This window comes from Notothenia rossii (assembly GCF_949606895.1).
Source record: "Notothenia rossii genome assembly, chromosome: 11".
In the NCBI taxonomy this organism is placed as follows: domain Eukaryota; kingdom Metazoa; phylum Chordata; class Actinopteri; order Perciformes; family Nototheniidae; genus Notothenia; species Notothenia rossii.
In genome coordinates this window covers 33,116,158-33,188,246 of record NC_136910.1, presented here as the reverse complement: position 1 = coordinate 33,188,246, position 72,089 = coordinate 33,116,158, and the positions used below count along the sequence as shown (strand labels likewise).

General features: G+C 42.9%; 2 protein-coding genes and 1 long non-coding RNA gene across 13 annotated transcripts in view; 1 reads left to right on the top strand and 2 right to left on the bottom strand.

Annotated features, from left to right (window-relative positions):
- Positions 1 to 6,806: 6,806 nt before the first annotated feature.
- LOC307025702 lies at positions 6,807 to 8,859 on the bottom strand. The gene is made up of 2 exons (XR_013804242.1): positions 8,727 to 8,859; positions 6,807 to 7,965 (listed from the first exon to the last, which is right to left on the bottom strand). It is a non-coding gene; the product is annotated as an uncharacterized lncRNA (long non-coding RNA).
- Positions 8,860 to 24,493: 15,634 nt separating this feature from the next.
- sec16a (SEC16 homolog A, endoplasmic reticulum export factor) lies at positions 24,494 to 55,794 on the top strand. 4 transcript variants are annotated; one of them, XM_079660108.1, is made up of 31 exons: positions 24,494 to 24,628; positions 26,463 to 29,884; positions 30,001 to 30,152; positions 30,666 to 30,754; positions 30,839 to 30,965; positions 31,216 to 31,414; positions 31,864 to 32,047; positions 34,270 to 34,412; positions 34,712 to 34,773; positions 35,195 to 35,333; positions 35,426 to 35,668; positions 36,217 to 36,314; positions 36,417 to 36,498; positions 36,640 to 36,757; positions 37,186 to 37,297; positions 40,307 to 40,412; positions 40,572 to 40,712; positions 40,800 to 40,913; positions 41,036 to 41,237; positions 41,631 to 42,049; positions 42,154 to 42,201; positions 42,855 to 43,019; positions 43,813 to 43,905; positions 45,432 to 45,488; positions 45,585 to 45,693; positions 47,022 to 47,159; positions 47,297 to 47,373; positions 48,814 to 48,885; positions 49,257 to 49,295; positions 50,811 to 50,879; positions 54,560 to 55,794. In XM_079660108.1, exons 2-31 carry the CDS (start codon positions 26,537 to 26,539, stop codon positions 54,632 to 54,634), a joined length of 7,020 nt encoding a protein of 2,339 aa, XP_079516234.1. In that variant the 5' UTR covers positions 24,494 to 24,628; positions 26,463 to 26,536; the 3' UTR covers positions 54,635 to 55,794. The 4 variants fall into 4 exon arrangements, with proteins under 4 accessions (XP_079516234.1, XP_079516233.1, XP_079516235.1 ...); XM_079660107.1 differs by having other exon boundaries at positions 49,257 to 49,316; XM_079660109.1 differs by lacking the exon at positions 49,257 to 49,295.
- Positions 55,795 to 69,246: 13,452 nt separating this feature from the next.
- Positions 69,247 to 72,089, bottom strand: part of LOC307023997 (uncharacterized protein) — a 17,654-nt gene continuing 14,811 nt past the window's right edge. For all 8 annotated transcript variants that reach the window (XM_079657745.1, XM_079657748.1, XM_079657742.1 and 5 more), the window contains one exon: positions 69,247 to 69,960. In XM_079657745.1, coding sequence (XP_079513871.1) covers positions 69,836 to 69,960 — 125 coding nt within the window. In that variant the 3' untranslated portion in view covers positions 69,247 to 69,835. The remainder of the gene's footprint in view (positions 69,961 to 72,089) is intronic.

The window sequence follows — 72,089 nt, the reverse complement described above, 5'->3', positions numbered from 1 at the left end:
CAGCCCTAATTCAGTAAAAGTTTTTCCTTCAGAGCATGTTGAGGAGAGGACCCGAGCTCGTCTGTTGAATAAAGGCATATTCAACTTACTTTGTGTGTCTTAGCATCATCTTTAAGTCCCGGTTGGCTCAGATCTGTTTGTTTAGAAAACAGCTAACGTTAGCAGATAAAAGTAGCTATGTTCTACTAACATTTTACACTACACACATAATCTGCTCCCACACACAAAATAACGTCATTTAAAATCATAAATACGGCAGCGACAGATATTATCTACATCCTGTGTAACTTTAACATTATAAACTTACCCATGCGATGTTTCCTGGAGATCCCCCAGACTTCTTCTTCTCTCGCATAAAAAACCGCATGTGCATCAGCAATAATAGTCTCCGGTAATTCACTTCCGTTGTGGCTTTTTTATTTGCATCGCGGCGTTTTTATTTGCGTGTTTGTGTCTGCAGCTGGGGGTGTGTCTGCAGCTGGGTGTGTGTCTGCAGCTGGGGATGTGTCTGCAGCTGGGTGTGTGTCTGCAGCTGGGTGTGTGTCTGTAGCTGGATGTGTGTCTGCAGCTGGGGGTGTGTCTGCAGCTGGGTATGTGTCTGTAGCTGGATGTGTGTCTGCAGCTGGGGTGTGTCTGCAGCTGGGGGTGCAGAGGGTGTGTGTGTCTGCAGCTTGGTGTACTTCTGCAGCTGGGTGTGGGTCTGTAGCTGGATGTGTGTCTGCAGCTGGGGGTGTGTCTGCAGCTGGGTATGTGTCTGTAGCTGGATGTGTGTCTGCAGCTGGGGGTGTGTCTGCAGCTGGGTATGTGGCTGCAGCTGGGTGTGTGTCTGCAGCTGGGGGTGTTTCTGCAGCTGGGGGTGCAGAGGGTGTGTGTGTCTGCAGCTGGGTGTGTGTCTGCAGCTGGGTGTGTGTCTGTAGCTGGATGTGTGTCTGCAGCTGGGGTTGTGTCTGCAGCTGGGTATGTGGCTGCAGCTGGGTGTGCGTCTGCAGCTGGGGGTGTTTCTGCAGCTGGGGGTGCAGAGGGTGTGTGCATCTGCAGCTGGGTGTGTGTCTGTAGCTGGGGGTGTGTCTGCAGCTGGATGTGTGTATGCAGCTGGGTGTGTGTCTGTAGCTGGATGTGTGTCTGCAGCTGGGGCTGCAGAGTGTGTGTGTGTGTGTGTGTGTGTGTGTGTGTGTGTGTGTGTGTGTGTGTGTGTGTGTGTGTGTGTGTGTGTGTGTGTGTGTGTGTGTGTGTGTGTGTGTGTGTGTGTGTGTGTGTGTGTGTGTGTGTGTGATTAAGTTATTCCAGGGGAATGGGTACGGTGACAGGTGCTTCATTATTGAATGAAACATTTCAAAATAAAAAATGAATAAAAACAAGAAAAATTAGTTTAAGAATATAAGAGGTTAAAGCAAGAAGGTTTTAATGTGCATTAAAAGAGATCATGAAATATATTTATATAAACACAAGACTTAAAAGTAATGTCTAATAAAAGATAGAAGAAAATAGATCAGATTAGCATTTAGCATACTGTATTTTATTTGCTATTTAAACATTTAAAAGATGCTTAAAACATACTCAAATGTAGGGTATTTAAGTGTTCAATAATGTGCAGTACTTGCTTAAAGTTATGACTTTTGTATGATTACATACTTCATATGAATACAGCTGTGTGTTGTTGTGTATGTGTCGTCTGTACAACAGCCTACAGTAAGGAGTATAGCCATTTAATATACATAAATAAACGATTTAAATAAAAATATATTGTGTATAACTCTGACCCTATTATAATTATGTAACATCTATTTTATGTCACAATAAATCGATTCAAGCATTCAAAAATAAAACACAAGTTAAACACAGTGTTTCCCCTATATGTTTTCAACAGCGGCGCTGCGCCGCTGCTGAAATATGCGCGCCGCTGCTAGGGGGCGCAAGCCCCCAAGCAGATAAAAAAAAAAAAAAAAAAATTTTTTTTTAAATTAAAATAATTATAAGTGCTGCCCCCTAGCGCTCGCGGCAACTTCGAGCCACCGATACGCGGGAAAGCTGTCATTTTCAGAGCTGAAGGAAAACTGCCTGACAAGACAGACAACAGCAAGTTGAAGCAGACATAACTTTATTTGGACACAATCACCTCAAGAAGAAGGTCATAACGCCATAAATGTAAGTTATTATAATTTAAAATGTTGTTACATTTAGATTAAGTAAATTAATACTTTGATAAAAGCCTACAGTTAAGAATGAATTACATCTAGCTAACTTAGTTAGTTTGTAAGGGATAACGTGCAGCGACGCGGTCATTATGGGGAAAAGAACACCCGACAGGCTGATCAGGATCCCGACGCGAAGCGGAGGGATCTAGATCTGCATGAAGGGTGGCAGAACCCAAGATATTCAAGTCACTGGGGCAGTGGAACGAAGTGGAGACATTTGGCACATTCATTACTAGGTGCCATGCTCTTTTGACACCTGATATTAAACTAAAAAATTGCCTGATGAAAGTGATGTAAATGAACAACAAAAATAAAATAAGTTACATATGTGTTATTGGCTATGGTAGTTTATTGGTATGTTCAATTATTTGATTATTAAAATGTAAAACGATCTTTTTCATATGGGTGTTTAGAGTTAGATCTAGTCTCTAGTCATTGTGTGCTCAAAGTGCACCAGATTGAAGTATTTTATATTAAAATGTAAAAACAAATCTTCCCGGGGGGGCATACCCCCGGACCCCCCTAGAGGATGTGATGTCCAACCACCAATTATGTTCATACAATACTGAATACATTTGAAGCCTTTAATGATGTATGTGTCTTTCTTGTGCTGGCAGACAAATAGAAACATAATGGCGGGAAGCACTTCGCACGCGCACACACTTAAAATGTCCACGCGCGCCGCGCTCACATTTTGCTGGGCCCGCGTGCCTTAGCACCGCTGCTATGACTCCATCCTAGGGGAAACACTGAAACATATTGTTTTAAATCCTGTAATTTCACTATAAAGTATTTTAGAAAAACTACAGCTTGTTCAGAATTTTTCTCAGCCATTGAAATCCATATACAGTAGTCAGATATAGCAGGTGCAAACTATGGAGTCAGATTTGGGTCAATATTCTAGCGCGCAAAACAAGCTACTCAAGAGCGGAAAATGTGCTTTTACAAGCGCATGAAATGACCCTCGCGCGCAGATTAAACCCCCGCGAGCAGAGACAGCACTCTTGCTCACTCGCGGGAGTGTCAGCCTCACTCGCTCGCGAAGTCTGTCTGCGCGCGCGTGAAAAGTTTCTGACACTTTGGGGCGGAACCACTGGACTTTGATTGATAGCTGCCGGGAAACCTGGAGTTGCCAGGTTTGATAAATGCCTGAACTACCAAGAGCCGATAGCAGCAATATCAGTTGGACGAGATTGAATGGTAAAGATTTCCATAAAAAAACATATTCGTAAAGTGTACAGCTAATATATATATATATATATATATATATATATATATATATATATATTAATTAATTTTATATAAAACAATATATTTTTGAGTGGGCTGTATCTGTTGAAAACTACTGTCTGCTGTATGCACCTCTTACGAAATGAACTATAAATGAACTATAGTATTACTATAGTATACTGTAAGAGTTGTATAGTGTCCTATAGTCAGTTTGTAGTGTTCCGTAGTATTTTTCCCCTGCGATCGTATTACTATAGTTTTTTCTGTAGTTCCATTTTATTAGCTATAGTAGCCCTATAATATTTCAATAATAATTCTATGTATCTAGATCTTTGTAGTATTCCTATATTAATTTAAATAGTATAACTATAATATATAGTGTTTCATAGTTGTTTTTTTAAACACACTATAGAACACTCCTAGTAATAGCATGATATTGTCATAGTGTCATAGGGAGGTGTGTGGCGCAGTGGAGTTGTGCGTTGGTGTTCAGGTTCAAACCCCACTGCAGTCTGCATGTCGTTGTGTCCCTGGGCAAGACACTTCACCCCAAATTGCTCCTGTGGGGATTGCCCAAAGTATTCAGTATGTAAGTCGCTTTGGATAAAAGCGTCTAACAAGTGACATGTAATGTAATAGTGAATGCATATTATTACTATAGTGTTTGTAAAAGTATTACTATAGTTTTTTTGTTGGTGTTTCCGTATTAAGACTATATTATTTTAAATAGTACTACTAGAGTATAATATATAATGTTTCTGTAGTTGTTTTTTGAACACACTATAGAACACTCCTATAGTAATAGTATGATATTGTCATAATGAATGCATATTATTACTATAGTGTTTGTAAAAGTATTACACTCCTAGAATTAATTTGTCATTTTTTAAATATCAAATTAATTGATATATATATATATTTTTTTTCAAAGTGTCAGAAACTTTTCACGCGCGCGCAGACAGAATCCGCGAGCGAGTGAGGCTGACACTCCCGCGAGCGAGCAAGAGGGCTGTCTCTCTCTCGCGCATAGCCGCTCGCGGGGGTTTAATCTGCGCGCGAGGGTCATTTCATGTGCGTGTAAAAGCACATTTTCCGCTTGTGAGTAGCTTGTTTTGCGCGCTAGAATATTGACCCAAATCTGACTCCATACTAGTCTATAGCTGTACTGTGTGAGATGTAAGTGGATATGTTGATGGGCAGCAGCAGGGGCGGCGCCAGGGGGGAGCTAAGGGGTGCTGAAGCACCCCCCAAGATTGCCAAAGCACCCCCTAAGTACCCCCAAGAAATATATGGTTTTTTTCGAATTTTTTTTTTTTTTTAAATTAAATTAAATAAGAAAAATTATTGATTACATCAATGCAAATGTGAATCAAACAAATGTTTGACCAAAAACATAAAGCCAACACAGGTGATTAGGCCAATGTCCAGCACCCATTCGATTTTTGACCTACCCATAGGCTAAATTACTTTGTGACACTTTAGTGACTTCCTGTTAGCTGGAGCGCCAAATTATTTGCAAACAGCAAAGTGACAAATGGATCGTTTTTAGTCCTCAAACGTCCACGTGTGGACACTCAATCAAAACCACCTGAAAGCGAGAGGGATTCTGCACATAATAGTCCTCGTTAGTACAAGAAGCTTACTTCTGGCTCTCTGTGTTTCATTCAAGCTCTGCTCTGTGTGTGTGTGGCACGAGCCATTTTGTGTGCGTGCGCGAGCACCGGTGGGTCTCTACCGGAGATCGTTGTGGTTAGCATCTGGTGCTAGCTAGCCAAGCTAACGGATATAAGGAGCTTTTTCAACAACAAAGTGGAGGGTGAACTCTCTCCTGTCAGACTGAGAGTCTCAAATAACCTCAGCTCAGGTGAAGTAAAGGACTCTCAGTGTTTAGATAGTTAACTTTAGTCTAGTTATCTCAGTGGGTCTCAAACGTTTTGTTTTAAAAGGGGAGTGATTTGTAAAATATCTATAAAGAAATAGTAAATCTGTTTACAGTTCTGTTTCATATGTATGTTGAGAGATGTATCCATAGATCTCTCCATTTTGCTCTCAAAGTGCACCAGATTGATGCTTTTAACTTCAATATTTAAAAAAAAATCTTCGGGAGCATTTCAAAATGCAAGATGGAGGGGGGGTGGGGGGTGCTAGTGGATCGCCGGAGCTGTTAGAACTACAATATAAGCATGTTAATGTTAATCTAAGTGCAATGCCTTGCGGCCTGTAGCACCATCCTTGATGGAGCATGGCAGGAAAGGAGTGAGCAGAGAGTAGAGTAGTTGTCGATTTTTGTTCTGTTTTCTGTTACTATCTGCCTCACCCTGTCAGACTTTCAGTTGCGCGCGCTACTAAAGAGACGTGTTACCATGGAAACCAAACAATGGTTCAGCTGTATTAAAGTCAGAGTGGAAACAGTTGTGTGTAAATCTGATTTTGTGAGAAATCGGGAGAAATGCGGGAGAAATATGACCCCGGGAAGAAACCGGGAGAGGGCAATGAAATCGGGAGTCTCCTGCGAAAATCGGGAGGGTTGACAAGTATGAGTTGCAGCAGAAAATTCAACTGTAGCGCTGGTGCATTAATCAGAAACCCTTAAAGTTTGAGCACCCTCTATGAAACGTCAAGCTACCCCACAGCACCCCCTAGAGAAAATCTCTGGCGCCGCCACTGGGCAGCAGTCCAAGCATAGCGGTATAGATGAGTTTGTACCAGTGCAGTGATCTGCGCATTGATAATGATGTCCAGTTGACTAAAGAGTAGGCTACAGCGACAGCGTGCAATGGTGTGTGAGGGGTTTACAGTTGGTTATGAACCTCAGAGCCCCATATGAATGAAATCTAAACGAAGGAACATGTATGACATCAAACTGCTGCTACAGACAATGCAGGGTCTGCAGATCACTCCGATTACATTACATTTCATTGGTGGTCGATGCAATATCCACATACGGTTACTTTCAGTGACTTTCCCAGTTGCATTTTAACATATATAGACATGCTGAGGAAACTTAAATATCCCGCTGAATACCCGCATTCACCACACATACGCTTCCTCCTCCCGTGAGAACCACCCCTGGCATCCCGGTGACGCGCCCACTAAAAAGCCTCTGGGTGCGCCGCGACAGGTGAATCTGCAAATGAGGCTTGCAGAACCACACCCTCAAACCTTACACAAAAGCGGACATTTAATGACTGTAGTTGCGAGGATAATACACATGCATCATAGATTTTTCATTTCATTCTAAACTACATGTCTTAACCTTTTCCCCTGCCCCTACAGTTTATAAGACACACTGAGATCAAACTGCGGCTGTCACAGACAGACAGCAGCGATTGCGTTATTGAATGGTAAATATATATAAAAAAACCACACACATCCAAGTACTTTTTCAGCTGTAATTGCATTATTGCATACTTTTTATTGACAGTTTTGCATTTGGAGAGGCAGGGTGACAACGGAAAGCTTGGTAGCCTATTACTTAGATACGTTTTACATTTTTGGAGGGAAACGCTGTGTTCATGTTAGCATGGGTAGCCTGATCATGTTAAGACTATGAATATCATTTTACAACAACAGTGAATGAACAATTGATATAATGTATGTGTTTGAACAAGAACAACAGGAAGAACAAAGTAAAAGGGACGAACAAATGTGTGAACAAGTATTAAGAACAGTGTATTGAAAAAGTGATGTGTGTTAGAACAAAACAAAGTAAAATGAATGAGAAGGAGAACAAAGAGGGTTAGGGTTAAACAGAAAAAGATTAATTCAGCCAAAAACACAATTTGATTAATCTAAAGTGTAAAACAATCTTCAACACAGACCAAATTAGTGCCCTTGGACAACAAAACATATGGTGGGGCAAAAAAACGATAAATTAAATTGAGACAGAGTGGGAGACTGAAAATGATTACTATGATAAATATTGAAACTATTTACAAAACTATTTACAGAAGCTCCTGTTGATCTATGGTTCAAAACCACTACAGGATATAAAACCTTCCAAGCCATGATCTCTGCCTGAAATCAGGACCACTCAGAGGAGAATGCAACACATCAAGCTGGAGTCAGGAGTGTGAATAACACATTTTGAAGAAGCCATGTTGCTGGACAGCAACCTTCCCTCATGCCATGACCTGAAGAAAAAAATCCTCTCAACATACATCAGGCTGAGGTTAAGGATTGCATCAAAGTGCATCAGGGCTGAGAGGAAGGATAAACATAAAGGGTATCTTGGCAGCAAGAGTCAGAGTAAGAAGGCAAAGAAGACCCAACAGACCTCTGCACCGAAGGTCATAACATCTAGGCCACTGCCAAACACCTTACTCGTTGCCATCGATGCCATCTCCATTCCCGGTCCACCGTCATCAGCCTCCAGCCTCCTCTTCTTTCAGCAGTCATCACCTGCAGCCGTTGCCAGCACCACCCTCCTCCAGCAGCAGCACCCTCCAGCAGCAGCACCCTCCAGCAGCAGCAGCACCCTCCTTCAGCAGCAGCAGCCTCCGCCAGCAGCAGCAGCAACAGCCATGGCTGGCATATGAGGCTGAATAAAAAAATGTGCTTATTATTTTTTTTTTAAGTGTTTATTTTGTTAAAAATAAACATTTTGAATGCATGACCGTGTTTTAGTATCATCCTTCATTCACTGCTGTAGAGTAGCCTGTTCAGTAGGCTATTATTTTTTTAAGACTGAATAATACCTTTGAAGAACAATCATTAAACTAGTGTGTATATTACAATACAAAGGAATCTATCCTAGCATGCCATCAAGCATTAAAAAGTACCGCTAGGCTAGTTGTACAGTACAGATGAGTTAACACGGAACAGTACCAAAAAAAGCTAAGTACAGTCAACATGTCACATAATGAAATGTTAGTATATCCCAAAATTCAATGAAATATTAAATGAAATATTTATCACAAACGCCACCTCATTTCTAGCAGTTAAGTCATATCATACAGAAAAAGCCGACTAAGGATGGCTGACACGGTCAGGTTCAGCAGATAAAAACCAAAATAACAAAAAAAAAACATAATCAATCTAAATCCTGCTTGTTAGTTACCGAGCATCATTGATATATAAGCTGCTAGCGATTCATTACTGAAATCTTACCTTCAAAGCCGACGAAGTCGCGCTAGCTAACTAGCAGGCAATGCTAGCAAAATTGGTTGTAACAACCAAGATAAAATATAGATAATTACGCTGTGCATATACAAATGAAGACCAGTATAAGCATCATAAAGGGCCTCTGATACAATATAGACAGTTGACAATTCAAAAGAGTTCGATATTTCAGCAACTTACCTCTGGAACTAATCGACGCGCCGTAATGTAAGTGAATGAGGTCCAACGCCCAAATGACAATATTTTGAACTATTTCGATGTCCATACCCCGGAAGCAGGCGCCGCCATTTTTTACAACGGAGGTCTATGGGAGTGTCCTAACTCTTATCTCTCTAGGGTTCTGGGCTACACCATATCAACAGAACCAATAAGAGAGGAGGGGGTGTGGCTTGTCCCAACATTGTCCCACTGTACTCTGTACATATAAAGGTACTTATTATCAAAAGCCTTGGATAACCAAGGGCTTACAAAATGCTTGCAAGAAGAAAAATAACCTTTATAAACACTTCATAACATTTAGGACAAAGGCAGTTGAAAAGCAATAGAAGGCATATAAAAATAAGTTGACAGTTATAATGAGACAAGCAAAAAGAGAATATAATAATAATATGTTAAAAGAAAAGAAAATGATATCAAGGGCACATGAAAAATCTTAAATAATGTTATTGGAAATACATCTGTATCCACTGGCCTGCCCAGTCACTTCATTGATGACAAAAATAAGGTTGTAAAAAGCATGAATGAAGTGGTACATGAATTTAACTCATTTTGTGTAAATGTCGGACCTAAAGCAAAGACTATTCCAAAACAACACGATGGGCAAAAAGAGGATGGCGGAATTGGGGGAAGTAAAGTGTTGAAGTCAATGTTTCTGGGAGAGATAAACGAAATTGAAATTAGATCCATTGTAGACAAATGCAAAAAGAAGACTTCGACTGATAGTGATGGGATCGACATGACAATAGTGAAAACGACTATTGACTGTATAATTAAACCGCAAAGCTACATCGTTAATCTTTCATTTCAGGCAGGTATTTTTCCAGATAGCAAGAAAATAGCTAAAGTTATTCAACCTGTTAAAACAGGGCACAAAACCCAATTTACTAACTACAGACCAGTGTCCTTGCTTTCACAATTTTCAAAGGTCCTTGAGAAATTGTTTGTCCATAAATTTGATAATTTTATTGGAAAAAATGAGTTATTGAGTGAGATTCAGTATGGATTTAGGAAAGATCGATCTAAAGCTTCTATTACATAGATACGGAGTGAGAGGAGTAGTTCTAGATTGGTTAAAAAGTTATTTAGATAACAGACAACAATATGTAGAATTTGCTGGTAGTACATCGGAGTGTATGAGCATAGAATGTGGTGTCCCGCAGGCAGAGGCGTCAATTGGGTATGGCAAGGTATGGCAGCTGCCACACCTTGGCTCCAGGGGAAAATGTAAATGTTCGTTTTAAAAAAATAAATTTATGGAATTACTCTGTGTCAATTTGTATTGATTATTCTATTATTTAATACATATAAATTAAATACAAATGAAAATCAGAACAACACAATCGATTTCTCTAGTCTAGATATTATCTTTCCCAATACTTATCGTAACGTATCCCCCCTCCCTATCTTGAAATGTGGTATCTCCTGACGAGAAGCCGCCGGAGGTCAGAGCGGGTCATGTTATCGCGTTTTTTTTTATTTTTCGGCTAAGCTAATTAACTAAAATGAAAAGAAAGCAAAGAACTTTAGAATCTTTTTTTATCAAAAAAAAGGCAGGTGAAGGTGATGGCTCCAATGTTGCCCCAGCAGCAGAGGGAGAAGGACCAGGTAGTGAAGGTGGGATTCAAGCTGTTAACGAGGCTGTTAGCCACTCCAGCACCTGCGCCGGGGATGCAGATGCTAACAGGGAGACGGAGACTACATGCATGGAGGCTGAGAACTCGTCCACACCGACTTCTCGAATTGAATCCGAGTCTGAGTCCCCACCAATTTCTCAGATTGAAAGAGCTGGATCAGACGTGGACAGCGATAAGGAAGGTCAAGGCCCGGGTGCAGCAGCAGTAGCAGCCTCTGGGTCAACTGGAGCAGAGAAGAAGGATATTAGTGGATGTAAAACAGACGGACTCAGGCGTCCTCGTTTGACCCACTTCCCAACTAGAAATGGAAGACGCTTTAATGTCAGTGTGTATCAGGAATATGACTGGGTTGAATATTCTGCGCAAGAAGATGCAGTTTATTGCTTTGCATGCCGTCATTTTGGAGGAGCCTCAACTTTAACAGGTGACAGGCATGGACTGCGTGTGTTCATAGACACTGGATACACATGTTGGAAGAACATGAAAAAAAATCTCCGGGATCATCAAGGGAGCAGTAGACACAATTGTGCTGCATTAGCGTGGTCTAACTTTAAGGCTGTGATCAGCGGACATAAGGAATCCATCGCAAGTCGGATTGACGCAAACAGGACAGATGAGGTGCAGGAGAACCGGGCTCACGTCAAATCCTTGTTCAAAATCACGTCATTTCTGGGAAGACAGGCCCTCCCTCTCCGTGGCCACAACGAGAGAGATGAGGATGAAAATAAAGGAAATTTCCTTGAACTTTTGGACGTTATTGCAACAGATGACAGGAACGTGAAAAGCAAACAGGAACGCAGGTATGCGCACTATTCTTCCCCAGAAGCCCAGAATGATATGGTGAGAGTTATTGGGGAAAATATCAGAAGTATAATCATAAATGAAGTAGGAGAAGCACGGTACTTTTCAGTGTTAGTGGATGAAACGAAAGACCTGTCTAAGAAGGAGCAGCTGGCCATTTTGATCCGTTATGTACATGACGGGATTATAAAGGAAAGAGCCATTGGAACCTATCACATGAAGGACCTGACAGCTGAATCCCTGGCCCAGAAAATAATAAAGGAATTATCGAGTTTAGATATTCAGCTGTGTGTTGCACAATGCTACGATGGTGCAAGTGTTATGCGGGGTAATGTGCGTGGAGTGCAGGCTTTAATACGTGAAAAAGTGCCGCATGCAGCGTATATACACTGTCATGCACATAGACTAAATCTTGTGCTTGTGAGCTCGATAACTGAAATACCAGAGATGGCAGAGTTTTTTGGTGTTGTTCAAACACTATATATTTGTATTGCAAATAGCAATACCAGACACATGCTTTTCATTGAGGCTCAAAAGAAGTTGGGACACAACAAAATACTGCACTTGGAGCGCACCTGTCCCACTCGGTGGCTGTATTGGTATAGGGCTCTACAGAAGATAAAACTGCGCTACGAGGCTATACTAGCTGTGTTAGATGCCACTATTGACGCTCATGCAGAGGGTTCAACTGAAGCTGCTGGACTTCGGACAAATATGCTCACAAACCTCATGTTGATGGCTGTTGAGCCTGCTGTCGTAAAATCCCTGGACGCAGATGAACTCGTCAATAACTTTGCTGCTTTGAGGACCCGCCGTTATCCACTTGTGGAATAATTAATAAAGTTCATCTCAAAGTAAGATACCCAAACATCTTATTAATATGATTTCTCTTTCTCTTTTCTTCTCCCTCCCTCCCTCTCCTCTCTCCCTCCCTCCCTCCCTCCCTCTCCTCTTTATATTTGGACTTTAACAGTTTACAGCAGTTTACCTGGTATGTTCACGTGATATTGTTGCAATTACATAGTGAATGAAGTGAACAGAAAGAGTGAAATTGTGTCAGAAAGGCTATTACTGCTGTCTAACCCTGCCGCTTGCTATCCATGGTGCTGAAAACGGATGCGTAACGGCGCATTTGACTGAATTGATTGATTGACGTGCGTAGTTAAGTGTTTGTGTCCATAGTTACTTGCGCTAGCGGGATGTGAGTGAGGCTGCATTTGAAAAAGTTCAAATTTTCCTAACCACACAGAAAAGCTACATAGCAGACTTGTCACTTTTGTTATGATTATTTGCTGGGCATGTATATTGATTGATACTGTAGTTAAGTCATGTGACTAGTAACCTTGCCATACCTTAGCTTTGGCTGAATTGACGCCACTGCCCGCAGGGCTCGGTTTTAGGGCCTAAACTTTTTATTTTGTACATCAATGACATATGTGAAACGTCAACATTATTGCAATTTGTGTTGTTTGCAGACGACACAAATTTATTTTGTTCAGGAGATGATTTAAACATTTTAGCAAAGTGTATTGGACATGAAATGGTCAAACTTAAAAGATGGTTTGATGAAAATAAGTTAACCCTAAATTTGAATAAAACAAAGTTTATGGTTTTGGCTAATAGAAAAAAGATTAAAACATTTCATTGTCCATTGATGGAGTTTTTATTGAAAGGGTTTCTGAATTTCGATTCTTAGGTGTGACGCTGGATGATAACTGATGGAAATCACACATGACTGAAGATTTTCAGCTGTCTTCCTCTCCCGTGTTGTTCCTCGATGCGTAAAGGCTGCAGCACCTTTGACAACTTCTCTCTACATATTGTAGCAACCCTGCATAGGGTGCTGGGTGTGTCACTCAAGCGTCACCCGTCTCTCTGCCAATCACAGAGCTGCACAGTAATGCTGGTCGGTGTGCGGGCCTGTAGTTGGGGGAGCAGAGGGGGGAGGGATGGGGAGTCGTGACGTTGACCCTGTTTGGCGGTGTGTGAGTTAGGGAGTGGAGTAGAGAGCTATGGTAGAGAGTAATGATGAACCTGTAACCTGTAACCTGTAACCTGAGCTGTATACTATAACCGTAAGCGAACAAAGGAGTTATTAAACCCAATCACTGGAAGCCTGTTTCCGACTCCCTTTGTCGAACGTTACATTGGTGTCAGAAGTGACTTTTCCGAACGAAGGACGTCTATCCTGACGGGAGCTCGTAACTGCGTCACGGAGCTAGCCGGTGAGCTAGCGGAGATAGATGAGTTCGGCAAGATGGGAGTGAAGCAGGAAGATAGTGACGGGGAGGAGGATGGAGCATGCAGGTGGTCGAAGGACATGAGTAGGGAGTTCAAGAGTGCACGGGAGGCGAGAGAGCGCCTGAGAGAGTCGGCAGTGAGGGCGTTGGCTAACGACGTTGAAGGCTTGGACTTTGAGGGCGTCTGGTTGCCACCTGGATCTTCAAGCAGGCACAGTGAGTTTCCACAGGGGGCCTGTGATCACCATGACCTGTATCCACACCCCTGCTGAACCTGCTGGGAGACCCCCTACACACCCCGTGAGTACCCTAGAAACTGAAAAAATCCTCCCTCCTTGCCTTTATCCCCGGTGACGCCCACTCAGGGCAATTCCGCACCTGTCACCCCCAGCCTGTGCTGACCGACCACAGCCCCCCCCCCTCACCAGTTACCTGGAAGAGGCAGTCCACCAGTCTGCAGTATTGGAGGTGTCGAGGAAGAACTGTGGCAGCCTTAATCCCGAGTAGCAAGAGCAATTGTGGCAGCTACTGCTAGAGTTCCAGGGCAGTTTCGCCATGAGTGAGGAGGAGGTGGGCCGAACTCATCTGGTAAAACATGAGATTGATACAGGGGACTCGCGTCCCATCAAGTGTTGCCCTCACCGACTTCCCCTGGCTCGTCAGCAGGCTTGTGACGAGGCAGTGCAGAGCATGCTGCAGGCAGCCCTCGACAGCCCATGCGGCCAGCACCTGCTGTAGTCATGGTCACAAAGAAGACAGGTGGCTGGCAGCTGTGCTCAGACTACAGGCCGGTGAACGGGGTCACCAGGAAGGATTCCTACCCTCTTCCCCGCATCGATGAGTCCCTGGCCTGTTCGCAGGGTCGATGTGGTTCTCTTCCTTGGATCTCCGCAGTGGGTATTACCAAGTCCCTCTTGCCCCAGAGGCCAGACCAAAAAATGCTTTCCGCACTGGCCGGGGGGCTATGGCAGTTCAAGGTCCTCAGTTTTGGGCTTTGTAATGCCCCGGCCACCTTTGTGGGGTTGATGGACAGGGTGCTGTCTGGTATTCCCCGTCAGCAGTGCTTGGTGTACCTGGACGACATCCTGGTGCATGGCAGCTCGTTTGAGGCGGCCCTGGGATCTCTAAGGGTGGTGCTGGAAAGGATCAGAGCTATTGGCTTGAAGCTACACCCAGATAAGTGCCATTTCATGCAGAGAGAGGTCACTTTCCTGATCCACAAAGTGGGGGGCGAAGGCATCGGCACCCTGCAAGTGAAAGTGCAGGCGGTCGCGGACTGGCCAAATCCTCGCAACCAGAAGCAGCTGAAGAGTTTCCTGGGCCTAGCCTCGTACTACAGGAAGTTTGTACGGGGTTTTGCCTGCACTGCTGCACCCCTGTTCCAGCTGCTACAGAAGGACAGTGATTTCCTTTGGTCTGAGTAATGTCAAGCAGCGTTTGAGAGCCTTCGGTGTGCCTTGAGTGAGGCCCCGGTTCTCGCCCCAGCCAACCCCAGTCTGCCATTCACCCTGGACACAGACACTAGCGGCGTGGGTGTAGGCGGAGTGCTCTCCCAGACTACACCAGAGGGGGAGCGGGTGGTGGCATACTTCAGCCGGGCGTTCAACAAAGCAGAGCGACAATACTGCGCCACTGGCAGGGAACTCTTGGCAGTGGTGCTGTCCATCAGGCACTTTAAATACTACCTGTGTGGCCAGGCGTTCACGGTGAGGACTGATCACTCTGCACTACATTGGCTCATGACATTCAAGGAGCCAGAAGGGCAGGTTGCCAGGTGGTTAGAAGAGCTCCAAGCTTTCGACTTCAGGGTGGAGCACCGGGCTGGGGTGTGTCACACAAATGCAGACGCTCGCTCGCTCCCGCCGCCCGTGTGCCGCCGGCGGATGCCACTACTGTGAGAAGAGAGAGACCCGTGAAAAGGAGCTGCTGGAGGAGGGCACCGTCTGTGCTGCAGCTCGACAAGTTGAAGAGGTTATTTGCCGAGAGCTTCAGACAGTGGACGTGGCAGAGTGGAAGCATCAGCAAGAGCTGGACACAGACCTACAGCCTGTGTTGCAGCGGGTCGAGGCGCAGCAGCGGCCACCGTGGGAGGAAGTGGCAGTGTCCTCCAAAGCAACCAAGGGGCTGTGGTCTCAGTTTGAGGCTCTGCGTCTGTGTCAAGGCGTACTACAGCGTGCGTGGAAGGAGCCAGCAACCGGGGAGAAGAGATGGCAGGTGGTGGTCCCGAGGGGTCTGCAAGAGGCTGTACTCAAGGCCATGCATGGAACGGCAGGCTCTGGGCACTTTGGCATCACTAAGACTCTCCGCCGCCTTTGCCAGGGCTGCTACTGGGGGCAGTGCTGGAGGGATGTCGAAGACTTCTGTCGCCGCTGTGACCCTTGTATGGCTCGGAAGGGCCCCCCTGGTCGTTCCCATGCTCCACTGCAACAGTTTCCCGCGGGGACCCCAATGGAGAGAGTAGTGGTTGATGTGGTGGGGCCTCTACCTTTGTCAAACAGGGGTAACCGCTACGTCCTCCAGCCATAGACTATTTCACAAAATGGCCAGAGGCGTATGCCCTTCCTGATCAGGAAGCAGTGACAGTCGCAGATGCCTTGGTGGCCGGCATGTTCAGCCGGTTTGGAGTGCCGGAGTCCCTGTATAGTCACCAGGGGAGGAACTTCGAGTCCCGGGTGTTCGCCTCCATGTGCACACAACTGGGCATGCACAAAACACGCACCTACCCCTTGCGGCCTCAGAGCGACGGACTAGTCAAGAGATTCCATCGCACCATGGCCCAGCAGCTGGCCATCCTCACGTCTCAGCACCAGTGTGACTGGGACGAGCATCTGCCCCTTGTGCTCATGCCATGTCGCTCTGCAGTCCAGGAGTCCTCAGCCTGTTCTCCTGCCCTCCTCATGTTAGGGAGAGAGCTTCGCACCCCTACTGTTTTGGCGTTTGGTCAGCCGCCAGATTCCCTGGACACTCCTCCAGGGCCTGAGTATGCCAGGAGACTTCAGGACCGCCTTGATTCCGCTCACGCCTTTGCCCGCGATCAGCAGAAAAGTGCTGGGGTGAGACAGAAACGGAACTATGACACCAGGACAAGAGGGCAGCACTTGTCTGGGTCTACAGCCCACAACGAAAAAAAGGCCGGTGCCCAAAACTGGACAGCCAGTGGGTTGGTCCCTGCAGAGTACTGGAGAGGGCGGGGGAAGTGGTCTACAGGGTGCAGCTGCCTACCAAGGGGAGAAAAGTTTCTTCCCCTTTTCCCCGTCTGGACCAGAACCGGCACCCCCTTTCCCCCTGACCCCAGCACCCCGAGAAGGCAGACACGACCCCCGAGTCGGTTCAGAGACTTTGTGTGGTAGTTAAAGTTTATAGTGAGACCCCTCGGTTCCTGTAGAGGGCAAGAATGCGCCCTGGTCTCACTGGAAGGGATTGTAGTCCGCCCAGACCTTCCTAGTTCAACAAAAACATAATGTGTAACACGTTCTCGCTGCTGTGGGTTAGTGTTTAGTTGCAGGTTTTTGTTCTAGTTTTTATTTGTCCCTCGTGGGCGAGTAACTTAGTAGTAGGGGGGTAGTGTAGCGACCCTGCATAGGGTGCTGGGTGTGTCACTCAAGCGTCCCCCGTCTCTCTGCCAATCACAGAGCTGCACAGTAATGCTGGTCGGTGTGCGGGCCTGTGGTTTGGGGAGCAGAGGGGGAGGGCTGGGGAGTCGTGACGTTGACCCTGTATGACGGTGTGTGAGTTAGGGAGTGTAGTAGAGAGTAATGATGAAGCTGTAACCTGTAACCTGAGCTGTATACTTTAACCATAAGCCAACAAAGGAGTTATTAAACCCAATCACTGGAAGCCTGTTTCCGACTCCCTTTGTCGAACGTTACAAGATCAAACATAGCGGTAAACCAGCATTGTTTGCTGTGAAAGCATATAACTCTGTCCACGCAGAATTAAATCCTATGTTCCTCAGGTGCTTTTCTTTGATTTATCCATAGTTCGCTCAACGAGCCGGGGGTCAGGTTATTCGCCTGCAAGAAAAGGCGCTAGCGTGGGACCTTAGCAGGATGTGACGCATATTTTAGTTGACCTAATTAAAACCGTTTTGTTTTTTATCTATGTGTCACAGTATCACCTCAAAATACAAGATACGAAACATTTTCAACCTTGCAACAAAATGTAAATAGTCCTACAAATACTTTTATTTTATTTCCTTCTTATTTTTGTTTAAGCTCAAGGGAGCCAGAGCAGAGGGCTTAAAGGGCTGCATGCGGCTCGAGAGCCGCGGGTTGCCGACCCCTGCTCTAATAGAACCTCGAGAGGTCAGAGAGGGGAAAGGTTTTGGATAAAGTTTTAAATATAAGATCTAAGTTTTTAGGATTTAAGCGAAAGAGTAAGAACTAAAATGTATAGGTGAAGAGGCACAACGTGTCGAAGTCAATGCACTCTTATTAGATTATTTTATCACTATAAGTTTTATCAAAAAGGAAGTTCTTAAGTGTACTCTTAAAAACGGATAGGCTGTCTGCCGCCCGAACACAAACTGGAAGCTGATTCCACAAATATGGAGCTTGATAAGAAAAGGCTCTGGCTCCCATTGTACTTTTAGAGACTCTTGGAACAACCAACAACCCTGCATTCTTGGAACGCAATGCCCTAGTAGGACAGTAGGGTATAATGAGTTCTTTAAGGTAAGATGGCACCTGCCCATTAAGGGCTTTGTTGGCGAGAAGAATAATTTTTAATTCTATCCTGTGTTCTATAGGGAGCCAGTGTAAGGCATTCAGAACAGGAGTAATGTGATCCCTTTTCCTAACTCTGGTTAGTACACGTGCTGCAGCATTTTGAATCAGCTGAAGCGACTTAACTGACTTCTTGGTACACCCTGATAATAAAGAGTTACAATAATCCAGCCTAGAAGTATCAAACGCATGGACTAGTTTCTCTGCATCGTTTTGAGGCAAGATATGCCTGATTTTTGCAATGTTGTCTATATGAAAGAAGGCGGTCCTTGAAATTGATTTTATGTGGGCGTTAAAAGATAAATCCTAATCAAATATAACACCAAGGTTCCTTACAGTCTCACTGGAGGCCAAATTAATGCCATCCATAATTAGTATATCTTTAAATAGTTTGTTTCGTAGATCCTTTGGCCCGAGTACAATAACTTCAGTTTTGGTCGTGTTTAACATCAAAAAGTTTAAGGTCATCCACGTTTTTAAGTTCTTAAGGCAGTATTGAATTTTATTTAGGTGAATGGTTTCATTAGGCTTGATGGATAGATATAGTTGAGTATCATCCGCATAACAGTGAAAATGTACAGAATGATTCCTTATAATATTGCCTAGCGGAAGCTTATATAGTGTGAACAAAATAGGTCCAAGCACTGAGCCCTGTGGCACTCCATGGCTAACTTTGGTTTGCATGGAAGATTCATCGTTGACACACACAAACTGAAGAGTGTTCAGACAAATAGGACCTAAAGCAGTTCCCTTTATGCCAACTAAGTGCTCTAGACTTTGCAATAGGATATCATGGTCGATAGTATCAAATGCAGCACTGAGATCGAGCAAAAGAAGAATAGAGACAAGTCCCTTGTCTGAGGCTATTAGAAGGTCATTTGTGACTTTTACCAGAGCTGTGTCTATGCTATGATGTGTTCTAAAGCCAGACTGAAAATCTTCAAATAAATCATTGTTTTTTAAGTAATCACACAACTGTTTTGCGACCGCTTTCTGAAGAATTTTTGAGAGCAACTGAAGATTAGAAATAGGTCTATAATTGGCTAAAACCTCTGGATCGAGGTTGTTGTTAAGAGCATTCCATGGAATATAACAAAAAGTGTATCTCGAGCCGGTTTCTCAAACTTGCCTACCCCACCTTTAATATATAACTATAACTAACATGTATTCAGAAATTAAACTATTTTTCACTATACTGTAGTTGTCGGATAAATACTTCAAGAATGATTCATTTTGACATGCATATTATATATGTAGAATTAAATATTATAAAATGTCAGTATCAATCACAGACCCTAAACACCTCTAAATGTAACTATGCCTTAATATTTGATCAAACATTTAAGAAAAATGCATGCATTTATGTTATTTTTGCAAAGAATCTGTTGCCTTAATATTTAGCAGCAAACCTAAGACAATTTGTTTTTATTTTAAAATAGCAAATACATTGCATTTTTGTTATTAAAAGAGGGGCCGGATAGCATTTCAATACACTGCTAGATGACATTAATTGTCTAATTGCATGACAAATAATGGTACTTGTGGGTTATCTTATCTGTCTCCACTTTTTTTGTTTTTTTCAGACTCTCTAAATAACCCTATATTTTCAAAGCAAACATTTAATAAAACTACTTTTGCTCCCACCATGTTAGTAGCATGGCTCACCCTCAGTGAGATTTGAATGAATAATGGTAGATTACATCAGAGTGCCCTCTGGTGGTCAAACGCTGTGTCCACAATGATTCTTATATTTGACTTATTGGACTAAAATACATTTCATGAAAAAGCAAACTGTATTCTAAAAATGTATATATATAGCGGAGGAAATAAGTATTTTATCCCGTGTTGATTTTGTTACTTTGCCCACTTACAAAGACATTAACAGTCTATCATTTTAATGGTAGGTTTATTTTACTAATGAGAGAGAGAATATCAAAAAGAAAATCCAGAACATGCACATTATATAAAAGATACAAATTGATATGCATTTAACTGATTGAAATTTGGTCCCCTTGCAGAACATGTGTTAGATCTTGGCGGAGAAACCCTTGTTGGACACACAGAGGTCAGACGCTGGTCTCCAGGTCTGTGCACATCTCAGGAAGGATGTTGGTCGACTTCTCTCTGAAGATCCTATCCAAATCCTTCAGGTGTTGAGGCTGATGCTTGGCCTCTGGAAGCTTTGGCTCCCTCCACAGATATTCTATGGGATTAAGGTCCGGAGACTGGGTAGGCCCCTCCCTCACTGTGCTTCTTCTTTAGCCACTCCTGTGTTGCCTTGGCCGTATGTTCATGGTCATTGTCCTGCTGGAAGACCCCTCCATGACCCATGTTCAGTGTCCTGGCTGAGGGAAGGAGGCTGTCGGCCAAGATTTTACGGTGCATGTCCCTGTGCACCCTCTCCTCGATGCAGGGAAGTGGTCCCGTCCCCTTAGCAGAGGAACACCCCCAAAGCAGAATGTTTCCACCTCCATGCTGACGGGGGAGATGGTGTTCTGGGGTTATAGTCAGCATCTCTCTTCTTCCAAACACGGCGTGTCGAGTTGATGCCAAAGATCTCGATGTTGGTCTCATCTGACCACATCCTCTCCTCCCAAGCCTTCTCTGAATCCTTCAGAGGTTTGTTGTCAAACTTCAGACGGGCCTCTCATGTTCCTCTTGAGCAGGGGGCCTTCAGGCGCTGCAGGACTTGATCCATTATGGTGTAGTGTGATACCAATAGTTTTCTAGGTGACTGTGCTCCCAGCTGCCTTGAGATCATTAACAAGTTCCTCCTGTGTAGTTCTGACCCCTCACCTTTCTCCTGATCATCAAAACCCCACGGGGCCAGATCTTGTGTGGAGGCCCAGACCGAGGGTGACTGATGCTCATGCTGTCTTTCTTCCATTTCTGAATAATGACACCAACAGTTGTCACCTCCTCACCGAGCTGCTCTCTGATGGTCTTGTAGCCAGTCCCAGCCTTGTGGAGGTCTACAGTCTGGTCCCTGAGGTCCTTAGACAGCTCTTTACTCTGGCCCATGTTGGAGAGGTTGGAATCTGATTGATTGATTATGTGGACAGGTGTCTTTTATACAGGTAACTAGTTGATGTTAGGAGTACTTTCCCAAAGGAAATTGACTTATGTAACCGGTCTGTGGGAGCCAGAATCCTTGTTGGTTGCAAGGGGATCAAATACTTATTTCAAACAATTAAATACAAATCAATCTTTATCTTTTTTTATAATGTCAATTTCTGGATTTTCTTTTTGATGTTCTGTCTCTCATTAGAAAAATAAACCTACCCTTACAATTATAGACTTTTCATTTCTTTGTAAGTGGGTAAACTTACAAAATCGGCAAGGGGTCAAATAATGATTTCCTCCACTGTACATCTTGACCTTCTAATGTATAATGCTGTGTTTTCTTTCTTCAAAATTTTAGAATAGAACCCAAAGGCAGATACAACTAAACAGCAATAAGATGTGAAAGACAAATCAAGACGTCATAGAACTTTAAAGTGCATTGGGGGGCGGATCTAGACACATATTCATGGGGTGGCAAGAGGGTGGCAGGAGAATTTGAGGGGTGGCATCCCCTGGCAGAAGTATATTCTGATTTAATCGCAGTCATATCAATCAATGTTAACTTGGAAAGCCACAATATTGATATTTTAACTCAATAACATTAGGTGAGATTATTGTGGCACATCAGTAAAGACTTAAATATAAATATATAAGGTGGCACACGTAATTTAATGAATTTTAACTGAATGAGTTGGTTTAACTCTTAGACCAGCAGGGGTACCAAATATGCAGACTGCTGCAATAAATACATTAATTAACTGTCTCATCAATGTGTGTCTTTATGAATATGATAATATTAACAATCATATTATTCCTATCAGCTGTCAATCACTGTTATGATTCACATCTTCAGTGTTATTATTAAATAAACTATATTTTTTGTTAATGATGAACGTTCCTCAAGATGCTTGCTCACCCTCCTTCAAATTTGAAAGACCAGTAATTACTATCATAATTCAAAAGAATCAAAGGGACAGTTCAGCGCCCCACAACTTCATTGCAAACAGTTACAACCTTGACTTTACATCAGAAAGAACAAACATTAAAGAAATGACTAACTGCATCAGTTAGGGTTAAAAAAAACGGTGTATTCAGCTAAAACATACATCGCTGCAGTTATTATCCAGTGGAATGCCCGTACCTACTGGCCTAGTTAAATCAAAGTGGTTACTTTTTTTTGGCTGGGCAGTGAAGATTTACACACCGTCTTATTTGACTTTCTCAGGACTTGAAACTGTTTTTTGGGGGCAGACCCCCACAAAGACGAAACATATATTTACACATGTAAGGTCATCATCTTAACAGTTTATTATTCTCATCGACTCATCCGTGAGCAGAGCATCAAGTTGGCATGCCTATAACAGCTGAATGTGGCAATTACCATCTTGATCAGCAAAACGCCACACAAATTTAAAGCTATGGTGCGTTTTGATTCAATGCTGAGTACAGTCAAACTTGACAGGCTCTTCTTTGTCATAGTAGACCGCAAGCAGTTGCGGCGCCAGAGTATTTGTGTTGGGTAATCTATGGTAGGGCTAACCCATACAGTGGTGGGGCTCAAGTCAGTATTTGCAATGTAATAACATACACGCTCCCCTTGACAGTGAAACGCCACGCGTGAGGTTTATATTATTTCCCTGTCTCAATCCAAATTGAACTGTATGAAATAAAAAGGCACATTTGTCTTGTAGTAAATAAAAAGGGCGACCTGGAGCCAATCCTGCAATTTCCCCACAGGTCAAAGAGTTGAAAACCCAACCCCTGCAGGGGGGTCTGGGGTGATTCTCCCCCAGGAGATTTTTTTAAATACTAACATCAAATACACATTCTGGTGCTCTCTTAAGAAGAAAAATAAAGAAATATATATTACTACACGGGGTATTTAATAAAATGAATGTAATTTTAGTTTTTTGTTACTTTGTTCTGAAAGCTGAACCTGCTGCTCCTCACAGAGAGGAGAGGGAAGAGGCTGTGTGAATTACTTTACATTGTGGATAAGGGTGGATAGCCCCCATTGTTCTGTGTGTCAAAATGAAAGACAGTCCACACACCCATCAATCATCAAACCGTAGGGTCTTATAGTTGTACCGATGTATATCGAGATGTACTACAGCAAAAGTATTCTCCGTCGGGACTTCCTGCAACAACACCACGCCGTTATCGTGATTCTGATTGTCCAGAAGACATTATCAAAGATGTTCTATTAAGAAGACGATCACTACGTGACAAAAGTTTTCAAAACCGTTTCTAATCTTCGGTATTTCCAGACAAGTGGCTACTGAAATCAATCTTACTAACTGCTGTCTGTGCAATTTACTCCGCGCGAGTTGGCAGACTTTATTTTGCTTACTTTAACATCATTTTTCATGGTGGGGCTAAGCCATTTATTAGTACGGCTGTAGCCTACCCCAGCCATACCCTGACCGCAAATACCTCATTCCTTCTGTCGACTTGTATCCGAAATGCTTCTCGTTTTGCGCTGTCCTCCCGTTCAAATGAGATCGCCGCCAATCATATTTCCAAGCTCGCGCCAGGGGGGGGGGGGGGGGAGGAGTTACAAGGCTCGCGTCTTGTGCTGCATTCACTTGCACTCGGACATTAGAGATTTTCTCTCATAAATGTCCGATGAGCCACAACTTTTCTTTCAAAACAAAGCTGCCAAATGGGGTGGCAGCTGGGGTGGCAAGGCATTTTTCTGAGGTGGCAGCTGCCACCCCGTGCCACCCCGTAGAACCGCCACTGGGTTTAATTCAAGTAAATGCTTGTGCCCTAAGAGAGGGTTTAAACATTTCAAATGAATTAGCAAACTTAATATCCCAATACAGTTTGTTAAAAGGAGGACAACAATATTAAACTACAGTAGAAATTACATGTCATTTGTTAGATTCTTTTACCCAAAGCGACTTACATACATTCAATACTGCGGACAATCCCCATAGGAGCAATTTTGGGGTGAAGTGTCTTGCCTAGGAACACAACTACAAATGATTGTAATGAGATTTGAACTTGCCACCACCTGATTCGGAGTCCAGCACTCTATCCACTGAGCCACAGCAACAACACATTCCACCAAGGCAAGCCAAATCTCATTGTTAATGTACCTGTTGAATAGTAAAGCAATATAGGTTTGCGAGACAACCTTCACAATGGCAAAATGTTAACATCTATCCAAAAAACCATAACTAAATCTAAAGCCCACACCAAAGTCCTAATTATAACAACATCAATTATTTGACGCACAGAAATGGATCAGGTAAATTCACAGAACTCACCTTTAACAAGCCCCGCCCCGTGGTGACGTCACCCTTGTTTGGCCTCTGACGCGGCTTGTACACGTAGTCTAGTAGGATGTGTTCATTGAAGATGGTGGCGGTGTGTCAGACTCACTGTCCTGCACATTTGTAAGAATTGATTTACATCTTTTACACATTTCTGATATTGGGTTTGAGTAAATATGTACCATCGTTAATAATGCGCTACTCTGATTGTTTTAATCGGATTTGAACTGTTACTCCTGTAGTTAGCATAGGCTAGTTACCAAGCCATGCTAACTAAGCACAGATGCTAAGGCTAACTGACCAGACAGTGAACCTGTTAAATGACGCTGGATCAGTGGCCAGTAACCTGAAACGGCTCTGTTCATGACTCGATCACTGTTACACATGTACAAAATGTTAATGTTGTTGTTTTTGAACAGTTTGTAGGCTACTTGTGACTTTATATAGCAATGTTGTGCTGGGATCGGCGTTTGAGGACATGTAGAGAAATGTAGCCTTACCGTTAGCTGTTGAGCTATTCTGGAGCTTTCGTCGTCAGCAGCTTAATGTGTAATTTAATTTCGTGTCAGAGCATAACGTACCAACTAGTTGCCGTATCAACAAGTTTGGATCATGATCAGGAGTTGACAGTGTGTATCTCGTTATCTAACTTTGTTTGGTTTCATGTTGACTGTCGGTGTAGCTAACGTTAGCTTGCAACATATTTTGGTGGATTTATAACCCTGACCACTTGATAGATCCGGGATCATGTCCGTAGAGCTCCTCCGATCAACAACACTACCCTACTAGCTATTTCTCCTGGTTATCTTCCAAACTAACAAGTGAAGGGGTCCATGTCAGTCCAAGCTAGCCCCCCCGAGCTTCCCACTGACAGATGCACACAGTATGTATCTGAGAAATATAGTTTATCATCAGCCAGAGGTGGATAAAGTAATCAGATCTTGTTCTTGAATAAAATAACACGTACCAGAGTGTAGGGATACTCTGTTACAAGAAAAAGTCCTGCAATCAAAATGTTACTCATGTAAAAGTAGAACAGTATTAGCATCACAATATATATTTAAAGTAGCGACAGTAAAAGTAGTCATTGTGCAGATTGGTCCATTTCAGAATAATATATATGATATGTTTTAGATCATTAAAGTGTTTTCAAAGCTGGTAAAGGTGCAGCTAGTTTGAATGACTTTGTTTACTGCAGGGTAGCTTGTAGATTTACTCCAGGTTTAACAAAAGTCATATGTTTTTGTGGCATGTCTATTAACATCTAACTAACGTTACCAACAATTACCAACAAGCATTTCATCTGTACAATTTGTCAGCCGGATTTATTTGACACATTGTATTTGTTAACCAATCAGCAAGTTCCTGTTTAATAACTTCAATCCAAATCCGTTTATTTAATCAGATTAGCAACATTTTCTCATCCTTTGCAATCCTCAATAAAACACATTTACTATGAGGGCATGATGGCATTTGACTTGTTATCATTTTTTAGAAGCCACCAGATTCAAAATTACCCTTTGAGTTGTTTGTGATCCTAAAGCAGGTGCTTTTTTAAATCAAGATTGTTCAGTGACATAATCTCGTGTGTGTGTGTGTGTGTGTGTGTGTGTGTGTGTGTGTGTGTGTGTGTGTGTGTGTGTGTGTGTGTGTGTGTGTGTGTGTGTGTGTGTGTGTGTGTGTGTGTGTGTGTGTGTGTGTGTGTGTGTGTGTGTGTGTGTGTGTGTGTGTGTGTGTGTGTGTGTGTGTGTGTGTGTGTGTCAATAAGTAAATTGTGTTTAACGGAATATAGTACTGTATCATTTCTCATAACATCCTCGAGGTGATGAAGAAATTGCCACGTTGCATCGCTGTTTAAATAAGAGCATAGCCCACTCCGTAAATAAAGGAGTGGCAGTCGATCAGAGGCATGTGCAGCTTTTTGTTTACCACTTCATCTTTGCTTTTCTTTCCCCAGTGTCGCCTGACTTCAGTCTCTTCAGTTACATCTTCGAGAGTGACCTGGTCCTCGGACCCTTTATCTCTGCAGCCATGCAGCCCCCTCCTTGGACTGGACCTCCAGGAGCCTCTGGCGGCCCTCCTCCTCCTTCTGGGCCCAATATGTTCCGCAGGACCAGGCCTCTCAAGCACTCGGCAGCAGCACCTACTGCCCCAATGGCACCCACTACTCAACCCATGACAAACCCTTTTGCTTTTGTTAGAGCTCCTCCCCCTTTGGCTGGTGGTGGTCTCCCAACAATTCCCAAAAGCAACCCTCCACCAATGCAAGCCCCTCCAAACTCCATGTACTCGCAAGCCAGCTCAGGGCTTCCTCCTCAACTGCAGACTCCGGAGGGTGGGTCAGCCGCGCCCCCTGGTCCCCTACCGTCCTCTCTACCAGGGGTGACTCTGTTCAACCCTCACAGTGCAGCGGCCCCCGGTGTTTACTCAGCACCCGGCCCGGCAGGATATGCATCCTCACACAATGAACAGGGCTATTTTAATTCTACGGATCAGACACCATCTATGGCCCTGGAGCCCCCACATGCAGCTGCAGCCCCAGCACCGAGTCAGACACCTTTTAACCAGGAGTATCAAGGGCGGCCCCCTTCTCAGCCCGTTCCCTTCCAGCCGGTGCCTCCCACCTCCTCGTATTCCCAGTGGTCCCCTGATCACGGTAGTCGCCCTCCGTCAGTGCAGAACTATTTCCAGCCTACTAGCGACCCACCGCCACAGCCTTTTAATTTACCTCCGCAGACCCAGATGTACCCCTCCCTGAGCCCATCACCTCATCACAACGCCCCCACCCCTCCAACACAACCTGCGCATCCCCAGTCTCAAGCTCAGTTTCCTCCCCAGAACCCCGTAAACGCCCCCAGCTCTCAATGGCCCGACCCAAATGCACCGCAGCAGCATAACTCTCACTTCCAAACTCAGAGCTACTTCAGTCAGAGCTCGGCCCCCCAGGACTCGTGGTTCAACATGCCTCCACAAGACTCAGGCTACCACCAAATGGGGACCGGCCTGGCCCACCCTCAGCCCCGGCCCGAGTCTCATGCTTCCCAACATGTGTCCAACACTGGGGCTAGTTCTGCTCCAGTCCCATACTCGCAGGAGTCTGGTTCCCTCTCAATGTTCTTCAAAGACAGCGATGTGGAAAATGAAGAAACACTGGCTGGAGATAGAAATAAAGCTGAGAACAGTATTCCTGGATCCCTGCAGCATCACAGCCACCCCAGCCTATCAGATGCTCCTCTACAGGATCACTCACACCTACCATACATGAATGAAGGCTGCCACCCACCACAGCCCAGCACCCAGGAGCCCCCTGATCCGCAGAACGACCACATGGAGAATTTGGAGTGTGTCCCGAACCAGGAAGTATTACCCAGTGAAATGCATGGCAGCCCGCCTGTTGCTACTGCTGCAGCCCAGGGAGTAGACCAGTATGAAACTGGGCCAAACCTGGAGACTCCAGATTCGATTCCACGTCCAATTAGATCTACCAGTGTGTCCTCCAACTACAGCAATATGAGCCATGGCAGTGGAAGCGGCACCCGGCGGCACCAGGGAGTCGTGGGAACCTTTATTCAGCAGGAGAGTCCACGTCTCACTGAGGATGCTAACCTGCCTGCTGCCACTGGGGGTTACTTTGAGCAGATTGATACTTCCCCAGCTGGAGCTATGGGTGCACCTCCAAGCCCCCAGGAGCAGATATGGGCCCCCACACCCAGCCCGCCCAAACCAACCGGCATCTTCCAGGCCAGCGCTAACAGCTCCTTTGAACCTGTGCGCTCTCATGGAGTAGGGGTGCGCCCTGCTGAAGTTGACAGGGCTAACGTGGTAGCGGAAGGCCGTGCAGAAGCTCCGCCTGGAAACCTGGAGCAGCCGCCAGATAATATGGAAAATATTTATGGCCAAGGACATCCTTTGCCTGCTGGGCCTGGAGGTGGTGTTCCTCATCTGCCTCACCCAGTGCTCCTTCCTCACTCTCGACCTTCATCCCGGGCTTTTGGCGCCAGTCGGCCCTGTGAGAGCCCGGCCACCACTCTGTGGGCCCCGCATGATCCTGCTAGCTTGGGCGCTAACATCCTCCTAGCCCCCGCTGCCCCGACAGTTCTCGCCCCTTTACGAGAGCCCAGTGTGGACGTGATCCAACCTCCAGAGGACGTCCCTCTGGACCTGCAGCCCCCACAGAGAACCCAAGCACACCAGCACTCAGAAAACCTTGAGAATCCCCCACAGGTGAGTGAGGCAGAGCCGGCTGACCTCCATGGCAACCTGGGCTATGCTTCTCTCCTTGTTCCCGACTCGATCCAGCAGCCGGTTTTGATTGCCCCGCCTGTGTCCAATTACAGCATGATTCCCCCCAGTACTGCTGCTCAAGCACCAAGCCTTAAGGAGACCACCCCCCCTGTGAGGCCACTCCCACAGGGACAGGGTGCCAGTACCTCCCAACCACCTCCTGTAACCTCTGATCAGAATCAATTGTTCACGCCTGGACCTTTAAGCTTCAATCTTTCAGCTTCTAATCACGGCCCGCTCAATCTGACCCGAGACTATGCAGACTCGGCGATGTTAGACCTGCCTCAGTCTCAGCCTGCCCGCTCTCCTCTCTCAAGGGGCCAATCATTTGTTGGAGAGGGCCTTTCTGCTCTCCAAGTTAATCCACAAGCTTCTCTCGCAGCCGCTCCTGTCTCTAATCATAATCAGCCTTCAAATTACGAACTGCTTGATTTTTCTATGCACCAATCACAAGCTCACATCCCAGCCTCTCAGCATGAGTCTCCACAGTCCAGTAATGGATTTTACCTACAGGTCACCAAAGACGCTCAGCAGGGGGGAAGAGCGATGGGGAATGTCCCTGTCCAGACCCCTGCCTCTTCTTCTTCTACCCCACAGGTACCACCGGCCCCCCCTCAAGCAGCTGCAAACATCCAGCCTCCTCCAGCTGAAGCTCCTCAAACGTCTCAGGCTGCACCGCCGGGACCACATTATGCTGCTCCGGTTCCTGTGAGTGCAGCACCCCCCTCCCGTGACCAGTACCCACCACCAGCACCTGCTGCAGGGGATGCATACCCTCCAGGGCCTCAAGGACCTGCACCTCCAGGAGCTCCCCAGCCTGCTCCTGGTGAGCCCCCTCGACCACCCTCCTCTGCAGGCAGCCAGCAGGGCTATGGGGCCCCTCCTCCTCCAGGGCCAGGGCAGATGTATGGTGGCTATTATGGTAATTATGGAGAATACCCGGACGGCAGAGCAGCTTATCCTCCTGGCCAGTACCCGCCTCAGCCTCCTGGCCAGTACCCGCCTCAGCCTCCTGGTCAGTACCCGCCTCAGCCTCCTGGCCAGTACCTGCCTCCTCCACCACCCGGGGATCCTAGAGCACAGCAATATTATCCAGTATGTGAAAAGTCCTTTTAGTTTTGAAATGCAGAAGAAGATCATGCATGACCAACTGCAACCATCAAATGAAAGAAAAAGTGTTAAAAAAAGTTAAAAAGTGTTTCATCTCTCAGGATGGCTCGTACAGGGGCAGAGCTGATCCGTGGTACGGCAGATATGAAGGACAGACGGCAGCTTATCGGGATCCAAACCTTCAGTACAGAGAGCCTCAGCCGGAGAGACCCAGCTCCAGAGCCAGCCAGTACTCTGACCGCTCCTCCTCCAGGTCTGTGATACGCTGGCTCAGTGATGGAACATTAACTCAAGTACTTTATTTAAATTACAAATTGGACATACTTGTAGGTAGTTAAGTATTATGACCCTTTATTTTTCTACTTCCTTACATTTTAGATGGGAATATTGTACTAATTACAGTAGTGTAAAGGGCAGTTGGAATGAGTTATCCATTAGTCGATAAAGAATTGGATGAAAACTATCTTGATTAAAACTTATTTTAATTGTTCCAGCTTCCCAAATGTGCTGCTTTTTCTTATTTGTTTTGCATTGAAACTTTTACTTTTAATACTTAAAGTCACAATTTATACCAACTTCATGTCAATTCAGCACTTTTAAAAGCAGTTCTTAAGTGTCTTACTTAAAAAGAGAATATATTGCTAACTAAATAAGGTTCCCTTGATGGGTATATGTTACACGTACATTTAAAAAAATCCCTGATAAGTATGTTGTTTTTTTTGTATCTTACCTGTAAATGTCACCTATTTCTTGCTTTCTCCCGCAGGCAAGGCTATCCTGAAGATCCCAAAAAAGCAAACCAAAGTGCCTACAATGAATATTATGCAGATTACGCCAAGCACTATGATTATGGAGGTAAGAGCTCAGGTTAAAAGTATTGGATAGTAAACATAATGATGCATAATTTGTTCTAAAATAATGGATATTTTCTGTTTGTAGCATACAACTATGGAGCGTATGACCCGCGATACAGAGCATACTATGATCAGGCCTGGGCTAATTATGATGAAAGCTACAGAGGCAGAGAAAACTACTATAATCAGCAGCAACAAGCGTATCCTGCCAGGTATGCACAGAAGACACATTGTGTACATATAAATTACATTATTACATGTTTAGTAAAAAATGGAGCTGTGTAAAAAGGTGTTATGGTGTAACGTTTCATCAATTTATATGGAAATGATGGAAAAATGTATTTAAAACGTTTAAAAATGGTTAACCTTTTGTTGTTTGAATTATCATGTCTAAATACCTCATTGCAGCAGTTTTTTTGCAAATTGATTGATTCAACTGTAGTTCTGTATCTCCTCTCACAGGAAAGAGGGCTTCGATGATCAGTGGCGGTACTACCCCGGTTATGATGCCAGTTTTGATGATGATTACCGTCGCCGTGGAGAAGTGTTCGGGGATGACTTCGACCGCCGCAGTGTTCACAGTGAGCAGTCGGCCCACAGCGTGCACAGCGCCCACAGCAACACCAGCCGGAGGAGCAGCTTCAGCTCACGATCACAGCAGGTAAAACAGCAAATATTCTTCTGAATGCATATGTTATGTACTGTCAGATCCGCCTTCAGGGAGTCTAATGATCCTTTTTGGCTCTCAGCTGCTTCATTCAACAGTTTCTTGACACTTTAAGCCTTTATTTGTAAGCAAGTTAGCTAAGATAAGATATACCTTATTGATCCAAATGTAATATCAGGACCAGCTGCTCTATTTACTCGACACTATTGCATACAGTTCTTAGCATTGTCCAAGTGATTATGTCAAGCATGGGATAAAGAACTGGCCTTGCACCTCTTTCTGAAATCAAAATGTCTTGGTATCAAACTAAATGGCCAACTCTGCTCTTTTGAAATGAGTTTTAAACGTATTTGTGTTTTTTTAAGTATGTTGGTGTTTGCTTTATTTTGAATTTCTTATCTTGCAATTCCGATAATTACCTCCATTTGTCCCCCCCCCTGCAGAGCCAGGTGTACAGAAGCCAGCCTGACCTGGTGTCAGCCGTCTATGACACCACCTCTTCCACTCTGGCTGTGGACTACTCCTACGCACAGTACCAGAACCAAGCCGATGCTACACAGAATTACAGCCAGTACCTGTACCCCTCCGAGTACAGCGCAGACAGCACCTGGACTGCCCCCGAGCAACGTGAGTACACCGTTCTAAGGTTGGGTTTGATTTGTCAGTTAAGCCCCACAATGCCTTGCTGCAGCAACATTAACCGTGACACAACATTCGGCCGCTAACGGAAACAACCGATCGTGACCGAGAAATGCGGATCATGTCACTGTGCTTATCCAACATTTAACAACGCAGACCATAGCTTGCCAAAGGGCTTTGTTTTGACCTGTCAACACTATAATAATCAAAAGGAGAAATATGAACGGATTTATTTTACTGTAAAAGGATTAAATAAAGTCAACATTTCACAGTGTTTACTGAGCTGTGTGGGGCTTCTTAAACTGTTTTGTGGTGATATACACAGTGATAGATTTTAAGGCCTAAAAAGTTTATAATAAATACAATTGTATTTATTTAAAATATTTTCATACAATCATATACGTATTAGGATTCATGTGGATTAATACGTGTGGACCGTAGGGGGACGGGGACAACAATAAGTTTCACTTTACTTTTTTATTTCAGTTCTAACCATGGTAATAAAGAATATATGATTCACTGCTGTCTACGTTCATAAAGCCCACATAGAACAACACCCAGGGCTCTCGACTAACTTTTTTCACCATCCTCCCGGAACCGTCCCGAAATACAATCTAAGCCGTCCCGAAATTAATGTGGACCGTCCCGAATTTAAAATATTAGTTTTTCTACTACTTATCATTAGTTAAAATCATTCAAAGTGACCTTTAACATAAATAAAACATCATACAAATCATTAGATGATAATTCATCAACCTTTTTATTTGAGTAAATCAGTCAATCACATGACAAAGGCCAAATATATTTAAACAAACACACAAACGAGAAAATTACTAATATTGAATCAAATCAAGTCCCATCCAATTAACAAAAAAAATCCAACACTCTGTCCTGAAGACAGAACCCAGAGTAACCACTAACCAGGAGGACAGTCTGTAACACAGTCAGGAGACCTTTACAAACTGCCCCGCCCCCCCGCACACAGACGGGAGAGAGAGATCTCGTCTGGATTGGAAAGCTCGAAAATACATCATAGACGCATGTTGTAGTCTTATTGCATGTTAGAAACGGAGTTGGATAAACTAAAACTGCGATATAATGTTTATGTAGCAATACTACATATGACATATATTTTTTAAATGTCTCCAGTACCGATAAAAAGTCAGATAACGTCGGAGCTTAACGTTACCACTGTCTTTAATAATTCCGGCCCGGGCGGAGCCCGTTTAATACCGGGGCTCGGTACCCATCCATACATAAAAAGAAGCGCAGCATATTGCTAAGGACTAAATACGATGGAGGGTTCTCATCTCAGCCTTATTACCCATAGGGGATGAAGTGGAGTAAGTAAATAAAGAGGCCGGCGCTCCAGGGTCTGGTTCTGCTGTGCGTTTTTGTGATGTAACGGTAAAACATTTCAGAATTCCTCCACGGGATACCATTGTCATTTTACATCACTCAACCCGCGAAATACACACACTCAGTACATAGCCTACTGTAGCTAGACCCGCAAATTTGCGGGCCAGGAATTCGCGGGCACAGCCAGCTGTGCGGCTGGCTGACAGCACTTGGGCACAGTTTACGTATGTGTGTGTGTGTGTGTGTGTGTCTGTCTGTCTGTCTGTCTGTGTGTGTGTGAGTGTGTGTGTGTGTTTCGCGGGTTGCTAAATGTTTTGTGTGTTTATGTTGACAAGGAGGTTTAATAATTGTGTGCTACACACAACGTGCAGTCGATTTCATTTTCATCGCCGTTTGTAGTAGAGTTAGCAGGGTATTTTTATTTTAACTCTGGTCCCAAATTCGTCCCAAAATTATTTTTTATCCTCCCTGACACTATTTTTTTCGGTCCCGGGACGACGGGACGTCCTTAAGCTCGAGCCCTGACAACACCATAAGAACGCTTAGTACAAAGTATCTATGTGCGCTGTAGTAGTCCTCTGTACAGAGAACTGTAGTTTCACAGCAGACGCACATTAATAATATCCGCTGGAGCATCATAAACACGTCAGATAGTGTCAGTGCAGTCGGATTCTCTTGAAGCCTGGTCGTCTTTTCCTAAGTCCTTTTGAATTCTCCTAGCCACTATTCCTTAACACTGTGACGTCCCTAAATCGACCAGAAGTCTGGCATTTGCACGGAAAGTTGACTAGAGTTCATTCATAGACTTCAAATTCCACCTCCTCTTACTCTGAGTGATGTTTCCTCTGTAGCTCCTCCTCGTCCTGCAACCCCAGAGAAGTTCAGCATGCCCCACCGCTGTGCCCGCTTTGGCCCCGGTGGTCATCTGGTCCAAGTTCTGCCCAACCTGCCCTCAGCTGGCCAGCCTGCTCTCGTTGATATCCACAACCTGGAGGTACATTTAACTGATAACACTTCAGCACCTTACTGCGGGAAGATTTGGTCCACTGTTTGTAATGAATGAATGAAGCAGCGGTAAGGGATTGAAACACGTAAAGGTGTAAACATGACTGTTAGACAAACAGACTAATGATTTTCTTCACTATCTTTAGAATCTGTTAGATATGTTGCTCAACCTTACAGGTATAATTCAGAACATATAACCTTTCCAGTTGCATCCTGTTTTTCCCTCTGAAAGTTACACTATGCTTAGGCTGTATAAAGCAGCATTTTGATCCATTTCTCTATTTGCAGACAATGCTGCAGGATACCCCCGAACAGGCAGAACTGCGGGCTTTCCCTGGCCCTCTTGTGAAGTAAGTGCATTCTGCCCTTTCTGTACACCTCTAATAACTTTGAGTCATTGAGCTTTAAAGAACAAGGCTGGAAAAGTATTTTATTGTTATTGTAAACAGAAAGCCTTTCACACTTTATCACTTTTTTACCTCTCTGTATTTCTCCAAACAAAGCCCATTGAGTCCTACAGAAAGCATGCATCATATATGTATATATATATAAAAAATCAATAATATATGTTTTCTTTTCTTTCAGTCGTTTTTATTACTAATAGCAAGCCGGTAGCCACTAAGCACTGCTAACCTGTTCTTTTGTATTATTCTTATCCTTGTGTGAACTCTCATCTTTCCCTTCCTATGATCCTCTCTTGTTCTTTTGCTGCTAGAGCACCTGCATTTCCCTACGGAAATCAATAAAGGTTAATCTTATGTCCTCCACCAGGGAAGAGACCCATAAGGTGGATGTGATCAAGTTCTCTCAGAACAAAGCTCTGGAGTGCGCTCGGGACAACAACCTCCTCGACCGGGACTCTGCCCGCCTGCTGTGGGACTTCATCATGCTGCTCTGCAGGCAGAACGGGGTGAGTCTGGGAACTCAGGTGGAAATATGTCAAAGTGAGAATGTGTATATTTTTCTAAAACCACTTTCCCACTGTCACTCTTGTTTCTGTAGACGGTGGTCGGCACGGACATCGCTGACCTCCTGCTGAAGGAGCACCGCTCCGTCTGGCTCCCGGGGAAAAGTCCTAATGAAGCCAACCTGATAGATTTTAACAACGAGCCGCTGGCTCGAGCTGAGGAAGAGCCGGGCGCCGGGCCGCTGTCTCTCCTCTCCGACACTTTCATGATCGTCCCAGAAAACCTGGGCAAGGAAACTGAACGCTTCAGAGAGCTGCTGCTGTTTGGCCGCAAGAAGGTAGAGAACAAGTCCCAGCTCTGCTCTCCAAACTCTGGGAGAGGGTGATCACATCAGCTCTGCTGGAGTGTGTCTTCACCGGTTAACAGGAAGCTCTTAACATTTCACTGATTACTTGTATATATTTATTTTATACATAATGTAATGTAATGTATTTGCATTTTAAGAAGTGATATGGTTAGAGTCCAAAAAAAGCTAAACAAATTAAGATAAAAGATAAAAAAATATATATGATTTTAAAATGAAAATCAACAAAGAAGAGGAAGAAATAGAGCTAATTACTTATTAAATAACTTCTAAAATCAAGGTTAAAAAACATTTTAATTATACTTTTATTTACTCTATTTTTTAGCATTGTATTTGTATTGTTGTAATTCTCTGACTGGATGTCATTGCAGTCCTGTTTCTGTTTAACCATGTCAGGCACTTTCTAGTTTAGTTAGAAAAAGTGCTCTATAATATAATTATTTGTTATTATCATCATAATTAAAGTCACATAACTAGCATCTTGTAAAATCTTAATGAGTTACACTTTGTCTGTGAAATAGGATGCACTAGAAGCAGCTATGAAGGGGGGCCTCTGGGGCCACGCCCTGCTGTTGGCCAGCAAGATGGACAACAGGACACATGCACGCGTCATGACAAGGTAAAGCAGCAATTACATAAAAAAGCTGTGACTTTTAATCATAGCTGCACCCACAGTATGTCATATATGTCTTATTTAATGTGTGTGTCCTGTTCTGTGTAGGTTTGCCAACAGTCTGCCCATCAACGACCCCCTGCAGACAGTGTACCAGCTGATGTCAGGGAGGATGCCGGCCTCAGCCACTGTGAGCTTTTCTCTCTCTTTAGCCCCTCCATATTCTTCTGTATTACTCCTCAGAAGTGGCACAAGATGTGTGTTTTCAGGGTGTGTGACCCTGTGTTTCTCTATTGCCTTCCAAGTGAAGATATGTGTTGTTTTCATGCAGTGCTGCGGAGAGGAGAAGTGGGGTGACTGGCGCCCCCACCTGGCCATGGTGCTGTCTAACCTCACACACACTCTGGACCTGGATACCCGCACCATCAGCACCATGGGAGACACTCTGGGTAGGAATGCATCAAAACTCAATCTGACTGCATTCAACTATATAATAACAATAATAGTAATAATAATAATAATAACTTTATTATACAGCACTTATCAAAACAAAGTTACAAAGTGCTTTACATGGATTCAAAGTACACTCCTCTGTGTGGGAGATACATGTATGTAATGTCCAGGTCCATTAGGGGCTGTAATATATATCTACAACGTTTCAACAATAGCAGCAATAATACAAATGGATAATATAAAGTGATTACAAATAAAACATGGATGTAGAGTAAAACCGAGTAGTGGCATTATTCGTTTTTAAATAAGAGATGGGTTTTAAGAAGTGATTTAAAAGATTAAACTACGTAGTATTGTTTTCATTCTGAACCACAAAAAAGACTTTTCCTCACATTCTGTCGGGCCCTGCGTTGTTTCGCTGCAGCTTCCAAGGGGCTGATCGATGCTTCTCATTTCTGCTACCTGATGGCCCAGGTGGGTCTGGGAGTTTACACAAAGAAGAGCACCAAGATGGTTCTGATTGGCTCCAACCATAGGTAAGAGAGAGAGGCAGGTATCCGAATATTCAGCCGTTGGCCATCTATTCGGTTTTCAATTTTGTTATTCGGATATTGTTTTTTTTTCTTTTTATTGAATTTATTGAAATCTCCAATATCAACGTAAGAGCTTGTGCCTCTTCGGGGGGGTGCTAGCACTTAACCATAAACTTTATCCTTTACTTTCTCCGTCTTTATATGTAGATATTTTTTTTCTCTCCGTTAATCTCTGCTCCTTTTGTCTGCCATGTTGTTTCCATAGCAACAACAACTTCCTGTCAACAGCGCTAACTCTCCTTCAAAGTAAAAGCATGTCCATACAAAATAGGAAGCCAAGCCAAATTACACTGTAATCTGAGTTTTTTTCTTTTCAACTGTATTGTCATACTATATCTTAGATATTTTATTTAAGTGTATTTTAAGTGTACTAAGTATTATGTTCGTAACCTGAATTTAAATCAGGCTTTATAATTATTTGAGTGGCCGAGATCATGTAAGTGTATTTCAAGTGTACTATGTATTAATTTATTGAGCTGTACTTAAATCAGGTTTTTAAATTGTTTGACTGATAGAGATCATGCGTTGTTGTTATTTGTTTATTGATTGTTATGAACCTGCCTGAGGACCACAGATGGAAATTAACTATTAGCTATAATCTGGCATATTGCATCTCTTCTCTTTGCTGAGATTAATGTATTTGTACGTATGGTCCTTCTATAAATAAATAAATACATATATACTAAGACATATATATATACAACTTAAACGAAAGTAACAAACTCAATATCCTTTTCAATTTCAAAGAACATACATTGGGTTATTCACATTAACATATAAAACAACAATACTATAGAATAACAAAATTAATACCTTGAATAAACCGAAATACACATGTTGAAGCCGAATATTCGCTGCTGATTACTACCGAATATCCGGAGCCCGAAAAATGTTATTCGGGACAGCCCTAGTACACACACATTCAAGGTTCAAGGTTCTTTATTTTGTCATACGAACATAGCAACAGTGTAGTTATGCCGATGACATTCTTAGGTCACAGGCTTCTCCAACAGTGCAACACAATAAAACAGATAAACAGAAAGATATAGTGCAAGTAAATAGTAAATACAAAAAGAAGAAATAGTGCAATAAGAGTCTATATGCAAGTTATTGGAATGATATATTAGATAAATAGGTAAGTAATTACTAAGTAGCAGATGAATGTTATGGATGTTGCTTCAACAATTCAGGTGTTTAACAGTCTTATTGCCTGTGGGATGAAACTTTCCCTGAGTCTGGTGGTTTTAGTCCGGATGCTGCGGTAGCGCCTGCCAGACGGCAGCAGAGTGAACAGTTTGTGGCTGGGGTGATGGGGGTCTTTTATAATCCTGAGGGCTTTCTTCCTGAGCCGCTGGGAGTAAAGGTCCTCCATGGATGGCAGCTCCGTCCTGGTGATGTTCTGTGCAGTTTTCACCACCCTCTGTAGAGTCTTACGGTTGAGGGTGGTGCAGCTGCCGTACCAGGCCGTGATGCAGCCAGTCAGGATGCTCTCTATGGTGCACCTGTAGAAGGTTAGGATCCTCTCTATGGAGCACCTGTAGAAGGTTAGGATCCTCTCTATGGTGCATCTGTAGAAGCTCAGGATCCTCTCAATGGTGCACCTGTATAAGGTTAGGATCCTCTCAATGGTGCACCTGTAGAAGGTCAGGATGCTCTCTATGGTGCACCTGTAGAAGCTCAGGATCCTCTCTATGGTGCACCTGTAGAAGTTGCAGAGTATCCTGGAGTCCATGTTGAACCTCCTCAGCCTGCCGAGGAAGAAGAGCTGCTGTCGAGCTTTTTTGGGGATGGTGTTTGTGTGAAGACTCAATGTCCGGTCCTCAGTGAAGAGTCCATGTCAGGTCCTTAGTGATGTGGACACCAAAGAACCTGAAGCTGCTGACTCTCTCAACCGTAGTCCCATTGATGGCGATGGGGCCGTGTTCCTCTCCCTGCTGCTTCCTGTAATCCACAATCAGCTCCTTTGTTTTGCTGACGTAGAGATGGAGGTGGTTATCCTGGCACCAAGATGTCAGGTTTTCGACCTCCTCTCTGTACGCTGTCTCGTCGCCGTCGGTGATCTGGCCGATGACGGTCGTGTCGTCAGCAAACTTCACGATGGTGTTGGAGCTGAACAGGGAGCTGAACAGGGAGTAGAGGAGAGGGCTGAGCACGCATATGTGTTCCTCTGGTCCAGGTGTGGAAGGGCAGTGTGGATGGTGAGGGCTATGGCGTCGTCTGTGGACCTGTTAGCTCTGTAGGCAAACTGCAGGGGGTCCAGAGTAGGGATGCCGGCGATTATTAGAGTTTCCGAATATTCGTTACAGTCTCCATAATCGAATTATTATTTTTTTAATTCGATTTTATTTATATATATTTTTATTATTATTTATCTTATCTTAGTTTCAACCAAAATATAGACTAATGCTAATAATAGTAATAGTATTAATAATTGTAAATGGCCATTGGTCTCACCACCAGTTTGTTTTACTGTAAACTTGGAGGAAGCCAGCAGCGCAGGCTGCTACACACCGACCCCGCCCTCTCCCCCCCTCTCCGTCACACGTGCAATTGATTTATTGGCGATATACAGAACAGTGAGAACAACACAACTAAAGATTAACAAAGCGGTACGTTCAAAGAAGAGTTCCTCGTGGAAAGTGCACGGGGAGGCGGCGGCGGCAAATCGATTAATATTCGCCAGGGCTGTCCGATTTTCGAATTTGATCATGGTCAGGTTCTGGCATCCCTAGTCCAGAGAGTCAGGGAGGGAGGAGGTGATGAAGGTTCTGACTAACCGCCCAAAGCTCTTCATAATGATGGAGGTGAGTGCTACTAGGCGGTAGTCATTGAGGCTGGAGATTTTTGTCTTTTTGGGGACAGGAACGATGGAGTGTTCCTAAGGGACCTTTATAGACCGCAATACATTTAGCAAGTTATGTCTCACACATCATCTTATCTTTATCTTTACAGTATGCCCTTTTTCCAATGTGCGAGCAATGAAGCCATTCAGAGGACTGAGGCCTATGAGTACGCTCAGTCTCTGGGCTCCCAGCCCTGCTTACAGCCCAACTTCCAGGTGCAGTTATATTTTATTTACAGATATAATAATAATAAACCTAAAAACCTTATTTTGGCAATATATATAAGATAAAAGAGGCCTATCCAAACTGATAAAGAAGTGTTTGCATTTCCCTACCTGCGTAACACTGTCTCTGCTCTGTTTATCTCTCTGAAGGTGTTCAAGTTGATCTATGCATGCCGCCTCGCTGAAGCCGGTCTGAGTGCTCAGGCCTTCCACTACTGTGAAGTTATTTCGAGGACTGTCCTCATGCAGCCTTCATTTTACTCTCCTGTGTTCATAAGCCAAATTATACAGGTATGCACTCACTCCTCTTCTCTCTGTTCAGATACGTAACGGTTTTAGCTAAATAAACAAATGTTATGTTGTGCTTTATGTCGACAGATGTCAGAAAAGCTGCGATTCTTCGATCCACAACTGAAGGAGAAGCCGGAGCAGGAGCTGTTTGTTGAACCTGGATGGCTGAGCCACCTCAGGCAGCTGGACGGACAGATACGGGTAAGGAGGAAACGGAAGGTTTCCGATGGGCTGCTTAGACTTGATTGCAACGTCTTATACTTGAATCGTTATGTGTAGTTTGTTCCCATGTACCAAATGTTGAATGTGTGTCTCCTCTCCAGACGGGGGTGATCACCTACAGTGAGGACAGAGCCCCCTCCTCTCAGTACGACTGCAGCAGCCCCAGCTCGGACCTGGACCAGCCCAGCCCCTCTGAGCCCTACAACATGCCGGTGGAGATGGACGGCCCCGCCCCAGACAACCGGCTGATGAGCTCATTACTGCCTGGGCCCCCACAGCAGGGAGTGCAGCTGATGCCTCCAGGTGTGTGTGTGTGTGTGTGTGTGTGTGTGTGTGTGTGTGTGTGTGTGTGTGTGTGTGTGTGTGTGTGTGTGTGTGTGTGTGTGTGTGTGTGTGTGTGTGTGTGTGTGTGTGTGTGTGTGTGTGTGTGTGTGTGTGTGTGTGTGTGTGTGTGTGTGTGTGTGTGTGTGTGTGTGTGTGTGTGTGTGTGTGTGTGTGTGTGTGTGTGTGTTTTCATTAACATCTCTTTACGCCATACTAGAAACGCATCACACTCCATGTTCATTCAACATTTGACCTCTTGTTGTGATATCTTCTTTTAACCGTTTCTTATATAATGACATTTGAAATGTAATCTTGTTGCTGCTTTAACTCCTGAATAAAGCTCCATCTTATCTCCCCTCCTCTTCCTCTCAGCTCCCACCTCTATCCTCCAAGACGGGATGGCCCCTCCTCAGCATTTCCAATCCAACGACGTGCCCCAGTTCTACCCGGTCCCCCCCAGCGGACCCCCAGGCCAGATGCCAGTCTCCCCAAGCTACCCTCCGCAGGGCCCTGTCTTCGCCCCCCCTCCCTTCCAGCCTCAACCTGAGCAGATAGAGATGTTCCCAGGGGCCCATCAGCAACCCCCACCTCCTCAAATGGGCCAAATGTCCCCACATGTACCGCACTCCCCTATACAGATGAACCCCCCACCACTGCAGATGCCTCAGCACATGCCCCCCTCTCCTATGCACATGCCTCCTGCAGAGCCGATGATCCATAGCCCCCCTGAGATGCATCAAATACCCTCCTTCACCCCGCAGAGGGACTTCTACGACCAAATGGCGACCATGGTCAGTATCTGGGAAAAGATCATGTAGCCGTCTTCAGGAGTCTTTATCCATAGAAGTGTTTTCGCCTACTAAAATATGAACTACTGTGTTTTTTGGTGCTGCAGGGTCCTGGGAGGAGGTCGAGGACTGTTTCTCAATCTTCAATGCATATGGTGCGTTTGTGTTTCACATAAATAATGCTCATCTGTTCGGGTTTGTTAAGCTCTGATTTGGAGCAGGTTGTTCTAGCTAAGAAATGTAAAATATAGCTGATTGAACATGTGGATTTAACATGGGTTTAACCTTAAGGAAAATACATTGTTATTACCAGGAGAGGGAGTCCATCAATGAGTTACTACTTTAAGACGGTAAAGAAGAAAGAGTCAAGCTGATGAGTCTCGTCTGAAAGGTTTATCTATGTTTATGTAATGTAAAAATACTCATTTGTCCAGGGTTAGGCTTTTTGGGTTTATTTGTTTTCAGCTTTGATTTAGAGCAGGTGGTTTTTCCTAAGAAATAAAAAGAATGTTGATTTAATTTCGCTTGAGATCTCAAAATCTCTACAATTGTATTGTTAAGAGAAAGTCCACTACTAGACAGTGAAAAAGAAGAAGCTCCCAAAACAATCTTCATTTTTTTAATCCATCATTTTGAAATAGGATAGTTTGCTTTTACAGTTTCCAGAAAATGTATTGGATCTCTAATTGATTTGTTACCGCTTTAACGTTTTTGGATGATATATACAACCCAAAAACATATATATATATATATATATATCTTTAATATAATATATCTAACATTCTGGCTGGTATTTTCTCGTCTGCAGCCTTCGGGGCGTCGCTCTCGCACCACCTCTGAGTCGTCCACCCACTCTGGAGTAAGAGAGAGGAGCAACTCGGTGGTGAAGCAGGCCTCTCCTCCTCCCCCCTCCATCTCTGAACAGCCCCGCAAAGAGGATGCCAAGAGAGCCAAGAAAAACTCCCCGAAAAAGGTTAATATTCCTCCATCACTCATCTGTTCTGTCAGTTCTCCTACAGGCTTTCATTACTCATCAGCAGTGTTGGGGTAGTTTTTTTGTTGTTGATTTATTTTTATTTTGATATACTTTATTAATCCCTGTGGGGAAATTGTTTCTCTGCATTTGACCCATCCTAGTGTAGGAGCAGTGTGCTGCCATTTTGAACGGCGCCCGGGGAGCAGTGTAGGGAACGGTGCCTGGCTCAGGGACACCTCGGAAGCACTTGGTCTTGCCGGGACTTGAACTGGTGACCTTCCAGTTGCCAAGCCAAGTCCCAAAAAGTTACTTTGGGGCATTACTTTTTTAGTTACCCCAAAAAGTAATGCATTGCACATTACTAGTTGATGTGTAATGCGGCGATGAGCACCAACCCTTAATAGGACATCACTGCACACAGACCTCTGCTCTTTGGTGAACATCATGTTTTGTGTAGCTCAGTTTCATTAGAACTCGGGTCCAGGTAGCTTGCATGGATTCTGTCCATGGAAACGGGCAACCTTTCCTCCACAATGTAGCTGAATTAAACCCGTTTATCTCTGCTATGAGAGTCTGAGATATGTGCTCCGTCTCTTCATCCATGAACTCGAAAGCGAAAAGGGATGTTGCATTTTTCTGTCCTCCAGTTATGCAGATAGTTGAAGACCTTAAAAACGCAGGGCACGAGCTGAGTAACTAATGTAATTACTGCTGTTATCAACAGGTACGCGTTACTTTGTTGCAGGTTTCCCCAAACACTGCTAATCAGTGCTATTTCTTTGTCTCAAAGGGTGGAGGTGGTGGAGGAGTCGGAGGCTTGCTGAGCTGGATCATTAGGAAGGGGAAGAACGAGGCTCACCTGCCGGACGACAATGACAAATCTGTGAGTTAGAGGTGTTATTTCTGCAGGTCTTATATTCAAGTACCTCTGTGTTCGGGTTGTGTGTATTTATCTAAGAAGGGACAATGCACATTACATCCAGGATCAGTCCTCGGCCCCACCCTTTTCACCATATACATATCCCCCCTTGGTCGTGTCATCAGCCGGCATGGAATATCTTTCCATTGCTATGCTGATGACACACAGCTCTAGCAAACCCAACCCCCTCTGCACCTCTGCCATCATCCACAATAACCACATGCCTGGAGGAGATAAAGGTGTGGATGAAGCACAACTTCCTCCAGATAAACAGCTCCAAGACTGAAGCCATTTTTATTGGCACTCCACATCAGGTCCGTTCATCCGCCATCACCAGCATCACCTTCTCCGGTCAGAACATTCCACTCTCATCAACGGTTACCAATCTGGGAGTTAAAATGGATCCTCACCTGAACTTTGAGGCCCACATCAAGCAAATATGCAAGACCTCTTTCTACCACCTGAGAAATATTGCGAAACTCCGCCCCACACTCAGTCTGCCAGATGCTGAAAAACTTGTCCACGCCTTTGTCTCCTCCAGGCTGGACTACTGTAATGCACTTCTCATTCCTAGCAAGAACATCCAGAAGCTGCAATACATCCAAAACACCGCTGCTAGGATCCTGATGAGAGTGCGGAAGTACGAACACATCACACCCATCCTCAAATCACTGCACTGGCTCCCGGTCTCAATCAGGATTGACTACAAAATCACCCTCTTCACTCATCAGTGCATATATGGAAATGCTCCCTCCTACATCAAGGAATTGCTCACCCCACAAACCTCCACGAGGAACCTACGTTCAGTAAAGGCAAACCTCCTCATCCCACCAAGGACAAAACTGAAGACCATGGGAGACCGTGCCTTCTGCTCCGCTGCTCCAAGACTGTGGAATGCCCTCCCAAACCAGCTGACGACACCACAGACTGTGGTGTCGTCAGCTGGCTTTCAAAAAAGGCCTAAAAACACACCTTTTTAGAATAGCCTTTAACTAGATTTTAAATCCCCCACATTATGCCATGCCGGCATGAATGTCACAGCTTTTATTATGTTGTTTTTAATTGTTTTTAAATAGTTTTTTATTGGTTTTGTGGTTTTGTTTCACCCTTTTTAATTTTGTAGCACTTTGAGTTTTGTTTACGTAAATGAAAAGTGCGCTTATAAATAAAATATATTATTATTATTATTATTAACACAACACTTGAGTCCATCATTTGCATGTGTCAGATAAAGCCAAAGGGGCTCATTTTCATCTGCAGTCCCTGGCAAACAGACAAGAGCACATTTGCACAGACAGAAACACATGAGCACAATGACAGCACATTTAAGATCACATTAATACTAGCCTTCTTAACACATAAAAACATGTGCATCAGCACAGATAAATGTTTATAGGCACAAAGAATGACAGAAATAATGAAATAACCCCTGATCCAGATCATGCACATGTGAGCAGCAGTAATGACAGCCCTGTGTTCTTTACTGTCAGATCGTTTGGGACGAACAGAAGCAGAGATGGGTGGACATGAACGAGCCTGAGCAGGAGGTCCGTACTGCATCAGATCCACAGCTATCACAACACACTGGATTTGTGTATATCATTTAAGATCAACCAGTCCTGATTTAATGTTGTTTTTTTCAGAGTAAGCCTCCTCCTCCTCCCCCCTGCTTCCCCAAGATGCCTCAGATGGCTGGGCCCACTGCCCCCCCGAGTGGGGGTCCGCCTGTCAACATGTTCTCCAGGAGGGCAGGTGAGGTTCACGCCATGATAAACCTTCAATTACAAGATGTTGATGAAACAAATGGAGATACAACAATCAGTCGACAAATCCTCCGCAACTTTTTTTTGATAATAGATTAATCTTAATGCTACGTTCACACCGGACGCGATGCGAATATTCGCTTCGCTCTAATCGCTCAACTTTCACCGCGGCTTACAGTTTGTTTTATCGCGTCATTCAAAACAGACATACCGTTGACGCGCCGCTGGCTCGGGAGCTACAACCACAACAAAATGAACATATTTTACCGTGATTAAATTGTAATACACGTTTCTAAATGATGCCGACGTAACAACATACTGTTAGTAAAAACCATGAATTAATCCTTGACAAGTCTGCAGACAAGACGGCAGGCGAAAAACCTTTTAAAATGCTTGTTTTCTGAATGGAGATTGGGTCGACCAGGCTAAGCTAACGTTGTATATGCTCACTCCACACTCATAACACCGGCCTACAGACATAAATAAACCAGCGACTGTATTCGCCATGACACAGACGGTCTGTGGTTTGTACTTTTTTAACTTCTGTACCGTTTCTGAACAGATATGAGGAGCTGATCTCTGTGTGCTAACAGCTAATGGCTGATGTTTTCTGGTTGAACGTCAGTGACGGCAGGCTGAGATCCTCACCTCTGATTGGCTTCCGCGAGAACGAGTCACGTGAATTTGACGCTCGAGTTGAAAAAATTGAACTCTCGCGTTTGACGCGGCCCCCTTCAATCGCGTGATTAGCGCCGCGTCCACCGCTTCATGCGTACCGTCGGAGCGAATTCGCGTTTGATCGCGTCTCTGCATTGACTTTCCATGTAATCGCGCCGCCCCCAAACGTCGCATCGCGTCCGGTGTGAACGCAGCATTGGAGTAGTTTTATCTGTCTTATATCATATTAAATGGGAGGCGTGTGGCGCAGTGGATAGAGCCTTGGTGTTCGGATCAGGGGGGCACAGTTTCAAACCCCACTGCAGTCAGCATGTTGTGTCCCTGAGACACTTCACCCCAAATTGCTCCTGTGGGGATTGCCCACAGTATTGAGTATGTAAGTTGCTTTGGATAAAAGTGTCTAACAAGTAACATGTCATGTAAATAAAAAAAATTGGGTTTGGGACAGATAAACTTAAGACATTTGAAGACATCACCTTGGGCTTTGAGTAACTGGAATCGATATTTTTCACTATTTTATGACATTTGATAGACTCATCCATTATATAGTCTTCAATCGCAGCCCTAAAATCAACCTAATATACAGCCTTCGCACAAACATCTGTCTCTTGCCTCTCACATGCGTTTCTTTCCTCTCAGGCACAAAGAGCAGATATGTGGATGTCCTGAACCCCAGCAGAGCTGCTAAACCTGGAGGATTCGCCCCCGCTCCGGCAGACTTCTTCGCTCCTCTGGCTCCAATGTCCATGCCTGCTAACCTGTTTGTGCCTAGCTCAGGTGTGTTGGTGTCAAGATGAAGTGTATATGTGGAGCAGTGACATTCACAAGCAAGGTTCAGAAGTCTTTTTGTTTGGGAGAAAACTTAGTACAATAAAGAGTTGAAGTGATGTAATGTTGTTCTGTCTCTGGTTTAGCTCCTAACGACCAACAGCCTCTGGAGGGAAGTGAAGGAGGACATCAGGAGCAGAACTCACCAAACGCTGCTCCACAGGTATCTATTTCTCTTTAGTGGTGAACGTCATAAGTTCAAAAGGAAATATATTGATAGTTTTAAATGTCACCTATTATGCTAAATCCATTTTTGTATGTGTTTTATTGATAAGCATGTGTCCCCTCTAGTTGTCTCTGTTTGTCCTGATCCATCGATATAAAAACCTGTCTGAAAATGAGCTGATCAGATTTTGGCCAATTTAAGATGTCACAATGTTTTTTTGGGTCATGCAACCATTAGCCCAGGGGTGTCCAAACTACGGCCCGGGGGAAAAAATGCGGCCTGTGATCCATTTTTATTTGGCCCGCAGCAAATTCTAAAAGTACAATGGAATATGGCCCACAGCTGGAACTTGTGATGGTCTTATATAGTATTTCTTAAACATAAATGTTAACATAGAGTATATAACATAGTGTGTGTTAATAAGCCCACTTTTCAAATAAACTCAGTCAATTAAAGTTAAGAACTTTTTTTGAGAATGTATTTGCATAAATAGCTACATTTGATAGATTTTGCTCACTTTTTACTTACCTTATGAGATAAGTTTTTCTGTATGTGGCCCTCTGTGAAAAAACCGTGCATTAGCTAATAACCAAACAAGGTCACCCCCGCACACCTTGTTGCCTGAATCTCCTCCTAGAGCACGATTGTTTTGCTTTTTTAACCAATCACTTCACAGAGGGGCGTGGCCAGCAGCAGCTTATTAGCATTTAAAGCTACAGACACAGAATCAGCACTTTTGAAACAGGGCTGAAACAGAGGGGATTATGGGATGCTGCCAAACACTTCAGAGACATGTTTGTATATATCTGAGACCTGGAATATATTGATGAAAAAGAGTATAATAGGAGACCTTTTAATATGTATCGGCTTTGTGAATAATTTTTATCATGCTTATCAAATAGTGTCATTTATGAGTATTAGAGCCATTGTAGGTGAATATTCTGAGAGAAATTGATATTCTCTGCTATTTATGTTGCACATTTAGGTGAAAAAAAGTCAGAAAGATCATTATTTTGCACATCGATTCATTTTGCGGTCATCCTCATCCCGCCACATATTTTTTAACTTCAGATGCCTCATGCTCTCAGGGTTTGTTTTGAGGGTTTTTGAAGATGTTGAGTCCATTTCTGAAATGTTCAGTATCAAAAATGGCAGTTTTAACCAGAAAATACCAATAGTTGTACTCTGTGGACTGATTTTGAGGAATTTTGGGTTGATTTTGAAGATTTAGGGGACTCATCTGATTGGACAGATTGCTTATTTATTTGAAAAACAGTTGTCCACAGTAGAGATAATCATTTTAATGTTGTGCTCTCTATATCCAATGTTTACAACACTACTCATAGTAGTCAATAGAGTTCATTTAGCCAGTCATGAGATACAAAGGTAGATCTGTTCTTATCCATTTTCCTTTCTGTTGCATTTTATTTTGTTTAGATTTTCAGCCCCACGTTGTTACCCCCCGCTCCAGAAGGTCATCTCGTGCTGGATGGCTCTCAGTCCGGGGAGGTAAGAAACTTTCCTCCTGCTGTAGCCACACAGTGCCATCCTGCCACTGATTCATGATGCTCCACACTAACAGCCAGTGCGTGCAGTGGGCTTATTTGTATGAATCTACGTTAAAAAAAGCGAGAGAAACGACATGGGAATGCATGCACGTCCATTTTAAAACTTTCCGCATAATCATGCTAAATGCGCAGCCTGGGTAAAAAGTAAAAATCTGTGTTCCATAATCTTATCCTCTTCATGAATCGTAATTTTGTAACGCTGGTTTTCGTTGTGACCTGGTGGATGAAATCTAATGTAGTGCATGTGAGGATTATTGACATGGGTTTGTGTTTTCTGTTGTCTACTGTTTATTTCCCTTCTGCTGTCTTTAGCTCTCACGTTCTAGCTCAATGAGTTCTTTATCACGCGAAGTGAGTCAGCATTTAAACCAGGTACCTTCTGCTGGGCCTCGATTGGTCCCCCCCTCACCCCTGCCTGCCCCCCCCCCCCCCCCCCCCCCCCACACACCCAGCTCACCACATTACTAGCAGCCCAACTCACTGTCTGCACCCAGAGCTCCCCCCCGACCACCTCACTCAGGATGTCTGCTGCTCTCCTGCCTGCCGTCTCCAGCATCCCTCACTTTACTCTCAATCTGTTTCCAACAAACACATCTAATCTAATCGGAGATGCAGTGAAGTCCTTATTTTGAGATACGCTGAATGTTGCTCTGTTGTTCCACAAATCTGGTCCCAACTAAAATATTTCATCAACAATCAAAAGATTCACCATGACACAAAGTACATTATGTTCCCCTCTAAATGAAGCCTTCTGGCTTTGGAGATTTTAGGGCTAATGTAAGGTTGACATTTGATGTTTTTAATATAATGTCTTCACATAACGATATCACCTTTTGAAGGTCCTATAACACTCTTTGTTGTATTTGGTATTAAATCATTATTATTTATATATATTTTTAATAGAAGGTTACTATAATATGTTTTATATCTAAAGCATGTAAGAACACAGCTACTAATACTAAATGAAAAAAACATCAGCTAGCAACTCCTTAGAATAATTTACTATGATATAAAAAAATGTACATAATCTGTACCTTTTTATCTCGCACGTACAATCAATGATGTCAGTTTTTCCTCAAAATACACGGCACGGTCACTGTCAAATCTAATACCACAGTATACTGCAATATGGGCACACTTTTGCCCCCCTATTTGACATGTGTTGTTCAGAATGTCTTGAAATCTTCCTCAGACATTTATCTTTCCCTCAAGAATTCATTCTAACAACTTTGGTGATACATGAGACCTTGAAAAGAGTAAACATTCCCTACATCGTCACTTTTTAGCTGTTGAAACATTTTTGGTTTAAAAAAACACTGTTGTTCTAGGAAGAGATTCAGGTGATAAGGTGTGGGGGGGGGGGGGTTACATTGGTTGGTTATTGGTTATTGGTTAATGGTTGCACAACCCAAATAAACATTGAGACATCACAAAGTGGCAATCTGATAGGCTCATTTTCAGACAGGGTTTATATAGAAGGATCAGTACAAAAGGAGAGGGGGACTTTCAGAGTCTCTGAACACTGAGGGGACATGTGTTGATGTATACAAGGATAACAGCTTAGCTTACTTTTAAAGCCCTGCTGTGTCTACACAGCCTCACAGAGCTGCTGACATTTCTCTTTTAAAAGTCTTTATACTACAGCAGAGTCCTACCTTAAGTCACTACAGATCAGAGTGAGCCTGCTGGAGACGCTGCTTGTTGTCACCGCACCGCTTCAATAACCCTCCACCCTGCATGCTCACTACAGCCAGCCTCACCTGTTTGCCGTTGCTTTTCCTTGCTTCTGTTTTAATTATGTTGTTGAAACATCAAAGTGTGGAGTGCCTCAGCACACACTGTAGTAACTTTGTGTGTTCTTTGCAGAGCCCCCCTGCCCCCGGACCTCCACCCGCTGGAGGCGTCACCTTTTATAACCCTGCACAGTTTGCACAGGTGAGGATTTAGGATTTTAGTTTCGATAATAATAGTTTTGTTATTTAAGGCACAGTGGCTAATAAGGTTAATGTATACAGTGGGGCAAAAAAGTATTTAGTCAGCCACCAATTGTGCAAGTTCTCCGACTTAAAAAGATGAGAGGCCTGTAATTTTCATCCTAGGTATACCTCAACTATGAGAGACAAAATGAGAAAAAAGAAATCCATAAAATCACATTGTCTGATTTTTATAGAATTTATTTGCAAATTATGGTGGAAAATAAGTATTTGGTCAATTACAAAAGTTCATCTCAATACTTTGTTATATACCCTTTGTTGGCAATGACAGAGGTCAAACATTTTCTGTAAGTCTTCACAAGGTTTTCACACACTGTTGCTGGTATTTTGGCCCATTCCTCCATGCAGATCTCCTCTTGAGCAGTGATGTTTTGGAGCTGTCGCTGGGCAATACAGACTTTCAACTCGCTCCAAAGATTTTCTATGGGGTTGATATCTGGAGACTGGCTAGGCCACTCCAGGACCTTGAAATGCTTCTTACGAAGCCACTCCTTCGTTGCCCGGGCGGTGTGTTTGGGGTCATTGTCATGCTGAAAGACCCAGCCACGTTTCATCTTCAATGCCCTTGCTGAAGGAAGGATGTTGTCACTCAAAATCTCACGATACATGCCCCATTCATTCTTTCCTTTACACGGATCAGTCGTCCTGGTCCCTTTGCAGAAAACAGCCCCAAAGCATGATGTTTCCACCCCCATGTTTCACAGTAGGTATGGTGTTCTTTGGATGCAACTCAGCATTCTTTCTCCTCCAAACACGTCTAGTTGAGTTTTTACCAAAAAGTTATATTTTGGTTTCATCTGACCATATGACATTCTCCCAATCCTCTTCTGGATCATCTAAATCAGGCATTCTCAAAGTCCGGACTCCGGTCCAGATCCGGACCAAACCACAACTGTCTCTGGACTCTGAGCAAATTATACTTTTCATATGTGTTATCTGCGAGACATCGCCACAATGCAACGAGTCAAAATGTTCCGCTATGTCCATTACAAACAGCGCTCTGCATGTCCGACTGTTCCACTGTCTGTGTGCTTCTGTTAACGCATTGGTCCAATCACATTCAGCATCCCGTCAGCGTATTTTTCCCCCACCAACAGTCTGCGAAACAGAGGCACAGTAGGGCGGGTGTTTGCGGAATGCTGGTGGGAAAAATGCGTGTGTTTTATTAAAAAAGAAAAAAAAAAAAAAAAAAGTCAGAGCGAGAGTTAACAGCTCATCTAGTTGCATCTGTACTGTAGCTAGTAGCCTAGTTTCACCTACTGGGGTGGCATGGGGGGGCAACTGCTACGCTCAAAATAGGCCTTGCCACCCCAGCTGCCATCCCAGTTGGCAGCTTTGTTTTGAAAGAGAAGTTGTGGCTCATTGGACATTTATGAGAGAAAGTCTCTAATGTACGAGTGCAAGTGAATGCACGCCTTGTAACCCCTCCCCCGGACCTGGCGTGAGCGTGGAAATATGATTGGCGGCGATTTCATTTGAACGGTACGGTGCAAAACGAGAGGCATTCGGATCAAGTACTGAAGGAATGAGGTATTTGCGGTCTACAATGACAGAGAAGAGACTGTCAGGTTGGCTGTACTCAGCATTGAATCAAAACGCACTAAAGCTGTTGATCTTAATACGTTTGTGAGGCGTTTTTTCTGAACAAGATGGTAATCGCCGCATTCAGCTGTAATAGACATGTCAACTTGATGCTCTGCTCACGGATGAGCATACAAAACTGTTAAGATGATGACCTTACGTGTGTAAATATAGGTTTTTCTTTGCGGGGGTCTGCCCCCAAAAAACTGTTTTAAGTCCTGAGAAAGTCAAATAAGACGGTGTGTAAAACTACATTGCCCAGCCAAAAGAAAGTAACCACTTTGATTGAACTAGGCCAGTAGGTAAGGGCTTTCCACTGGATCATAACTGAAGTTTAAAAGAATGCATGACTGAAGTGATGGAGACCATGTTTAAAGGCAAACTAAAAGAGGAAATAACAGGTCAAATCAAGCAAATCCCCATCTCAGATTCCACAGCAACCAGAAGAACATAAATACTGGCTGGTGATTTGATGAATCAGCTTTGTGATGGAATACAAAATGCACAGTGCATTTCCTTAGCGGTGGATGAGTCCACTGACACCACTGACAATGCTCAGTTGCTGGTGTTTGTGAGTTTTTATGATGAGGCAAAGGGGGAGTTTGTTGAAGATGTGTTGGGCCTGACGAACCTCAGTGGACACACAAGGGGGCAAGACATTAATAAAGCAATAATGGGAATGCTGAATGAAAGAGGGTGCAGCTGCCTTTATTCATAACTGTGCAGCTCTTACACTGCGACTCTGAGGGATCGAGCACAGACACAATAACAATGAAAACTGTTGCATACAGATTATTTTTGTTTTTGCAACCTCGTGTTAAGAATCTTGTTGTAATTGTTTAAAGGTTTGAATGGCCGTAATAAACGGACCTTTGTCTTATTGAAAAAAAAATGTTGGACCTTTAAGATTTGTATTTGAGTACCCCTGATCTAAATGCTCTCTAGCAAACTTCAGACGGGCCTGGACATGTACTGGCTTAAGCAGGGGGACACGTCTGGCACTGCAGGATTTGAGTCCCTGGCGGCGTAGTGTGTTACTGATGGTAGCCTTTGTTACTTTGGTCCCAGCTCTCTGCAGGTCATTGACTAGGTCCCCCCGTGTGGTTCTGGGATTTTTGCTCACCGTTCTTGTGATCATTTTGACCCCACGGGGTGAGATCTTGCGTGGAGCCCCAGATCGAGGGAGATTATCAGTGGTCTTGTATGTCTTCCATTTTCTAATAATTGCTCCCACAGTTGATTTCTTCACCCCAAGCTGCTTACCTATTGCAGATTCAGTCTTCCCAGCCTGGTGCAGGTCTACAATTTTGTTTCTGGTGTCCTTTGACAGCTCTTTGGTCTTGGCCATAGTGGAGTTTGGAGTGTGACTGTTTGAGGTTGTGGACAGGTGTCTTTTATACTGATAACGAGTTCAAACAGGTGCCATTAATACAGTTAACAAGTGGAGGACAGAGGAGGCTCTTAAAGAAGAAGTTACAGGTCTGTGAGCGCCAGAAATCTTTTTCGTTTGTAGGTGACCAAATACTTATTTTCCACCATAATTTGCAAATAAATTCTTTAAACATCAGACAATGTGATTTTCTGGATTTTTTTTTTTTCATTTTGTCTCTCATAGTTGAGGGTATACCTAGGATGAAAATTACAGGCCTCATCTTTTTAAGTGGGAGAACTTGCACAATTGGTGGCTGACTAAATACTTTTTTGCCCCACTGTAGGTGAAAAAGAAAGGATAGAGCCAGGGGTATAGAGCATATAATATATATTATAAATATATATAATGCTAAATCTATTGTGGATTATTTTCTTATATATTTCATTTTAATTGTATTTTATTTTGATAACATTTGATTAAAAAGACACACATTTTATAACATGACTGTGTGTCTTCAATCTTAGAGAATTTCAGATTTGTAAGTACCCCCAGACCTGTCATTTAATTGATTGTTTTCTATTTACAATACCCTAATGTATTCTTTAAAAAGTGCTCTTATTTCTTCTTCTTTTCACTTCTTAAAGTTTGTTTTTTATCCCTTCTCTCAGGCGAGTGCACCATCGGGGGGGGGACACCGCCCCGGGCGTTTGGGCGGACAGCGGCAGTACCCACTGTCAAAATAACCCCCTCCTGTAGAGAGATGGTGGAAACAGACTTGTTGTTGGACAAAGAGATGAAGCACATGGACCTACTGCTCTCTGCGAAAGGACCCTTCGTTCTGCCCGCGACGAAGGGGAGCAGACTCAGTCTCCATCTTCATTGTTAACCACTCTTCCATCAGTTCAGTAATCGTCACTGGTGAATTTTAAACAGGCTTTTGAAAGGCTTTTTTTCCTGCTTCCACACAGGAAACAGACGGATAGATTTTAGGCTTGTACCATGGATGCATTCATACGAGAAACTGAAAAATAAACGTGTTGCTCCCCTCAGATCTAACACTGTTAACAGAACGATCAACACATGGTCATGTTTTAGGTTTCCCTCTTTGTGTCTGAAGTCCAAATGTTTGATTGTTTGTATGTGTGAAAGGATAGAAAGAAAGACAGTGGAACCTTTTAATTTCAGACTGTGGACTTAATCTGTAAACTGGAGATGGCATTTTGTGTGAGAATAAATCCAGTGTGTCGTTTGCTTTTCCTCCAGTGAAGGAAACATGTTGCACGACACACAAGAGACAGGATACAGATGGATACAGATATTCAGATATTTATTTAAATGTCCTCCTGCCCATAAATAACTCTTGACTTAAAGATGTGTTTGATGGTGTCACCAAAACAAGGGGTCTTCAGAACAGCAGGAATCGGAAATAAAACTGTTTTAAATGTTGCTTAAAATAAATCTATCCAAATGTTTGTATATCAGATTGATTGTATTTATGAGCTGTAGGCAAAAAGCTGTGTGTGTGTGGAGAGCAACACATTTTTTCTGATTAGCTTTGAAGAAATGCATCTATGATTCATCAGAGAGCAATGATGTGGATTCCTATTCTGATCGTTTGTACCGGCCGCTTCTGCAGACAAATAAATCTTTATCTAAATTGTGAAATGAGTAACTTGTACTCTTAAATACTTCCTTGTCATTTTTAATTTTCTGATGTGATTTTTTATTTGAATAGTTTGCCGTCCCAAATGTTTGATTTAATGATTTTTTAGACATCCGGTTGTGATTTTTTGTTTCAAAGAAGGAAATAGTTATTTTCCAAGTGTTTAGAATGTCTCATTAACATAAAAGAGTGAAAACTAAATGGTAATAAAGTTATTTTTAAGCTCTGTAGCACTTTGAACCATGTCTATTGGTTTTATTCTTTACAGAATGTCTTGTTTTAAAATGAAGTGAGTGTTAATATTATAAATGAGCCCTATCATGCTCATGTTCAGTATGTAGTGTCTCTATTTTAAAGAGTCCTCTCCTGCTGATGTTCAAGTGTATATCAGTATGTAGTGTCTCTACTTTAAAGAGTCCTCTCTGGCTGATGTTCAAGTGTATATCAGTGTGTAGTGTCTCTACTTTAAAGAGTCCTCTCCGGCTGATGTTCAGAGGCCGTATTCACAAAGCATTTTATCTTACCGCTAGTAGTGCTCCTAACTCACGCTAAAACATTTCTACGTAGGAGTTTTTTCTTAAAAGTTATTCACAAAGCCGCTGAGACCTACTCATACTAAGGATACATCAGTAAGAGTGAACTAAGAGTGACTCGCCGTTGCTATGGATTACATAAATTCTCGTGCATGAGTTTAGAAGCGGTCAGTACGGTGATTGGTTGTTCAGAGCAGGCGGTCTCGGTGAAACTCATCCGCAACATCCCACAAACGAGCCCACTAAATCACCGAAAAACAAGGAAATAGCCTAGGCTAGAAATGTATTCCTATCAAATAGTTATGGACAGTGCAGTTAGCAGAATACACGCATGATGACAAGTTTGTACAGACCACGATAATGACGTTGTATATGCACGTTAAAGAGAGAGAGCAAACAATAAAAATACGTAAATTGCATTAAATCAAGGAGGCAATTAAAAGCACCCTGCAAACTATTATCCAATGAGCATATTTCCAGCACTTAAACACTTTCAATAACAGCCCATACCGCCGTTCAAGTCCCCCTATCATGATGAATGAAAGTGAAGACAAAGTTAAACGCAAGTGACACCCAACTGGTACATGGTGCCTCTCAAAAAGCTGCCTCAGACCGCTCTCCATTAAAATACGCGAATCATGGGTAGATCCAGGCCACTTTGCAACAACATCAAGAATGTTAAAAGTTGCATCAAAAACAATCTGCGTGTTGATGGAATGTACTTTCTTTATATTGACGAACACGTCCTCATCTTTTGATGGTGCACCGGGCATACCTGCATTGCCATGAAGTTGGCTTTGATCCTGTGTAGTTGTTGATTGTCCAAAGGAAACCGGATAAACTGTTGGCTGATATGTGGTCTAGAGAGCGTGTTGATGGTTTGGTTTATGGCACGCCTGACTGATGGTTGCGATATTCCTAAATCGTCTGCATTGCAAAGTTGCATTTTCCCTGTTGCTAAATATCTTTAGTGTTGCCAAACATTTCATTTCCGGACTAATCGGGTTATTCCTGTTAGTCGGGGATGTTATTGCATCCCGCACTAATTCCACAACAAGTTTGATACCCTCACAATTTAGCCTATATCTCTTGATCAATTCACAGTCTTCCATTGTCTCCAAAACATTTCGTCTCGCAGCCATTTTCAGATTCTTTGTGAATAGGTCTTACTGAGTTAGGAGTCCTCTCGAGGACTTTTAAGCTCTCCTAAACTTAGGTGCTACTTTTAAGCCTAAAATACTTGCTCTTAGTGCATAAAATTAGGAGTCCTAAATTTAAGACTGACACGCCCATTATGTTTAGGAGTTTCTCCTAAATTCGCCAGTTAGGAGCTACTTTTAGACCTAAGATCCTTTGTGAATACGGCCCCTGGTGTATATCAGTATCTAGTGACTCTACTTTAAAGAGTCCTCTCCTGCTGATGTTCAGGGGCCTCATTTATAAAGGGATATACGATCAAAAAATGGCGTACGCCAGTTTCTACGCAATGTTTGCGATTTATAAAATACTAACTTGACGGGAAAACGTGCGGTCCTCCACGCAAACTCTAACCCATGCGATGAAATACGAATGAATGGCACCGGAGTGATTACACTAAGCACAAAAACGGGAGAGACGAGAAACTGCGACACCGTTGTCAGAAGCAAGACTGGAGAGAAATATGTGGAAATAATACCATAAATAAAATGTTACCTCTCATTTATCATATATGAAGAATTCATTTTTCAAACATTGATCAAAGCCAATCTTAAAATTATTAAACAAGCGCCTGTTTGCGACTCCTCAGTACACACAAAAACATAACTTGGAGAAATAAATAAATATGTACATGTTATTTAAAACCACCTCGAATATGTTGTGTTAATGTTATGAAATGTTTTCTCATAAATTATGTGGTAAGCAGGAGGACAGAATAACGTCTAAACTGACGCCGTTTTGCATTTCTATAGGTTGTAGATACGAGCATGGTTTTATATACTACCATGTTAGTAGTTATTTTCATGCCGCATTCATCTCATTAGTATGCATAAAAAAGTGACAGGTCACACCTCCCCCAATTATGCAAATGAGCTAAGTCCCGCCTCCCATTTGGTCAAGGTGTGATATCCCAAGTAGGTGTGATATCCCAAGTAGGTGTGAGATCCGTCGATAGGAGGGGGTGATGTGTATTCACAGGTGTGAAAAAGCCCCCACTGTAGTGCCTTATGGCGTCAAAAGAATAAAAAAATAAAATGCTGTTTCAATCACATTAGTATGCATAAAAAGTGACAGGTGGGCCCGCCCCCAAGTGTGTGTGTGTGTGTGTGTGTGTGTGTGTGCGTGTGTGCGTGCGTGCGTGCGTGCGTGCGTGCGTGCGTGCGTGCGTGCGTGTGTGTGTGTGTGTGTGTGTGTGACGGTCTCCCCTAACCCCTGCTGTGGACCGGGGCTACATAAAATCTTATTTTAGCCCCTAAAGAAAAGCCCACCATAAACATAATAATTAAAAATAGTATTGATGTATGTTACCACTTTCCTTCTTCATCAGACAGCCCCTTTCTAACGGGAATCTAACCTAACATCTACTCTCGTCTCAAAGCCTCCTTCCTTCTGCGGTGATGCAGGCAAATGCTGCCCCTCTCTACTATACTAAAGTCACCATACAAACGTTATTGTCCTATCTAAATTAGATTAAGGTTTTAATATGATTTGTGTTAATTAGTTTACTATGAGGAAGTCTCTGTCTACATTGAAAGGATTAGACTGATGGTTGTAAATTGTTTTGAGCCATTGACCTGGCTAAGGGTTTATAAGGATAGTTTATACAGCAAGAGAAAGGTGATTATGAACCACCCAGGCATTTCTTCTCTGCGTTTTCCTGACCTGGATCTGATCCTGAAAAACTCTGGTAAGTACTTCATATAATTATTAAATGTTGTATGTTGTGTGTTAAAAAACCTTTGTGTATATATTATATTTATTGTGTATTAGCACTATGATTCATAATGGTTTTTAAGTTTTGGGGAGACTGTTAACTAATGTTGAAGTACTTTAGTGGATGGGATGGAGTCTCACACAGTGTCTGTGAAGGTGTGTGTGTGTGTGTGTGTGTGTGTGTGTGTGTGTGTGTGTGTGTGTGTGTGTGTGTGTGTGTGTGAGCCTAGCCCTGCCCCCTCCTCCCCCCCTTCCTGCCATCTTATCACTAGACAGAGGGGGGATGGAATTTAAAAACAGTTACCTTACACTTGTATTTGTTCTCTCTAAAACACAGTGTCTGTAAAGGTGGGGGAGACTGTCTCCCCCCTTCCTGCCATCTCTCTGTTTCTGCTGATGTGTAAAATATACAAAATAACGTTTTATATACTTACTCTCTTGTTAAAAGGTGATGAAGTTTGCAGCGTAAGCCAGCCATCAGTGTTCTAGTTTTAAGGTTTTGCATACCTCAAAGTGTGTCTAAAAGTATCTTGGCAAGAGAAAAAAGCCAAAATCCGCCTCGGCCATTAAAAAGAAACTGAATTCCTTACAAAGTACTTCATATAACACTGTTTCTATGAAACAATGCAGTCTTGATAACTTTACTTGACTAACATAACTTTTTTAAATATATGTTTTTAGATGCTTTACTTTGATTTCTTTCATGTTATTTTAACACAATGTTACTTTTTTCATATTTTTTCAACATACTGTGATATTTTGTTTTTGTCTTTCTCTCCTTTTTCCATTATATTTTTGAAAAACTACATAGTGATTTTTAGCAAAATACAACATGCAACTAATACATTATACAATATTACGACTTTTTGCGATATTTTCAACACAATATACTTGTACCTTTTTGTTTTGTTTGTAGGGCTTCAAGATATTTTGCATGTCATGCATAAACACGGTGTCATCTTTCTCGAAACTGACGTGCTATCCGTTTTACAAACAAGTTATTTTTCTGCTTCTTCATCCTCTGAATTTGAACCACAACTTGTCCACTGGAGTCAGAGCTTTCTGAACTTATTTCTTAACAGCACTGGGCATTTTTGTGTTGTATTGTGCACAGTTGAAAATGCACAGTTAAACAGTCAGGCATGGGCGGTAAAATGTGTCTCCTCAGGCTCTCTATTACATATTCATCTCTCAACCCCCCTGCCTGCCTGCTTTTCTGTACTTTCACAGCCTCATGCCGACTGCAGGGCCATGGGGTGTTAAGAGCCTAACAGGCAGCTTATTGTGGAATAGCCCCCCAACTGAGATACGGGATTGTCCCACTCTCAATAGTTTTAAAGGTCAACTTAAAGAATGGTTGAGCAACAAACAGACGTGTAATCACCGCTAAATGCACTTTAACACAGGGGTATCTCCTCTTGCACTTTATGTAGCGCTTTTATCTTATCTTGCACTTTATATATCATAGCTGCTACATTGTACTGCCATGTGGTAAATGCTTGTATGCTGCTCATGCTCGTTCTGCATATCATGTATTTATATTTGCTGTATATATATATAAATGTCATGTTCTTATATGCTGTATGTGACGGGACTACAGATGGAAATTAGCTCAAAGCTAAAATCCGGCTCATTTACACTTGTAAGCATTATTTTGGTTTTAAAGTGTTCATCAATGTGCACTACGGTGGCCCTGAAGAAAATTAAACATTCAAATATGTTATCGTTGTCCCCATTCCCAGTTTGTTTGGGAATAATTGCGATGTTTACTATGTTTTGGTAGCTCTTAACAAAACAGCATTTTTATGTATGACAACTTTACAACTGGTAGAAAGTTAAGTACTTTTTCTGAACAGATTTTCTTTAAAGAGCAACTTCCAGGTTAAAGACACCTGTGAATAAATGTGTATGAAAATGATGAATACACTAGATTTTCAAAAAAATATACAGAAATATACACTACAGTGACATCTGGCGTCGTTTTTGTAAGAAATGTTCACTTCCGCATAAAAAATCCTCGGCACGTGACCTCCCGCGTGTGACGTAACACGGGGGACACAAGGGGGAGAGCGGCCGGTGTAACGTATTAATAAACATGGATCCCAATGCTAGTTTCGACACAGAAGAAGTTGAACATGAATATTCGAATGCATATGACGGACCACAACCTTACAATTATGAGCCTGCTAGGCGTCCAAGAGACAAGGAGCAGCCAAGGATTAGAAGAAATAACGGCCATCGGAGAGAAATTGAGCTGTGGTGTGAGGAGAACCAATGGAGAACTGGGCAGCTATCTTGGTGAGTGACCGGCGTTAGCTACAGAATGTTAGCTAACGTCACATCACAACATTGTAAAGTTAGCTATCATATATCAGGCTATAAGTAAAGTAGCATTGATAATATAGTAACGTTACTGGCAGGACTGTTGATACTGATCCATAACAGAAACTAATGCGCAAGTATCAGCCGTATCTCGCGTTACCTAATGCAACTCCACACTACGGTGCTGTGTACCGGAGGAGAGACGCGAGATACGGCTGATACTTGACGATCTGGCGGAGAAAGGTTGTGGAGCCTCCGTTGATATGTCGTTGTAAATGGCTTGATGGAAAGCAGGTGTGTAGTCGGGGAGGGTGCACAGCTGATTGCAGCAGGTGAGTGGAGGTTGAGCCGGGAGCGACAGCCACCACGCACACACAAACAACACAGACAGGGGGAAACGAACAAACACAAAGGAGACGGCTGGAGCAGTACAGCCACCACAGCGTTACCTAATGCAATGTCTTACGGTGCCGTGTACCGGAGGGGAGAGAGAGAGAGAGAGAGAGAGAGCAGCGAAGGGGGGGGGGGAGGAGAGAAGTAATACGGTTTCCTGATAAAGGACAACGCACCCAGGAACGAACGCTAGCTCCGGTCCTTTTTACTGTGGACTCGATGTTCTGACAGGCTGATATTTGTGCAACCTGCACAAACGCAATACTGCACCATGATTACAAATGGTGAAATACAATGTAAAACTACCGAAAAATACCAGCTCCTTAAAACACAACCGCTCTACTCAACGCAACTCTACTATACCCGCGGTCAGAGAGCGGAGATGTGTCCCCTGTGTGATGTAATATGACCCGTTTGACGTGTGACCTTAAAAAAAAGCCGTTTTTAAGAGCAGAGCTCAAAATTGCTCCTTTCCCTCTGAATTCCTGCCCTTATGTCTCGTAAAACATATCAAATCCTGCATTCACTTTTTTAATTGTAATTTTCAAGCAAGTTTAAGCATAAATGTAGAATAAATAAAAACCTGCAAGATGCTCTTTAAGACTGTGACTCTTAACACACCATCCCCCCGAGAGCCAGACATACTCATCCCCTTTTCAACGCACCCCTGCAGCAGCTCAGGTGTGAAACCCCCAAACAGAATGTCAGTCACTGTGTAAAACTTTTATTTTCTTAAAAGACTGTGACTCTAAAAGGCAAGTTTGCAATTTTAACACTGTTTCGATGAAACAATGCAGTCTTGATAACTTGACGTGAATAACATTACTTTTTTAAATATATGTTTTCAGAAGCTTTACTTTGATTTCTTTCATGTTATTTTAACACAAATTACTTTTTTCATATTTTTCAACATACTGTGATATTTTGTTTTTGTCTTTCTCTCTTTTGTCCATTATATTTTTGAAAAACTACATAGTGGTTTTTAGCAAATACAATATTACGACTTTTTGCGATATTTTCAACACAATATACTTCTACCTTTTTTTTTGTGGTTGTAGGACTTCAAGATATTTTGCATGTCATGCATAAACACGGTGTCATCTTTTTCTTGAAACTGACGTGCCGTCCGTTTTACAAAACAAGTTATTTTTCTGCTTCTTCATCCTCTGAATTTTCCTCCCCCGTCCCTCTTCCTTCAGCCAGCACAACAAGAATCAAGGTGGATCTGTGAAATGAAACATCTCTTCCCAAAGTGTGACTTCCCTATTGAGAGCATGCGTTTAGGGCAGTAGGGTCTAAACCAATTGGCCAGATATACTAACATGCAGAATGTACGGTATGTTTGAAAAAGACTAACCATTTACCCAGTTCAAGCTGTATTTAAGATGTGACATTGCGCTCTGACTATTTCCCGTAAAATGGTGACAAACTATTACTTATTCTTAAATTTGACATCTTGCTGCTTGGTTGAAAATGATAGATGAAAAATAACTTTTTAAACAGCGAGGGACATTATACTGGTGAAAAAACTCTAAATTCTACAGATGACTCCCCCCATTCAACGCAATAAGTCCCTCCCTCCACTCAGCAAATCATCTAAAACTAAGGACCCCCACTAAGAAGACAGTTTGAAAACTAGCCATGGATCTGAGAAAAACCAAGTCTCCCCCCGCGAGTTGCAGCCAGGAACAAACTCCTGGACTACCATCATCACCACCATTCTGGACACCCGAATCTTGCAGTACTACTGCTGCTTATTTTGCTCCTTGGGCCAAGACTTCTCTGTTTATGGACACAGTGAAATCAGTGTTGGTTGATATTGTGGAGAGGGTGATACATCGGTATAGAGAAGAAATATGCAACGGATGCCGAGTCAGTCACCCCGGCCAGAGGCAACACGATTGTTTGAATGACATGCCAGATTTTTCTTCAGAAAAAATTACAACGTGTTAATGAAAAGACTCTGGCTCACCGACTTCATTACTGAGATCGACCAGACTCTTATTGATAAAGAAATTTTCACGGAGGATTGGAGCATCCAAGGCGCTTCGGAGGCTTTTCTGCACAATCTCAAAAATTGCAGACGCCTCAAGGAGAGACTTGAAAAGATCCATGCCGAGTTGGATGGAGAAGAAGAAGACTAATAACCTGCGGTTGATTGAAGCCAGGGATTTTTTCTTTTTCGATACATTGACTTTTTCTTTAAAGTAAAATAAAAATAGGGAACTACTATGCAAAACGCTCGGTATATATTGATCAGAATGTAGTCAATACCCTTTTAATAAGTGTGGTGATGAGGACGATTGAAAACAGAGTGAATAGTGACCCCCGTGTAAACAGAATGGCTGAAGTTTGTAAACTAGAAGACATTTTGGATATCGTTCGTTCTGGCAGTACTATTCCTGGTCATTGGGAAACGATTGTAAACGAAACATTTAAAGTGGTCCTGGAATTCTTCATTTTCCGAAACATTCTGTAACATTACCGAAGAAATGAAACAAACATCAAAAGTGTATCATGTGCTCTCATTGTATGCTCTCTTTGTAGATGTAATGCATATTTATGTCAAAAACAGCATACACATGAATATTTTGACTGAAGTGAAAAAACTCCATCATGATATTTCCAGTAATCTGGGGAATTCTAAGCTGGAGACGGTCCTGGGGATGTTACAATCAGTATAACTATTGATTTGTGTGTGAAAAACTAAAAATGTAAATAGGGAAAAAAAAAAAAAAAAAAAAAGGGGTTTTTACATTTTAAAAACTGTTGTCTTCATTATAGCAAGGGGAGCGTGTCTGATACATGTGTATTACAGTCCTTCACATGCACTGTTGTCTTCATTATAACAAGGGGAGGGTAACAGGGAAGATGTATGATACATGTGTATTGAAACGTGCGTATTATACCCCCACTGAAACACCGACACACAGAAACACCGAAACACAGAACCACAGAAACACGGAAACACAGAAACACAAAAGCACAGAAACACAGAAAACACAGAAACACAGAAAACACAGAAACACAAAAACACTGAAACACAGAAACACAAAAACACAAAAACACTGAAACACAGAAACACAGAAAGACAAAAACACAAAAACACAGAAACACAAAAACACAAAAACACAGCAACACAAAAACACAAACACTGAAACACCGACACACAGAAACACCGAAACACTGAACCACAGAACCACAGAAACACAGAACCACAGAAACACAAAAACACAGAAACACAGAAACACAGAAAACACAGAAAACACAGAAACACAAAAACACAAAAACACAGAAACACAGCAACACTGAAACACAAAAACACAGAAACACAAAAACACAGAAACACAAAAACAGAAAAACACAGAAAACACAGAAACACAGAAACACTGACACACAGAAACACAGAAAACACTGAAAACACAAAATAAACAGGCTTGTGTGGTTTTTGAATAAACACATCAGTATTTTAAAAAGCCGATGGGAGGCTGATACAATTTGACTTTTTAAAATAAAACAAAGATACAGATACAGGGGGGCAAAGTACAAACACTCTGTTTTTCTGACAAAATTAATCCTGGCAGGTTTATGTAAAGTATAAGTGTCTGCAGTTAAAGATTTATCTGAACAAGACATTTATACTTTACATAAACCTGCTTTAAAAGACTTTTTAAAACCACCAAATACAAAAACATAATTCAGATCCAGTCGTCATGACTCCACTCCGGAGGGATTCCCCGATCATTTCTTACAGTTTCTCATCAAGGGGGGGTCTCCTGTCCCCGGAAAAACACACTGCCTGAGGAAGGCTATGTCTATCTTTTTTGTCATGAACCTTTTTCGGACCACTTATTTATTTATTTTGGTGACGATCCGACCTCCATGCTGCTACTCTGGTTCAAACTCCACCAAACAATATGATTTATCTCGACCTCCCCAAAATAACCAAAATCTGACACGGTGTAAGATGTCTTTTTTAGCTGTTCTGTCGTCATTTCCTGCGATCTTCTTCATAAAGTCAGTCAAAATGAATGAATGAATGGGCGTTTATTTGATTATTTATAGGCAAAAATGGGCGTTACGTGAAGCCCGCAAAAGCTGCACCGCATTTCGAGTCGATTGTGATTTATAAAGGGAAACCGGCGTAGGAAGTGCTGTACGCACTTTCCTCAACGGTACGCAATGTTTGGTGAATCGGAAAATGTCGGAAAATGTCTGTACCTATTTTTTGGATTTCTACTACGTAAGCAACCTTCCCACGTGAATCCTACGCACGGCGTTATAAATGAGGCCCCAGGTGTATATCAGTATGTAGTGTCTCTACTTTAAAGAGTCCTCTCCTGCTCATCTTCAGGTGTATATCAGTATGTAGTGTCTCTACATGTCTCCATTCTTTAATGTTCTAACAGCTCTTTATTTTTCTCATACTGCCTGTGCTGCAGCACCTCTTTTCACCCTCTGTCTGAAGCTGCGGCCCCACGAGGACGAAATGGGTTGTATCTGCATAAGGTGCGTTCACACCAGGTTCACACCAAGTACTTTCCCCACAAAGGTTCCTGAGAACTCTTTAGTTCTAAGTACAGATCGCGTTCACACCGGAAATTAATTTCTGGGGGTGGATTAGGCAAACGAAGCCGCTGACGTCACTTCTTCTTCTTCTGCTTTGGGTTTACTGGCAAACAACTTCACGGCGTATACTGCCGCCCAAAATCCCCGGCCGGAAGTCCCCAGAGTTAGGGACTGGCTTCAGTAGAAGCTGCTGGGACTCCCAGCAGCTTCTACTGGAGCCTTCCGAGTAAACGGCCAGAATGCTGACACCTCCTCATCTCCACCGCTCCCATGTTTTATTTAGTGTTGTCATAAGTTAGTCTCTGCGTTTCTGCGCTGGGCTAATGCTAATGCTAATAATGATAATAAAACATTTTTGGGAGTTTGACGTGGTTTGCATTCCGCCCAGCCAATCAGACACAGGAACCTTTTTCTCCCACGAAAGTCCCTGCTCTCTAGCAGGGACTGAAAAGGGGGTAAAAAAGGTTCTCTAGAACTAATTTAGTTCCTGGGACTTTTTGGTGTGAACGCAACTAAATAGTCATTCTCAGGAACCTTTGTGGGAAAAGTACTTGGTGTGAACGCGCCTTTTGTTTCTCTTGCGTATAGCCCTTTAATTTACACGAGGCCGTAACAAAACGATAGAAACGGACTCCGCAAACGATAACGGGTTCCAAGGTGGATAGATCTGCAAATGGAGTGCTCTGGGGGGGCAAACGGCTCCGTGTAATCGCCTCCTCTATAGAGTGGCGAAGTCCCTCCCCTTCCGGTGGACCTCCATGGGACCTTATATCGGAAAAATAATGTAGTGAAGTCAATGGGGGCTGAAAGATTATCTTTCGATCCCGTTTGAATTGTGCCACGAATTACACATATGATGTTTGTCAATTTAAAAGATAATTTTGCTAGTCAAAAAAATCAAAATGTGTCCTAAAACTGTGAAGTTACACATTTCTTTGTGTGAAGCGCTCAATGAACTACAACTCTGGTCTTGCACACGTCACCAACACCAGGATGGCCGTCACGTTGGTACATTTCACCTCTTTCTTTCAGAATGAGGCGAAAAGTATTAAAAGACGTGAAAATCACTACAAGTCTGGGCATACGAAAAAGAGGAGTTAGTCGGTTCCGTAAGAGCCAGCATGCGGGACCGGCTTTACAAGGTTTCGGTGAGTAACACGAGTGTAATGTGTAACGTTAATGTCAGCTAGCTAACATTAGCTAACAAGGTACACTCTCGTGTTTTGTTTTAGTTGAGAACGAGCAAGAGGTACTATTACTGGTATGATAACAACCTGGTACAAAGCACACAGGCATCTTGTTAAAGTAAGTAAGTACATTAAGTAAATGTATTTTTAGCTATCTGGAGGGAATACATCAGTTATGACAGCATTTACGCGACTCTGGGATTTGTAGTTTTTCTAGTTGCATATTTTTCATAGTCTTATATTTCAACAGTTTTAAGACAAACTTTGAATTTTTTGACATGGAAATGATTTTTTAAGATCGACAAACAACATATGTGTAATTCATGGCACAATTCAAACGGGATCAAAAGATAAGTTTTCTCTCTCCATTGACTTCAATGTATTATTTTTTCGGAATAAGGTCCCATGATGCGGAAGTAAGTGGGCGTGACTTCGCCACTCTATACGATAGTCGTTATCAATTTTTTTTAAAGCTCAATAAATAACAAAGAAGACCTCTGACCGGTACTTTTCTAATTTTGTACGGAAGATTTAAACTTTAACGGACATGTTGACAGGTGTGAGTACCATATATGTTCGGGGTACTATATGTTCGGGGGCCGTCTCTTACCAATGACGTCAAGCATTGTACGCATTGTGATTGGCTGTACGGTAATTTACCCAGGGGTGCTCGGGGGCAAATCACACCTACAGATCATGACGAACCGAATTGAAGTATTCCTATACTCCTAGCGTGTGAAAATGTTTGTGAAAAACATGTAAAAAAAAACATGAAAACGGAGCAATGGCTGTACGCCATTGGCTGGACGGCAACTCAAGAGGACCATCATACACGGTCAAATTCCGAACATTCAAACATAGCCTACACTTCATTCTTTACTTTGTCCGTTATTTATATGTAGAAGATATTACTTTTTTCTCCGTCATGTTGTTTCCATAGCAACAACTTCAAACAGGAAGTTAACCTAAATTACATTTAAGACACTGCAACGAAAGTAACAAAAACAATGTAAAATGTTTGTGAAAAACGTGTGCAAAGTCTCTGAAAACGGAGCAGTGGCTGCGATGCTAGCTTTTCGGCTAGCGGTTAGCATTTTCAATGGAAATATACATCGAAACATCATGTTTCAGTAAAAACAAGGCCCCACTGATCATCTAGTCTCTGAGACGATTCCAGGGATGCCTGACTTGAGTTTCTAGCACCAGGGAAAGTGGACAAAAATGCCCCAGATCAGCCTCTTAATTTACCCAGGGCCTAGTGCTTGGCTTTGGGCATGAAAATTCAGGAAACTCCCCTGAGTATTTTATTACATATCTCAACTTTGGAGAAGAGTTGGGGGACAAACGAAACATCAAAGACGTCATTGGTAAGAGACGGACCCCGAACACATATGGTACCCCGAACACATATGGTACCGACACCGGCGGAAACAAATGTTAACTGAAACTCTGCCCCATGGTCCCCTCGTCCCTTGGAAGAGGCGGAGAGGTGAGTGTTTTTCATCTGCTGGTGGGTGGACTACCGGAGAGATATACAGCAGGAGAACACGCCGTCCACCGCGGAGAATAAACTGAAGGGCAACCATGGCAACCATGCTCCGGGGTCTTCTTCGCTGCTTTTGGTGTATTTTGTGGCAGCAGCAGCGCCACTTACAGGCCCGGCATATGTACTACAAACCAGAGACTAGTCTGCTCTGATTGGTTAGCTGGCCGGCTCTGTTGTGATTGGTCAACCGCTTAGAGATCTTCCACCCCTTAGCCAATCACACACAAAGGAGGAGGCAGAATAAAACACGTTTATGTGATGTGGAAATTCAATCACCAGTTACACCAACAACTATTCCTCCTCCGTGTATTGTAAATTCAGATGGTGATGGAGGGGATTACAGGTTTGATTAATAGATTATCATTTCATCTCTACTGTTAGATACAATTCATGCAAATGCAATTTAAACACGGTGTGACAATGTTGAAGTTGGTCCTCCATTTATATAATCTGCTGTATTTCTGTTAGCAAAGACAGTTCACCACGTCATTATGTACAGTACAAAAACTATCAATTGTCACAGCATTTCTGTTGGCAAACATTAGATAAGCACTTTTTTTTTACTTTACAGTAAACATATTCAATCAACAATGATTCTGATGAAAGTAAGGGGGCAATATCAATTTGTGCTTTTTCAACTCTTCAATTATTTACAGTAAATCAAATCAATCAAACTTAGACTCACAAAATGCGCTCAACAATCAGTATTAAAAAAAGGGACTTGTATTACCATGATCTCTTGGAGTGATGTGCAAGCTGTTCCCAGCGTTATATTATCATTATAAATGTCTTATTGTGTGTTTCAAATGCTGCCCTTGTGTTTAAGTGGAGAGAGTTTGGTTCCGAGGGTGCAGGGCTGCTTGAGCTTTCTGAACAGCTGCCTGCAGCAGGGTGTGGTTGCTGAGCAGTTGAAGGAGAGCAGCGGGCTCCATCTCCAGCAGCATACCTGCACACACACCAGCACAACAATGTTCATTAAATATGTATCATTTTATTTAGCTGACACTTGTATCCAAAGCTACTTGAGATGCTTACTCAGAACAGCAATAATCCTGTGTTAGCAAAATGGATACACCAGTATAAGTGCTACATACAGAACAATACATCTTATATTGTTCTGGTTTTCTTTTGTTTTTAGTTGCTGAAATAGAAACTTCTGGAGCAAGGACTCGGAACACAGCGAGAACAAGGTAGAGCTGGAATTTGATGTGAGACTGGAGGTTTATTCAAAATTACGGTAGGAGAATTGACATGTGCTGCAACCATGAGGGGACAGCTCCTGCCCGACCAATTCTGAAGATCTCTCTTCCAGTCGGAGACTTTAACTAGTTCTATGGGCACAATCAACATTAATCAATATAAAACAGGCCTAAGCACTATAACTCTTGTCCGCGGCTTAAGAATGTATACCAAAGGGACACCTGATAAAGTGGACTACCAGATGTCCCTAGCCAGTAAACCATCTTGTGTCAGCTTGCCTGTGCCATGGGCAGAGAGACAGGGGGGGTACAGAATGGTGGACTGGATCAAAGGCTAGTACCTAAGCTAATATTTAGGGGTGCACCGAATGGGAAATTCTTGGCCGAAACCGATACCGAAAATAGGAAACAGTTGGCCGAAAACCGAATGCCGAAAGGCCGAAAATGATTAATAGAAATATATATATATATAATGTATACATTTTTTACCAATGTTGTTCAGCTGCCTGATTATAGAAAAATAAATGATTATGGCAAAACTTAACTTAAATAATAATCACTAGTATGGGTCCATAAAACATGTATTCAGCACTTTTGAATGCATACAGTACATTAATTCCAAGTCAAGTGCATTTTATTTTCTCTGTAGGATAACTACAACAAAGTGCATTCAGAACAAAGCCAAGGTGCTTTAAAACTGCATAAACATCTAGGCCAGTAGGCCTACTACAAAATAGTGTAAATAAAGACTGTAACAGCCAGGCCTTCAACAACAACAAATGCACCTATAAGTGCATGCATACAAATGTGCAAAGTGGATAAATCCACATGAATGTAACTATTTACAAATGAAATTACAATTGAATTTCAAGAATCTGTAAATAAGGCTGTCTGTCCTCATAAGCAAAGTAGTAAACATTGTATAAAGATACATAAAATGAAAACTGGATACAAAATCCACAATCAATTACAAATTAAATTACAATTTCAAGAATCTGCAAATAAGGTGGTCTGTCCTCATGAGCAATGTAAACAACATTGTATCATTTCGATACCGAAAGTACAATATATTGAACACTGTGCTGCTGTCATTTCCCCCTAATGATAGCCTGAGATGGTGAATTATAACTCACAATGAAAATTGTTCAGGAAAGTGGGTATAGAGTAGACATGTAGAACTAGATAAGCTTATTATAAGCCAGCCTTGTCTACTTATTAAGGAAAAGTGGGAGGTTCTTTTTAATGAACAGTAGCTTCTCTGCTTTATCTAGTCTGTTCCTCTTCCCATCAAGCACATGAGAGGCAGCGCTGAACAGTCTCTCGCTGTCAGTGCTTGTGATTTGATCTTACTCCGCATATTTGTCCGGGTGTTTTGATTTCAAGTGGTGGATTAATCCCGAAGTGGTGAAAGTCTTTGCAATTACACCCCCTCGAGAAATGTCAGATGAACAGGTTTTACAAATCGCAATCCGCGCCTCTTTCTCTGATATTTTTAAATATCTCCAAGCGGCAGACATGTTGGCTGTGAGCCAGCCGCGAGCATGGTCGCGCGCCGTGCTTGTCGCCGCGTTTTGATTACGTCATCACAACAACACGTTAGTTTACCAACGTAACCCTGTTCTCTGACATTCGGTGATATTTTTTCTGTGCTTGAACCCTTTCGGCCGAAAGCCGAAAGGGCCTTTTTAACCATTTTCGGCCGATAATTTTCGGCGGCCGAATATTCGGTGCATCCCTACTAATATTTCCTTAACAGTAGCTGAATACATTAAAACGTAGGTACCCATAGAAGAATTCACTTTGTACTGAGACCACATAAGAATACCACAACAGCGTCCTGATTCTAACAGGAGACGCCCCTACAGAGCCTCAGGTC

Coding starts and splice junctions, on each gene's coding strand:
- sec16a (XM_079660107.1), top strand. CDS start 26,537: ATGCAGCCCCCTCCTTGGACTGGACCTCCAGGAGCCTCTGGCGGCCCT. Junction 40,713..40,799: donor TCATAAGCCAAATTATACAG/GTATGCACTCAC, acceptor TTATGTCGACAG/ATGTCAGAAAAGCTGCGATT. Junction 45,489..45,584: donor TGAACGAGCCTGAGCAGGAG/GTCCGTACTGCA, acceptor TGTTTTTTTCAG/AGTAAGCCTCCTCCTCCTCC.